Source organism: Primulina tabacum, chromosome 16 (genome assembly GCF_025594145.1).
Source record: "Primulina tabacum isolate GXHZ01 chromosome 16, ASM2559414v2, whole genome shotgun sequence".
Lineage (NCBI taxonomy): Eukaryota > Viridiplantae > Streptophyta > Magnoliopsida > Lamiales > Gesneriaceae > Primulina > Primulina tabacum.
In genome coordinates, this window is record NC_134565.1 from 780,717 (window position 1) to 850,478 (window position 69,762).

The following is a 69,762-nucleotide window of genomic DNA, read 5'->3' on the forward strand; positions in this document are numbered from 1 at the left end:
ATGACGTGATAAAAATGGAGTATTTAACAAAAAACCATAGATAAAAAATATTTCTTGCTCTAAACGAAAAAACTTAGATGTGAAAAGACTATCACACAATATCAAAGTTGTTCAAAGTGGTTCAAACAACGATACAATAATTATTGTAAGCTTATACGTCATAACTCTGGTTTTGGATGAGATTTCGTGACAAAGAATTAATCACTAAAGACGAAATATGAGAAGATTATTTTAAGGTAAGAGTCTTTGATTTAAAATAATAAAATTTCTATTTATAATCAGAATTTTAACTGGTTTTAACAACCTGATATTTTTTATTCTTTACCAGTCTCATCCTAAACATGAACATTATCGGATGAACATTTTTGATGATTATGAAGATTTGAGAATTGCGGTTGGGACATGAACTACTAATGGAAAATACTCAATTGGACTAAAAGATGACACTGATGCAAGAACATTTGAGATACAAGAAAGTAGGGAAACTAATTTATTTGAGATACCCAAATGATATGCGTAAAATATCTAACACTCTTGATAATGTAGTTTCTAAGATAGAATCAACAGGGAATGCAGGTGACACTTGTTGAGATGTTATCAAGGAAGTCTCGAATTAGGATAACCATACTTGATACAAGTTGCTTGATCTGCTTAACATCATATCAAAGAAGATGGATTTCTTGAAAATGACAATTGAAGAGCGTTCGAGATGGATTGATTATAAATTAAATGAATGAGTATTTTCAGGGACATGATCAATAATGAGTTATATTATATAAATTGGACTGATTGTTAAAGTATTAACAAATTCTGGACTTTTGGATTATTTATAGAAGTTTGAGTTTTACAAGGAATGATTTTCGATAAATTCATATATTTTTTTTATTTTAATTCTTATCTGATATCGCGTGGTTCATTAAATGTCATATATCAACGTACATGAAGTAGAATGTCAAATGAAAGAAGAGAAATTTGGAGAAGAATTATACGAAACTGTAAGTTATTTGTTGAGGGAAATTCGTGGGATCCTTTATATGCTAACTAAGCATATAATTAACATGCATTGCATACGTGTCCATCGTCCCTTAAATAGACGTCCAATAACTTCAAGTGGATATGATTATATTCATAAAATATTAAAAGATGATCAAAACTTTCGAAAAATTTATAGAATGTACCTTGATGTGTTTTTAAAATTGTGCAACATCCTTAGAAAAAACCATCATTGCAAGATACAAGATACACTTGTATTGAATAAATGTGTGCCACGTTTTTACTTGTTGTCGGTCAAAATACTCGATATTATTTGATTCATAAAATATTTGGTTGATCACAATACAATTCTAACCAAAATTTCAAAAAGGTGTTGAGAGCATTGAATAGTATTGTTGTAATATCTGAAATAAATATCACAATTTGTTGATTTAATAATGTGATATTACTAAATAATTAACGATTTTTAAAGAATAAAATATAGAATATCTTGGTCATATGAAGTCCAAATGATTTGAAATTTAAATATAACGTAAAAAACTCAATTATATAGAAGTTTCATGTTTTGAGTTTTGATAAATTTGATCATTTGACTTGTCCAAACAAATATATCGACGTTGAAAATGTTAAATATTTTATATCATATTATTTCATTAATATAAAATTAAAAAAAGATAATTTGAGGCCGTGAAATTCAATTCCACCGCAACAGAAGACATTTAAACAGAGAGGTGAGGCAGAGAGAAGAAATAAAATAAATAATACAGTTTTGAATTTCTTTTTGATCTCGCGACTCATCGGTTTATCCAATCGACGAACCGAATTCAGTTTTGGAATCGTTGACACGAGGTCTTCTATCTGAGGTATAAATTTTATATTTTTGGTGATGTTTGAAATTTCTGGAATAAATTCGACAAATTGTTAAATCTTAAATTAAAGATTGTTCAATAGTGTATGATTTTAACAAAGAAGAGAAGATTATAGTAATGCTATTTTGAATTATTCTCAATTTATTATAATTAGGGATTTTAATAGTTGGATTGAAACTATAGAGTTGTTTGTCAGTTGTTATTAATTATGATTATATATTCGGAGTTTACGGAGTATATGCTACATGTTGATATAAAGTTTTCGTTGTTTAACGGATGTTGTAAAATAGCATATTATTTGAAGTTAATTGATTAGGTGTATTTGATATTAGTATTGTGAATTGAATACACCAGAATATTAATTTTTGAACGATAAGAATTTATAATCGAGTTTTATATTGGATTGATTGTTGTTGGGCTATTTGATGTTATATATTGATATTGTTATGATTGTGTTGTTACGGTGAAAGTGATATGATTTTTGTTGTTAAATTATTTAGATACATCAAAAGTCTCAGGATCAAAGAAATAACCTGATTTTATATATATTCGATTATCAGGTACGTGTTGACGTACGAACATACGTTGTTATTGTTTAATATTGATGAATACTATTGTGTTGAACCTTGGGTGATTTGTTATTATATCTGTTGTTGTTTATTATTGTTGATATTGTTGGTTGTCGTTTATTGGGACACGTATGGATGATGTTGTTTGTTGCAGTAGTGGGGGAGCGACGTATTGATCGACGATATTGATGTCGCCGGAGTAGGGCTGCGAGATATCGTCGATGTTGTTTGATCGACGATATTGCTATCACCGGAGTTGGGGTACGATGTATCGTTGATGTTGTTGTTGCAGTAGTATGAGAGTGATGTTGTTGATATTGTTGATGGTTTGATTGTCCAGAGACAACAAATGTGGTATTTCTGTTATGATTTATGTTATATTTTATGTTGTTGGTAATATAATTGTTATGTATTTTGATGATATGAGTTGTGTATGCTCACATTTTGGGAGCTGTTTCTGTTGGGCATGTTACAGGACTAATGCTGAGACATGATAGAGAGGAAAGACCATGTGTGTCTAGTCAAAGAAGTCATGTAGTTGATAGTGAATAGAGATAGTATAGCTTATTGTTGTATTTGAGTTATTTGTGTATATTTATTATACTGTTTCTGCTACACTGAAGTAGACAGTGTGATGATTGCACTATTTTGTCGTATATGCATTATATTATTACGTTGTTGAAAATAAAATTTTTATGCATATGACGTCACATATTGTATGATTACGTGGCGAGGTTTGGGGTGTCACAATTGCAGTAGATATGATGGTCAAACCTGGATCTGTAGTGCCAGAAAGAATAGGAAAGAGTACAAGATTTTATCTTTATTTTAAAATAGATAATGAAATTATTATTTTGCTGTTATTATTATTAGTACCACTATTTTTATTTTGTTTTTCTTGATGTACGATTGCATTGGGGCTATTGATGTCACTCATATTCTAGCAACAATGAATGAGCATGATACCAACAGTTATCGTAGATGTCACGAGACAATTTCTCAAAATGTTTTAACAGCTTGTAACTTTAATTTAGAATTTATGTATGTGTTCAGTGGGTGGGAGGGATCTGCTCATGATTCAAACATTTTGACGAATGTTTTATCAAGAAATAACGGGCTTAAGGTGCCATAAGATATTTTTTTGTTCTAGATGTTACTTATTTAAAAAAATTGTAATTTTCCAAGATTATATATGTTATTCACTGGTTACTTGATTCTACAAATACGGTTTGGTATGTAATTTTTTTTAGTGGATTGTGGATATGCAGATCAACGTCAATTATTGGCTTTTTTTATAGGTGTTCGTTATCATCTCCAAAAATTCACTGGCCAAAGTCGTCATCCTGAAAATGCAAAAGAGTTTTTCAATCTTTGTTGTGCCCATAGTTATTTATCTATACTGATATAAAAATATGTTGTATATATATATTTATAAATTTTTATATATGATTATTAATTAAAAATTTATTGATTTATCATTTATGCAGCTTAATAGATCGAGAGATTGAAATTTTTATTTTGATAAATTAAATTGTGATTTTATTTTCATATATTAAACATATTCACTTTTTAAATAAGTAAATTTATTTATATTAAAAATCTTAGTTAGAAGTAAAAATATTATTTATGTCAAATAATTACTGGTTCAAAAAATAAAATATATATATATATATTCATAAAAGTATAAAATTTGAATCATCAATAAAATATTTGCAAATGTTTACAAAAAACTTGCAAAAAAATCAACAAAAGTCAATGAAAATCTGTTAACAAATGTGTGAGATTCTATAAAAATCCACGAAAATTTACCAAATCCACGAAAATCTATCATTTAAAAAATTATTGAAAATCATTAAATTTCTACGTTGAATACACGCCACTAAAAAAAATAAAAACTGAGGAAAAATCCAAATTTGTCCTTCAAAGAATCACCTTGCCTCTAAGCAAAAATTATTGTGTCAAATAAATAAAGACAAAGTTGAACACTTCTACAAAAGAAATATTAAATGAGAAGGTGAATAAAGGCCATAATGATCATTCTATAAAAGAAACAAGTACAAGCATTATGCTACAATGAAATTTAATGAATTTCCAGAATAAAACTAACATTTACCTTAGAACTAGGAGCAAACATAAGACCACCTTAGTTTCTGTATGTAGGAGAGCTACAATCACATTCCCTCCAGATTTCTACACGAGACGAACAGACAAGACCCGACACAAGACAGAAAGAACAGGAGAACTACATCTTTTCCTTTGATGAGAAGTGAAAAAAAATAAATAAAAGAAATGTTGAGGGTAAAACAACGGAAGGTGAATGGGAATACAGTTGTCTGCTCAGGTAACAACAAAGACTTGCAGACGCAGATATGTTCCGAAATTTGTCATGGTCGCTTATGAAACACAGCAGTCGATGCATGGAGTACAGAGGCTTGAGAAATTGATCGACCTTCTCTTCTATTAGATGAAAGAGGCATCTTCAAATGAGTCACCCAAAAATGTTAACCGTTGTTTAGGATTTGTGTTTTTTTATGCATAATACATATACAAGCTATTTGCAGCAGCACAAGCGATTGAGTTTTCAGATGGGTGCCACGCAAGGTGGAGTAGTTTTGTAGTGGAGTCAAATGAATTCCCATTTGTATCAACTCCCGGAGTTTCTGCACCTGCAACATAGACCCCAACATTATTTTCAGTTGAGATTATGTTACATGGACACAAAAACCAAGTAGATGAAGAGTTGCGAATGAGAATCATACCTCTTCTGACAACACGAGTGATGCTACTGCTCAACGATCTGGAAGGCCTTGAAGGGTTCTGGACCTGCCTTCTGAAAGAGAGTCGTCCGTAATCAGCAAAGATGAGCACACAGACTTGAGTTAGCCCGAAAATTCAAAACTTAAAACTGGTAGTAGTACCTCATTGGATTTTTGCTCGCTTCTAGGGAAGTGGCTTCAGTACTGCCCGGAGCACAGCAAAACACGCGGAACATATTGCTGAATCATACCAAGTATTTGTCACACTTTTGTTAGAGAGACATACATGCAAATGACAGTAGGATAAAACTGAGCACAAACTTGAACCTACTTGTAAGAACCAGTAGCCACTCGGTGACCATCACCACTCAGACAGCATTCAAATTTATCAAAAATGGAGTCATTTTCATACAAGTCACAGAGCTAGACATGACAATATTAAAATAACAACATTTGATCAGCTCAAGAGTCACAAAAAAGCATCGGGCAAAATGGTCCAGGAGCAAGGCAACTCACCTTTGGTCTTAAATGCTCATGAACCTGGAAAGTTGCAATTGGACCAGCATCCATGTTAACGTCCCACAACTGAAACCAATTTATATTCGATCAATGAAAAACAAAATTGAAATCATGACATTGAAAATAGCAATGTGAAATCCAAGGAAACTCAAAAAACTATGGAATCTTGTTATCCTCCAAGCAATGCATTTAAATAGTTTCTATGGCCATGGCCAGTCAGCGAAATAGCATAACTGAATTACAATATCATATCCAATTTCCAGTGCCAAACTTAAGCTTTAAGTTTTGGAATTTCAGATAAAATATGGCAAGTTAATCTGAGAGCAACAGTTTTTGTTCAATATTTATCTTGAACCACTTATTCATGATAACAAATGCATTTTTCTAACATTAAAATAGTCATGGAAACTGTATTGTATCCAGCCCGCATTCTTTACTGAGCAAACAGTGCCCAAAGGCACTCACTACCATCAACTAAATCAGCACGAAGTAAACAGAAAAGTTAATAAACAATGAACTCGTTGGCCAATTAGAATATTAACCAATAAAGATAAAAGTGCAAAAATAACTACAGAAAATAAAACCTTAAGGGTCATGTAATCTCGACTAAGAATATATCTTCCATCCTTCGCGAACTTAATATCTGAAATCGAAGCAATTATCTCAGTGAAAAATGATCTTGAACCAGGTGCCTCCTGTTCCTCGAATCTGTTCATGAATGAAAATTAATATCTCATCCAATAAAAACACAAGAAAACAGAGTCTTGGAGCACAAAAAACTCCCCTCATAAAGTACTTAGAATTCCCCACGATTAGCATTCAACTTCTTAAGAAAATTTATTGAGTTTTTATTAAAAAGCAGATAAATACAAAATCATTAATCAGAAGACTGTAATATAATCCGTCACTTACAGTTTCGAATGTGAATCGCACAGGGCAGATTGTCGCAGATCAACGAGACGAATTGATCCCTTTGAACTACTATATGCTAACATGTTGCAATGAGAAGGATGGAATTCAGCTGAAGTTATCACCTCTGCAAAAAGAAACAAAAATAAGTGAACAGAAGATTACCCCACAACCTGTTCTTTCAACCTTTTTCCCAAAAAAATGAAGTTCCCAGACATTTAATTACATTTTAAGAGAGACGTATCACATATCAGAGAGCAAGAATTACAGTAGCCTTAAACCTCTTGATATGACCCCTTTTCCAGTCTGTATGTCACTTAACATTTATCATGACAATCATCAAGCACTTAAGAGGAAATGATACAAAATCTTACGCCAGAAGTGATAATTTAGCAATGTTGAAAAATATATATGAAGAAAGAAGATAAACAAAAAGACACACCAGTCAGATCCTCCATATTTGTGGGCTTCACGTCAACGATGTTGAAACTTTGATTACTTATTTGCAGGTTCCAAAGATTTATTCGTAGATCATCTGATGATATAAATGTTTCACCGTCGCTGCAAAGCGTTCCAAATATGAATTAATCATGAAACCAGACAAATGAAAATCAATAGAAACAAAGGACGACATGTCATCATGCTAAAACCTAGTGATTATTATTTTTCGTTGCTAACATGTCAACAGCAATGACCACCCTTTCATGAAGTCACAACAGTAGAAGCGCCCCGGAAAGGAAAGATGCATGGGCAAAGGAAAAGAAAAGGGGCGTCGAATGACCACAAATCAATGCCATCCACGCAGCTCTATTTTCTCTTTTCGTAATTCGAGGCAAATACTTGGAAACACAATTCTCTACAATATTCCTTCCACTCGTGGATAAATGGTCATCGTCCCCAAGTCTTACTACTATGACTAGAGTTCTCTCACCAAAGATGAGAACCTAACTATGCCATCTTTTTTTTTCAATCAAAATAATTCTAGCTGTCCCACATATATACAGGTATAATAAGATGAGATAAATTTTGGACCTTTACCTGTTATTTGATATAGAATTGATATGGTAATCATGGGCATGGGCATACACTCTCCTACATCTCGCAACAAGACTGGTCTCACTGCATGTGACCTATAGATTGTACCATCAAGTGTCACAAGAAACAAAGTGAGTGATAAAATATTAAATTGTACTTACCATCATGACGTGCATAAGTTAATTTTAAGGGAATGCCTACGATAATTTTAAGATTGAGAGTTGAGCAATTAATCCTAATGATGTCATCACTAAGCACCAAAGCTCAAAATTCAACAGTTATGAGGAAGCCATAAAGGTTCTGAGACACATACCCAGGCATATTAAAACATTCAGTAGACAAAATGGATTTTACATGTTCGAAATAGAGAAGAATGGACAACAAACCAAATAGCTTTCATTTACTAAAACCTAACAACCAATTTTTGACCAAACACATAAAAAAGATGGTGCATAACACAGAATTCTTTACATCACAAATAGAAGTGTAGCTTAGTTAAATACGACTACCACTGGTAATCGAAGTGAGGAGATGCCCCCAGGTGGAAAGGATAAGTCATTGCTCAAGTGGTTGTAAAATCGATCAGGACTGCCACCATTTGCCAGATGCAATTTAGGATTCGAAGTAACACTGGAGCTTGCAACAGTATGATTTCCAGCTAGTTTAGATGGGTCAACATTCATATCAGATATTTTCTTGATCTTCTTCTCTTGAACCTGTTTCAAACAACCATTAGGCAAGTTTGCAAATTCAAAACCAAAGGCTGTTTTTGGTTTTGTTTCCGGATTTCTTATTTTTTCTCAAAATATTCAAGAGAAATTTGTACCAAAAGTTCACAGGAGTGCTCAAATATATTTAAGTTTGTTTCGGGGACATTTTCCAATGTAAATGTCAAGTCATAGCAGGTTTTGTTGGTTGCTAATGTCAAACCAAAAAACAAAATATATTTTGTTTTATCTAAATCGTATGTAAATTTTGATGAATAATCAATTCTCATCTCATAATGGTGTAAATGTATTAAATAAAATGAACCCACATTTAATGTAGTTTGGTCATAAAAAGACATTTCCGAGAAAAAAAAGATATGGAAATCGAACCAATCAACATGTGTAGAGTGAAAAATTCTGGAGTTGGTGAAAGTAATTTAGTAATGCCAAAAAGTTGTATTAATCAATGTTTTAACTCTTAAAAATACATTGAAGGAAAATTAAGGACAGCATTCAAAATCAATTACAATCTGAGAAAAACAAATTCAGAATACGAATAAGATGAGCACAAGTCTGAATACATAATCACCACAACAAACAACCACAAAGTATTAACTATCATAACATATTATATCTCAACACCACAAAAATAATTAACAAAAACGAAAAATTCAATATCTAACCTTCCAAAACTTAATAGTTTTGTCATTCGTTGAAAGGAGAAAGAGTGCACCATTAGCTGTCTGACACCATCGAATCTTGTTGATTTTCTCCTCAATTTCCAAACTCTTGAGATAATCAAACTGAAGGAAAAAGATTTTCACGCTATATTATTACGATTCAAACTTTTATCCAATTTTTCCATCGGGGAAAAAGGAATTAAAAACAGTGAAAGCAATAGATGCCTTCAAGCAATTTGTCCATTTGAAAACAGAAGCCTCTCTGTTAAATCAAGGCTTCTGCATTTGAAAAAATGATTGAATCTCGAAGGTAGACCCCAGAAAACAATAATTTGACACGAAATTTGAATAAATACCTCTGGTTCATGGCTCTGAAATTCAGTTTTGTAGCGAAACTCTGGATGTCTAATCGGATAGTCCATCATCTCTAAATCTCTACGATTTCCCCCATGCTGCGATCAAAACTTGTGAATAGAAGATATTTTTTCAAGATGAACATGTCACCAATTAAATAAAACCATCAGATGTTGACCTTACCTCTTTCACATCAGTCCTTTCAAATAAGACCACCCTTCCACCGCGGTCACCAGTAGCCAGATGATCACCAGTTTTGTCGAACTCTATTGCGGATATGATGTCAACTGCCATAAAAAGAATTCAAAATAAAAGCACAGTTTTGAGTTGAACCCTAAATTTTGGAGTTACAGTTCCTATTAAATTATAACACGGACAACCACTGGAAACATGATTCAGGAAAAATTAAGAAAAAAATATTAATACAAACCGCTGCTATCAATGTTCTTATCTACTCAAGAAGAGGCAGAGATTCATAAAATAAGAGCAATGTATCCATAAACTTTTCACTAAATGGGAAACTGTAAGCGATGTAAAATAATAAAATTTATGAATAACCAAATAAATTAGAAAAAGCTTTAGCGGATCAACGGTAAAAATTTGGCCGAGAAGCTTATTGCAATTGAACTAATTGAATCTGCGAGTCTGCAGAATACTTGTCCTTACCGTGTCTCTAATTAATGGCATTTCAAGTTTAAGAAAGTACACATTAAAACGTGCAGTTCAGAAGTAAGTAAAATTTCAAACTTCAGCCTTTCTAACAGTTGAAGTCCAATTACGTGGAAAGAATAAAAATTACAACAAGACGATCATCACCTGCTTCAGCTTACACATGTCACAATTTACACTTTTGCAAAAGACAATGGAGCCCAATTCTTAACATATGTGCAGATCGTGACTAATTTTTTTTTTTTTGGCAAGAGACAAATAATGAAAACCAAACATGGCAAAAAACCCAATATCAAATAAAAAAATCTATAATTGATCACAGTCTATTTTAGAATGATCAACCCAACAACAAAACAGCTCACAAATTTTCTTGCCCTCCTCCTACTCACCGCCCCCTCTACATGAACCAGTATGCTAATTTGACCCACCCAAGGTGTACATTGAACAGCATGTCATGTGATTGCATATTAAACTAAGCGACAAAAGTCGATAAATGAATAAACGACAAAAAGAGATAACATTCCCTCTTATGTGGAAACAAAATTGTAAATAGACATCATTTTTGTCTTTTCAGTTTAAGTGACACCACACAAGCATGTTTTGAATGGCCCCGTCAAGGAATCGAAAATACAAGCATCATTTTGAATCTCATAATAGGTCAGTCAGATCAGTGCGCTTGGGTCAAGCATGTGAAGTCCTGAACCCTTTCAACCCATGAAAGATTTTGGAAGCGATAGAACATATTGTGACAGGTTATTCATACCAAAGACCAAAAACAACAAAAGTATATAAGCTGCAGCTCCAGTCCAAGATTAAAAAAAAAAAAAAAGCTCTCCAAGGCTCCAAGCAATAGACAGGGCCAAAAGTTGGCAGAAAACCTTACACCCAGTACCACGTCACAAATTGGTATACCTACAAAAAAACAGTAGCACAGTCGTGGAAAGACCTCCAACTCTGGCTCAGTCACTGCATGAAGTGTATAAAGACACCAGCTCTCACTTCCCCAACAACATAAAAATAGTTCGGAGTTCAAGCTATAAAGTTGCATCATCTTCAAACTGACCGTACACAAAACAATTTCAAAGACATACCAAACATGATCAAAGTAATCAAAACCCACGGTATAACACATTCTTAGGCCAAAAACCAGGTTCATCCCGCATGAAAACCAACCATCAAACTAAAGCTGAACTCTTTTCACTTCACACCCACACCATTAACCTTTTGCATCATTGATCAAAATAATGGCATGCAGATCACTAAATCACAATCAAACATACTGAAATCCTGCTAAATCAAGCAGTTAACAAACCCAAAAGGGATCAAATAATAGAAATCCTAACCCTAACGAGAAGATCCAAACCAAAAGAAAACATATTTTCCTCACTAATAAAATCAACAACAAAAAATCTACCTTCCTGTACTTCTTCTCCGGCAGTCCGCTCGCCAAACACCTGAGAAAATTTCCACTCGAGCGCTGGCGGACCCAACGCAGCTGAATCCAGCTCTTCACCATCAGCACCGTTCATTCTCCTCGACAATCGAAAAAAATCAAAAGCGAGAACAAAACAATATCAAAAGGCAACAGCTGATCTCAGTTCCTCCCTATCTTCAGTTCATCAAGAAAAGCTCAAGGAATTGAGAAAGATCAGAGGTAACAGAGAGAATTCGGATTCAGATTCAACCATTATTCAGTGAGTTCATGGAAAAACGCAACGCCGATTATTATTACAAAGGAGTGTGATTCAGATTTTCTCTCTCAATATACTGATGTGTATGCATATGTTTTGGAAACAAATCCTTTTCACTCTGCCTTTTGTTTTTGTTTCAGAAAAAAATAAAGATAATTTAGATTTCAGAAACAAAATAAAAAAGATAAAACTTTTGAAATTATTGTCATCCTAATTGTTAAAAAAATTTCTTTAATAAAAAAAAATTGGTAATTAATTATATAAATATTTTATAATCCAACTAAAGTGCTTAAAAATACATGCTAAAAAAATGAAATAATGGGTCAATTATTTATATTTTTTAAACTTTGGATTAATGAAGTTTGTTTTAGAGAAAATTAATTTAAAAACAAACCCAAAAGTCCAAAAAGTTATTTTTAATAAAAAAAAGACAATTATATTTTTTTCAAAACTTAAACTAATTACTATATATTTTTAAAAAATAGGTAAAATTAAAAATGACACAAACGAGGCTGTATTGGGCCAGAACAGCAGAGGCCAAAAAAGTAACTAAAGCCCAGATTTGTTGCCCACCGAAGAGCATCAGCGGGGATTGGAGCTGCCGCACAAGACAAGGAGCAGCAGAAATGGGAAGAAGAATACTGAACGACGCCTTGAGAACCATCGTCAATGCCGAAAAGAGAGGTTTCGCTTCAGCTGAGATCAACCCCATCTCTAATGTCATGGCTTCTTTTCTTCGAATCATGAAATTTAGAGGTATACTTGGTCTAAATTTTATCTATTCTTGTGTAGGGACTCTGTATGTGTTCTTTGTTGATTTTGAGTGGTGCCGATTACTTGGAATTTAAGATGACCAAATTGGTTGGATTTGTTCTTTGGACTGTATCGAAAGATCGATGCTTTTTCAGATTTTTTGCGAGGTTGAGTTTGATATTGGAGTGTAGTAAAAATAAGAGTTTTAAAGTAGCCGATCGAACGAATTTGATTGTGAGAAGTGGTCCTTGAATTTTATTTATTTTTATATATTTCCATTTGGCAAACGAAAGGAATGAAGTGTTTGTTGATTCTGCTTTTGTTTTTCACTTTTCCATCACTGAATTCCTTAATCCATATGAAGCTTTGAGAACTATAGTGGGGCAGAAAAGTGTGATGGTTTTGAAATCACAGGGTACATTAAGGATTTTCAAGTGCATGATCCACAAAGGGTGGGGAGGATAACCGTTGAGCTACTGGGGAGGGTTAAAGATTGCCGTGCTCTCACGTATAGACAAGACATTAAGTCTCAGGACATCGAGAAATACAAAACCCGTGCTCTTCCAACACGCCAGGTTTGTGTATTTTCCTCACATTTGAAGTTTGTGTTATTGTGACTGATTAGATTTTGTCATGCCTGCGCATCGTGGAGGAACGGTGAAATTGTAGATTTTTGTTGGAGTTTGAGATTTGTTGCGTCTGGTTTGGATATATTTGGTAGAATCATTTATGATGAGTAGTTAAATGAACTAATGACAGCTGGGAAGTACATTTGTTTTTCTTTCCGTAGGATCGAGCGCATGTTGATTTAGAAAAATTTATAGTTGATAATAACGGTGCAATTCAAAATTTTAAACCGTACAACAGCTCAAGCACCACGTTTCGATTGTTATGACCAGCAGAGATAATTATTGAACTCAACAATCTCCTTCCAATAATTGTACTTCTTGCAATCAATGAGAATCGAACCCGTGATTTTGGCTCTGATACAACTGTAGGACCGAGCGCTTGTCGTATTACCAAAAGCTGTAGGACCGAGCGCTTGTCGTTTTAACAAAAACTATAGCGGATGGTAATTGTGTACTCAAATCTTTTAAATTATACAAAAGCATAGCATGTCTAACACCGTGTTTCGAGAGCTCTAACCAGCATGAACAGTTATTGTACCTAACAATTAAGATTTCTAATACATTCCTTTATGACATTTCTAACATTGCAATGGAAATATTATCTACTTAAGCACCTTTGTTGTAGAAATGGCAATAATGTTTTTCCCAGTTCTCGTTTGTTTGGTCCAAATATGATGTATGATGGGTTATTGATCTCAGAGTAAGAACAAAAGGCTCGACTTTTTACTATACGCCTCTCGATCATACTGGCGAATCCACTTGGTTTTGTACTGGACTAGGTCGCCCTGTAGTGTTCAGTGATTCTCGTCAATTACTCATGGATAAAACATGACTCTTCTTGGGAATTTATCATCTATAACTTCATATTTAAACTATCAACCCCAAAATTATAGTTTAGAACCCTGAAACCATGCCATTCTTGCAATCTTATTAAACTTTAGTTTCCCGGTATATCTGTGTATTTATGATCATTTATAAAAGTTATTCTCGTGTGATTCTTGTATGACGTTTCTGCATCATGATCCTCGAGTTATGAGGAAATATGTTGACTATCCCTAAATTATTTTCTCCACGTGCAGTGGGGCTATGTCGTGATCACAACTCCAAATGGAGTCTTGGATCATGAGGAAGCAATTCGACAAAATGTTGGCGGCCAAGTGCTGGGATATTTTTACTAGAGATCTGATGGCTCTAGGGAGAAGTTGAAGTAGAAACGGCAAGCCATGCTTTCTTGACACATTTTGTTCATTTTTGGTCTCCCGGAAACAGCTTTTGAAGAACATTGAATCATGTGAGAGCTTCCATGGCCGTGAAAATATATTTTGTCTGCCATGCCCTTGCTATTTTCTGGAATCTGTATTACTGTTTCAAAATGTAGTCGAAAATAATACAGCTCTTTGTTTGTTGCTGCGTCTAATATAGCTAATGCTTTTCTTCCAATACAACAGTGAATCGCGGAAGAAGTGAGATGCTTGTGTTTGAGTTTTAGTGCATGGTGACTTTTGGGGGTTGTTTGGTGCAATATTTGCAAATTTGGTTCCAAATGCTGCCATGGCATATTTTTAAGCATAATCACATACTTTTTCATTAGATAGATCAAATAGTTAAAATGTATATTATGGTCTTGTAGCAACCATTGTTCTAAAACTCGGGATATGCTAAGGAGGCAGCCAAGGCGGCCCGCCCCACACTGTATATATATTATTAATAATATAATTATATTATTTCTTATATTTAAAAATAAATATCTTATCGATAATTTTATTTTATAATATTTTAATATTTATTATTAATATGTAAATATATAATTATACAGTTTCTTTTCTTATTAATTATTAATTAAATAAAAATTGATATTTTTAATTTGTGACGATAGTTTTTGTTTTTAAATATTACTAATATAAAGTTGAAAAATAAATTTAATGATTAATTAATCTTTAAAATTTTATTTTATATTTAAAAAAGTTAACGGGTTCACGGGTCTAACTCGTTTCAAATTAGGGATGTCAATGGGTCCGGGTAAAGCAATGGATCCGCGTGTATGAGGTGTGTTTGGGCATATTAAATGGGTCATGGGACGGGTCTCGGGTCCAATTTTTCAGACCCATCTGGATATGGGGCGGGTCATGGGTCCTATAATATCTGCCACATACCCGCCCCATATATGTGGATATAAATACTCTAAGATTTTAGTTTTATTAATTTTCATTTTTTTAGTAGCTCACCTCAATCATTAACGGTCTTAGTTATTCCTATGTCAACTCTTGCATTTGAATCTGTTTTAGCAATAGTGGAAGAATAGTTGGTCCTCATCTTAGTAGACTTAATCCAACGACTTTAGAGACATTGATGTGCTCGCGAAGATGATTGTGAGATGAAGTGAAAGATAAATAAATCACAGTTTTATATCACTGTCTCGAACTTTGTTTTACTCAATACAAAGATTTCTTCAAAAAGACAACATTGTTAAAATCACAATATATGCATAATGTTTGAAATCACAATTGCTAGATAAAATAACAATTCAAGTTGGTCAAAAAGAAAAGAAGCAAAACCTACTAATTCAGATGCTGGATAGGATTGAGCTCCAATAAGAAGTCAAGAAGTTTCATTACCCCAATCCATTTGATATTTCTCAACGCCAAATGGTTTAGAAGTGAATCTTTAGAAGTGAATCTATCTATTTGTATCGAGGAAAGAATTCTACAAAATATTTTTTTTCGGTCTTTTTAAACAATAAAACTTATAATCTTCTTTGCAAAATCCAAAATTTCAAATCACAATGTTCTTTTCACTCGGCCCATGTGATGTTCCTTTATTCAAGAGTTAAAATACCGTTGAAATCTTACCCTTGAAACTGAAAGATGTATCTTTCTTGGTTTCTCACAATATATCAGTTGTTTTGTGCCATTTTCTACCAGCTCAGTATACCATATTGTCCACTCAGTCTTTAGGGAAAGTTGCACATAATTTCGCAAATTCACCAGCTTTCTCCTTTCTGCAAAGCGAATCCGCATCCTGTTTTTCTTCATATTTCCACTCCTCCCATCTATTTCAGCCCTTTCGTTCTTGGGATTGCTACTGCGGATTTCATTTTCCACTAAAGATAATCCGATCGGGGCTTAATTTAATTTCACCTTGTACAGACACCATCCTTTTCTTTAACTTTTTATAGCATTTGAAAGATTTTAAGTTTAGTTTCGTCACTAGACTTCTCAAGACTTTAATTAAAGGTACAATCTTTGCTTTCTTTCTTTGTTTGTTTGTTTGTTTGTTTTTTTTGTTTTAACTATTTGATTTTTTGTTATGAATTTGGAGGTGCCTATTTTTTTATATATATATCTAGCACAGGGATGGTTTGAAGACGTGAATTGCCGCGCGCTGTTATTTCTTATTTGTTTAGTTTAACGTAAAGATTATTGATTAATGTCATTTACTTTCATTAATAGAGTAATTCAACTGGAAAGACTTCGTTTTTGTTGTTTGATTAACCAGGAAAGATGGAATATTGTACGGATTTCTCTCCTTTTTATTGATTTTGATGATCATGATTCTACACCACCCGATATTGCAAAATCCGGGTACGGAAAATTAAAAGTAATTTCGCATGGAGTATGGTGCACAATTACATGGTACACTAGCAAGCTTTGACGAAGCCATACAGCACTTTTAGGGAAGGTTGCTGTGTGCCATTAAAATAATTATTTGCAAGTTCATTAATGTGCATGATGAGCAAAGTTTTAGTACAGACGTGGGATTTACATAATAAATGGCATGCATAACCCTTAAATTTCAGCAACAAAATTGTAAAGTTATAGTTTCTGGGCTCCAAGAGAAATGTGTTCCTTGGTCAAGGATGATTACCGTACTCAAGATTGTTCGACCAGGCTTTTTTCTGTTGCATAAGAAGAGGGTCTCATCTTCCCGCTGGATTGAAGTAGGTTATGTATGCAACATACACACATCCTCAACTAAAGAGCAAAGCCATGATTTATTATGGCAGGGAGGTTTCAGTTGGTGCTGATTTATCCCATGAAGATTTGAGTGTGTTTGTTTTTGCAGAAACTAGGACATCATAGCCCTGCAATCAAATTGTGATGCTGAATGTTGCTTCCAGCTGGTGGGGTTGGGATGACTTCTGCAATGAATGATATGAACTTGATCCAGCAGTCTCAGAGGCATCATCTTGTTGTCAGGGAACTTGGTGAAGAAATTGATTTGGAAATCGGCCCTGGAGACGATGACCCAACTTTTCACCAAAACTCTCTTCTTGGTGTTCAGCCGCATGAATCCTCTGCCAAAGAGCACACTGAAAACAAGCATTTGATGGGTTCTCAACTTCCCAGTGAGGATCAAGATTTGTCAAAAGCACAAACAGGAAAGAGGAAAAAGAAGGTTGTGAAAAGATGGAGAGAGGAGTGGGCTGATACATATAAATGGGCATATGTTGATGTAAAGGAAGGGACAGCGAGGATATTCTGTTCCATTTGTCGAGAATATGGAAGGAAGCACAGGCGAAACCCTTATGGAAATGAAGGCAGTAGGAACATGCAGATGAGTGCGCTGGAGGAGCACAATAACAGATTGCTTCATAAAGAGGCTCTCCGCCTGCAGCAAGCATCTGTTGAAAAAATAATAGTTGATAAATCTATTTATGTGAAAGGTAAGTTTGTTTTTCCTTCCTTATTTGCTAATAAAAGCCTTTTTTTTTGGTTCAATTATTTGGTTCTTTAGTTGATTGGGGATATGGTTCCTGCATTTTTTTCCCTCCAAATGCATGAAAAACATATTCCTTAGTTTTTCTGCACTAAAATCCTAATTATAAGTGAATAGGTGATTTAATTTCTAAATCACATTTCTGTGATGTTCGAAGTGATCTCAGTAATTTTCTAGGCTCTCACACAGTGATTGAACTCGTTGCAGCTCTTATGTCTAAAACGGCTGGATCAATTGTTGAAGCTGCATTGAGAAGAAAGCCTCATGAAGCTGAGTTCATACAGTCTGTTTAAGAAGTGGTCCATGCTTTGGAAAGAGTAATTTCAAAAAATTCCAAGTAAGTTGGCGTATATATATATTTTGTTGACGCCAGCTTAAATATTTTAGATGCTCATGGTCTGCAAGATGAATATATTAATCATCGTGACAAAAAGTTTGACCATATCGCAGTTATGTGAATACCATGGAGAGATTATTAGAACCTGAGCGCATGATTATCTTTCGGGTTCCATGGCTTGATGATAGAGGTGAAACACATGTTAACCGTGGTTATCGGGTTCACTTCAACCAGACTCTCGGTCCATGCAGGGGTGGTCTGCGTTTTCACCCATCAATGAACTTGAGCATTGCCAAGTTTCTTAGTTTTGAACAGGTGTTTTTCATTCAGTTATGCATTCATTCTGCAGAGTTTGATTTTATCCATAAATGCTTGGGCCCTTTTTAGTAAATAATAATTGCATAATTTTATCCATATTTTAGCTCAGATTGCCCATGTATCTCTCAGACTATGGTAAAGTTTGCTAGTGTTTTTTAATGTTTTAGGAAAATCTGGACAATATGTCAGTGCTTTTGGTTTTATTTCTGCAAGACATTTTTTACCGTAGATGCCATATCATGTAATAATTTGTTGGATGTCTATCATATAATTTTGTTATTTGAATAGTTTTTAGGTATTTTAAAATATAGTATATGTGGTTAAAATATAATATAAAGATGGAGTATTTTTCAAAAAGAAAAGAACTGAATTAAAATTAATGGTTGTATTGGGAGATATAAAATTGACAGAACATTTTTGATAGATTGTAGTAGATTATGATATATGTTAAGTTTTATTTTTGGGAAATGAAAAACATTGTTAAAAAATGGTTCCAAACATTGGCTTTAGTTCTATGTTTGGCTCTTACAGTGATATCTGTCTTAGTTGAACTTTCTTCAACTTGCGTGGTTTGCACAACACATTGAACTTGATATGTAACACTGAGCAGATGTTAAAAGTTGATGAAATATATGATTTAAGCATTTGAGTATCAAGGACTTAATCCTTAATTTATATGCAGACGCTAAAAAATGCATTATCTCCATATAGACTTGGAGGCTCTTCTGGTGGGAGTGATTTTGATCCAAAAGGCAAAAGCGACAGTGAGGTGATATTTTTGTAATTTTGAGGCAGTTAGTTCCCAAAAGGTGTATCTTTGAAGTATTGAACTTTTTCTTTTGCGGTTCCTGAACACACTTGTAGATCATGAAGTTTTGTCAGAGCTTCATGAGTGAGTTGTATCGCTATTTGGGGCCTGACAAGGTTTGCAAGATGGTTTCTTGTCAAACTTTTGAAGCCTGTTTCCTAGATATCTGTGATTTGCTAACCTTTTTCTTGTAACCTAGGATCTTCCTTCGGAGGATATGGGTGTTGGCACCCGTGAAATGGGTTATTTGTATGGTCAATACAGGCGCCTGGTTGGTCACTCTCAGGTTAAAGCTGTGTACTTTGTAGTGATCAGTTGCGTATGTTACTTATTTTCACACCTTTCTGTTGTCACGGATCCCGTGATGGCCTAATCAAATGTTTTTATTGCTGAAATAATTAAAAATTATTGTTTCATTGTAAAATCTGTTTTAGCTTTTGGTACTTTCAATTTAAATCAGTAGTACTCCATTGAAGATGGTACTATCAGCATCTTGTGGTCTTCCATGTTGCCTTAGATCTGTTAAATTAAGAACAAGTAGAAATTTGTTCTAGTGATTTTGATCGATGTACTTGGTCATGCTTTTAGTTTTATTCATAACCAATCTTCCTGCAAAAGTTTTATGGTTCGTAACAGTTTAAAAAATGTTAGGCGTGATGCATCTGCTTTAACTATGCAGGGAAGTTTTACTGGCCCAAGAATAAACTGGTCTGGCTCTAGTCTTCGAACTGAAGCTACTGGCTATGGATTGGTTTCAAACTTTCTGTTATAACTTCTGTGCTTCCATGCCTGTTTTTATTCATTAGATCTTGTTTCTTGCAGGTATTTTATGCCCAACTTATGCTTGCTGACATGAATAAAGAACTGAAAGGTCTAAGGTGCTACATATTTACTGCTTTTCATGGTTTGTATTTGTTTCCTCCAAAACAAAATATGAATCTATAGTGTTGCTTTTGTTTTTCCTTCTCCATATTAGTCACCCACCCTGTCTTATCACTGTCTCATCCTTAGTCAACTGAAACGATAATCTGCTTTTACTGATTTAAGTGAGGATGAATTTATTTCCTGTAAGTTTATTTGTGAGAGATGACTGTATCAATAGGATATAATGAAGGAGATATCAAGATTAGTCTCGACTCGCAAACCTTTTATCAGGTTTTTACCACTCTAGAGCAATTAGTATGGCTATTCTTTGCATAAGAGTCATTTTGTGGAACAAATTTTAGTGCAGGAAATTAGTTTGAAAAATAAATAGATTCATTATGTATGAAGTGTCTTGGAATCTAATATTTTACTTTTTTTTATATCTTCTTCTCTAGATGTGTTGTTAGTGGCTCTGGAAAGATATCTATGCATGTCCTGGAGAAGGTTATTGCTTATGGTGCTCTTCCTATAACAGTATCAGGTAAAGCACTGTCTTTTCCAAATTCATATATTTCTTTAAATTTGTGACCTTGCAGTTAGATGCTTTAAAATTTCCCTTCTGATTTAATATCTTGGTGTACCTAAAGTGATCTCCCCACTTAGTGGGATAAAGCCTTGTGTCTTGTTGTTGTTGTGTAGCTAAATGATCTCACTATATTAAAGAATTAAAATGAGTAAAAGCATAAACATGCCCAAATATTTATTCTCATTTAGATTGTAGGCGCTTTGGAGAAGACTCTTGTAGTAGTTTCTGTTTTTTAATTATAGTGCTCTGCAGTACACTCAATTTTCCTTTTAAGAGAGCGAACAAACAAAATCTTATATTCTAGCATTTAATAGCAACATCTCTCGGTGTTGCTCTTCTTTTGCAATAACCTCACACCGCATGGATTGTATTTCTTCTCAGGATAAACCTCTCATTAATTTTTTTGCCCCTATGAATTCAATCATCTTATCAATGTCTTTGTGACAGATTTGGTTGGTAATTTTCTTTTTTCACTTATAATTAGTTTGGCTTGAACTTAACACCAGCACCTAATCCTTGAGAATGTGATTTCTACCACTAATTAATTGATGGCCATCGTAATACAAATAATGTTGGAGGTGAAATAATTAAGTCTGCTTTTCATGTGGTTTTCTAACCAGATAATTTGTCTTAGAAATGCCTATTCTTAGATTTTATCTTTAGATAAATGTCTGAATGACTAAAGTATGGAAACTGAATTTTTTTTCTATTTTTTCTATCCTGTCTTATGTCTGTTTGCATGCACAGATTCTAAGGGTTATTTAGTGGATGAGGATGGATTTGACTTCATGAAAATATCCCTTCTGAGAGACATTAAGGCTCGGAATAGAAGTTTGAGGTTTGTACGCTTCCGGCCCCTCGCTTTTTCAGTGTTCATCAGCTTATAAGTATTATTTTCAGAGAATATTCAAAAACTTATGCCCGATCAGAGTACTATGATGAAACAAAGCCTTGGAATGAAAGTTGTGATGTTGCATTTCCATGTGCTTATCAAAATGAGATTGATCATTCTGATGCCATCAATTTGGTAAACTCAGGTTGTCGGATACTTGTAGAAGGTTGGTACCTGTTACTGTATCTTTTCAAATTCTGTTTGTATACTTCCTCTTATTTATAGAATCTTCGTTGTCGTCTTTTGAATTTGTTATTGTCTTCAGATTGTAGCTAACTGCCTTTGTAATATTTTTAGGCTCAAATATGCCATGCACCCCTGAAGCAGTTGATATTTTGAGAAAAGCCAATGTTCTAGTTGCGCCATCTGTGGCTGCTGGTGCAGGAGGGGTACATCTTTTAGTCCTTTAAAGATGCTGTGTAGGTTCAACTCCCCGTAATTTTTTTCAGGTAGTCGCAGGGGAACTTGAGATTAAAGAATGCAGTTTGAATTGGTCTCCTGAAGATTTTGAATCTAAATTACAGGTGAGTGCTACTCTCTTGGGTTGGAAAAGTGATAGCCTTCCAGCTTAAGACTCAAAATTGTTGTTTTATGGACTATCCACTCTATTTTTCATTGAGACATCATGTTATTTCATCCAAGGTCACTTCAATTTCATTTTACTTAATGACAGGAAGCAATGAAGCAAACATATCAGAGAGCTCTTAAAGCAGCAACTGATTTTGGTTACCAGAAAGAGAGTCCCGAGTAAGGCCGTTCCTCTTGATTTTGCCTTGAATTGCTTGTGTGGATCAGATAAATTTGACCCCCAGATTTGGTTGTGAAAATACCTGGTGTATCAAGATTTTGATTTTCCGTTTGGTGCAGGGCTTTGGTACATGGAGCGGTCATTTCTGCTTTCTTGACGATTGCAAGCAATATGACCGATCAAGGCTGTGTATAGACCATCTTGACAATATGCAACAAGAAACTGCTGAAATAATGTTGTTAAAGTTAAACTGTCAAATACTCTGTGGATTTCAAGCTTGTAAATCCTTCCTGTACATGTGACAGCTTAGATTTTTGTAGTAGTCCGTGACTTAAAAGGAACAATTCCTTGTTAAAATAGAATGGAGAAACGATTAACTGGTATCTCTGTTTAACATTTTGCACCATTGCCGTTTTTATTACAATACCGCTCAGCCTCAACATCAGTTCCTTTGACCTTGCATTTTTCCCCTGATTGAATTACTACTTCGAATGCCTCGTTCAGTATAAAATTTGGAACCAACTTATTTTGCAAAATAGTATCATCACCTCCTCCACCACATCTTCCATTATTGACTGTGGGAAGGGGGATCGGGGAATGAAAGCGTAAATCCATGGAAGTTGTGGTTAACAAACAAAAAAGTCTGAAGAAACCAAAAACAAAATTAACCAACCAAGAAGCTCCGACATTTGAGTATAAACAATCATATCATAATGCCAAGTAAGCCAAGAGCATCATATTTCAATCATCAGAACTAGAGGATGCAAAATCTAAAGATCAAGCACAATTCCATTAAAACTCAAAAATGGAAGAAAATTTAAAGTATAAGAGGTCGAAATTTAATTTAAGTCCATTTTGGGTCCAAAAGTAGATAACAATGAGCCACCCAACTTAGAGAAGTTGGGAAAGGGGAAAACTTCATAAACTTTGACACCATATCAAGCAGCCTGCCTGTTCCTCTTCTTGACTCCAGACTTAGAAACCTTGAGACTTCTGTTAACAACACTCAACCTTGCAAGTGCTGCCTTCTTCAGATCCGGCCTGTAATAGTTACCTGCCACCTGCACTCGAGAGGTTTAATTACTACAAGACCACATCTAAAACCCACCACCATTCAGTGAATTGAGCAGGTGAAAAAAAGGCCAGCATGCCTTTCTCCACAACTGACGTGAATAAATATCTAGAGCATTAGATCCTTCGTCTTGTACAAATAGAATAGTCATTTTTAAAAACAGTCATGTGCACTTAACAATGCCTTTCATTGGGCAGATTGCATCTCGATCAAAGAAAATATTTCCTGCTGTACGCTCATCAAAAGTATAAAATACAGCACATTAACTTCTAAGAGAAGGCCGGAAAGTATGGATCTTTCGCTACATAAACACAGATTAAATAAGAAAAAGAAGCAGTATTGAGGTAGAAAGTAGGGCAACTGGAAAAACTCAAACAAAAAGGGAACTACTGATTATTATAATTTATGTACCTGGTTAGAGACAGCCTTGGCCATGCGGCTGAACTCCTTCTTCATGACAGACTTGTGAAGCAAATGGCCAGGCTTGTTCTGTTTCTTGGTCTTTGCAGTAGCAAGCAAAACTGACTGGTCCTTTCCAGGTTGAATGGTCACAGTTTTCTTGTTCGCCAACCCTAATAAAAATAATCCACAAGACAATTCATTTTAGATGTCATAATACAGATAAAATAAAACACTCTCTTCAAAAAACAGAAAAAATAAAATAAAAGATTCTCATTATGAATCCAGAAACATCATATGTATTCATTTAAAATAAAATCATTTCATATTCAATAAAACCAATAAAAGGATTGTCAAGCTAAAAATCGGCAGTGTTATTACCAAAGTTATTAAGAGAGTAATGGTAACATTATGAGGCTGTATCAATATCTTATTTCTATGATATGAAATTTGCAATAACAGATGTACAGTAGAAAATTCATTTCTTTTCCATGAACAAAACCTAGGAAACCAAAAAATCAGATTGAAAATCATATAACAACCATCATCCAATAAATATGGGATAATTACATCTCAATTCGATTATACTGACAAAAAAGGTAGCAAATATTCCTACACAAACAGCTAAACAACCAAATAATCATATAGTCTACGTAGAAAACAAAAGAAAAAAAATACTTCTTTCCCGTTATTTTCCACATCAAATCGTCAAGTTCAAGTTTTTACCAGATAAAATGCTCAACACATGAAAATAATCAACAAACCAACCTGAGTACTTGTACGAATGGATGTTGTACAGATTGTTAGGTTCCTTGCTGAATTTCACTCCCGCGGTTCCATTCCCGAATTCCTTCACAAGGAAACAGTTGTTCTTCTTCACGATCTCCCAGATCAACTGCCCAGGCACTGTCGCCATCTCTAACAGGCAAAAATCCTAATTCATGGAGAATAAAACAAAATCATCAACATCAAACTTTAGCATTAGCAAATCCACAATTTGTTGGGAGCTAGGGTTTACCTTCAGACTCAAGAAATTGGACTCCACAGTTCTGCTGTGACGGCTTCGGCGAGCTGGAGTTGGAGGAAATATATGCACACACGAGGGGAGATTAAAAAGCCCTAGTGAACTCAATGACGAAAATAGCCCTCACTGAAGAAAGTAATTTACCATAATAATTATGAATTAAAAATAAAGTATATTATATTTCAAATTTTTATTTAACTTTAATTATTTTACCATATTCTTATATTTATATATAACCACAACACCTTTTATATTAAAAATTTTAAATATATAATCCACCATGAAAATAATCAAACATATGATCTATATATTTAAATAAAACCAACCAACAATTTTTTTAAGGTGAAGAATTATTTTCTTTCAAAAAAATAAAATCAAACATAAAATTATGTAGTTATTAAGTCTTGATCTAAGTAAATTTTTTTTACTATTCGAATTTCATATTTTAAAAAATCATCCAATTAATATTAAATAAAAAAGAAACTTAGATAGAATTTAATTGAAATAAGAAAACTTTATTCTGAATATTTTTTTTAATACACAATTCAGTATTTTAGTTCACAAAAGCTGATATTGATATTATGCAAAAACTTGTGTGAGACAGTCTCATAGGTTGTATTTTGTGAGACAATCTTTTATTTGGATCATCTATGAAAAGTATTACTTTTTATGCTAAGGCTCCGTTTGGTACGTGTGATGGGATAATAAAATGATTAGTAATTAGAGTGATTAAAAAATGAGATATATGGATTAATAGTATGATGAGATAAATAATATGATGTTTGATATGATTTTAAAATGATGGATTAATTTTGTAAATTTTATTACAATGACCAAAATGCCCCAAGTGTTAATTAAATATATATTCTTAAAATAATTGGATAGATAATTAAATATTTATAATTATAATTTACATTTATTAAAATTAATTTAAATATAATTATTAAAAATAAATTTGTAAATATACATTTACTTTAATAATTAAAATAACAATAATATTTTGAATATTAATGTTAAATAAAATTTAGTAATAATTTATAATATTATTGTTTTTTAATATAATTATAAATATTATTAAAATAATTTGATAGATAATTAAATATTTATAATTATAATTTATATTTATTAAAATTAATTTAAATATATTTATTAAAAATATATTTGAAAATATTACGGTAATTATTAAACAAAATAAATTAGAATTTAATAAATATTTATTTTCATAAAAAAATTAATTAACAAGATTAGAAATTTATAAAAAATTAATTTAAGATAGATTTGTATTACAATTTATTTTTTTTAAAATAAATTGTCAATAATAAAAATATATGAAATTAATTTATAAAAAAATGTAATAAAAATTTAAAAATTATATTAATTTATCATTATTATTATTCGAGAATTATACATTATCACACTTTTGAAGATGGATATTTAATCACACAAATAAAATAAATAGTGAGGACTTTCAATCATAATCAAGGGTCTCCATGCTAAATTAAAAATGAACCAAACATGAGACAAGAGATGATTATTTAATAATCATTCCCTTATCATGACTACCAAACATAGCCTAAGAGTATTATTTTTTATTGTGAATATCGGTAGAACTGATCTGTCTCACATATAAAGATTCGTGAGACCGTCGCACAAGAGACTTACTCTTGATATTATATTGATTTCTTTTAATCATCAACAACAGCATATATCCAATAAGAAATCTAACCAAATTTTTAATGGTATATGACTTTAGTCCTTGAGCGTGAGACGGAAAAGTGATGAATGTTTTTATTTACAGTGTCAACAAACACACTCAAAATTTCTCTTTGACCCAATTTACTCAAGTCTCTTTCTTTCTTCTTGTATAGACTGGAAAATCCGAGCCGCTGATTCTGGTGCCGACTTGGGGTTGTGAGGCACAACCTTTATCACTTGTATCGAATCCTTTGTGTCCAGAACCGATGGTGTGGTAGGAAAAAGAGGTAGCACATCTCCTTCCAAATGCGCGGCAGGACTACTTGTTCTACTGCCTTGGGATCCATGCAGTTTTTCACCAACATCAGATAATACACCACTCTGCTGGCTCGACCCATGTGAGTTTTTGTGATGTCCATGCAATGGGATTGCTTGCTTGATTTCAACATTTGAACCGCCAGTACTCAGTATAGGAATGTTGTATTGTTGCGAATAGCTATGCCCGAGTGTAACGCCAGGAAAAAGTCCATTACCCTGATTGGTCATTGCGGGAACACCATAAGCTGTTCCACACACCGTGTTTAAACTTATAGGCATGTAGTTTCCACATACAGATGCCATGAAGCCAACAGATGGAGGACACAGTCCTGCATAGGGCTTGTAGACCAGTCCCTCGGAAGGAGATCTCACAGGAACAAGCCATTGATTTCCGGGTGGTGGGTAGAAAGACCAAGGTGCTAGTTTACCATCTGTGGGAATGGATGCTGATGTAAATGGTGTATTTGAAGCTGATGGCTGAGTAAAAGGTCTTTTTTCAGCAGCGTTTAGGGGCAGTGAAAGCTTTCCATCCTTGTCATGATTTGACTTTAGGGCGTCTACTTTTGGTTTGTCGAAAATTGGTGAAGATTCCAGAGGAGTAACAAAGAGAAGCTTATTCATGGGCGGAAACTTGATAGATGGCTTTTGGAGATTGATAATGTTTTCGTATATCACTTCTGGTGATCCTGCAATTAGTTTCTGCACCTGTTAATATTATCACATAGAGTTAGTAAATAACTACATATACTGTTCGAGGAGTGAAATTAACACAAAATTTGAACAGATGCGCCACAGAAGAGTTGCTTCGGTTGAATAGAGTTGCTTCGGTTGAATACAGACGTACTTACCTTAACCAGTCTGTGCAACTCAAAAATCTGAACCGCAAATACTTTTTGCTGACTGCAAAAAAATGAGTACAACAGAAAGACCAGAAGTTCAACAAAAACGGGTAGATAACCTCACATTTGAATAACTTTTCTGCTGTAAGTAAGAAGGATAAACAAGCAACATATTTACTTACTGCAAAATCGTTCGCCTTGCTTTCCAGAACAATCTTTGACCAATCACTCCCGCTATGTCTTCAGGAGAATGCAAACCATGTACACAGTCTTCCACAGAATTGTCTGAATTTTTTTGCTTCTTGCCAGTACTTCCTAATTGCATTGCTTCAGAATCATTATCTTCAGAAACCTCCTCAATCCTGTCGATCTCAGGTGACCTATTGTTGTCGCTCAAAAGTGAGAAGGAACATGTCAAATCATCCATTTCAGATGCATGTCTTTTCCTCATCGTTGTTTCAGCCTTGCTCTCTTGCAGAACTCTACATTCTTTAAATGGTTGTGTACAAGAATCATATAATCTGCTAGAATCATGGATCAAACTTAGGTCTCCAGTGCCCTTTGAAATTTTATTTCCACCAAGAGAGGTTGAAGTTGCATCTGCTGAAGTTTTCTCAATTATTAATATCGCGGGTTTTTTTTCCTCTTCATCATCAATATTTTGAGATTTACTGATTTTTACAGTGCGATTTTGTTGATCCGCTGAACATTTTGTCTCGTCTGACTGGTCCAACCGAATATTATGGAGTTTCCCAGAAGCAAATGAACTAAAGGTAACACTTCTTTCATCATCCAAGTGTAATTGAAGTTTGCAATAATTTTGCACCGTATCTGCTCGATAGAGGAACATTAAGATCGTTTGCATCTTCAGGCACGTTAGCTTGTTATCGAAAGCTGGAAAAACCACAAGGCTAAGAGGACTTACAGTCGTTGATTCTCATTGAATTTTCTGAAAATCGGGGATGTTGATCATTTGTATTCCCTGATATGGGTGGCTCGGAATTCTTTAGAGAAATGTTCAAATTTAATCCACCAGAATAATTACTCGAGTCTGCTGAGTTAGAAGATCCTGTCAAACTACAGAAAGGAGGAAGTGCTTTGGAATTTCCAGCCTGTTTTCATCAACAATTTGAGAAACGTCATGGAGAATATTTGAGAAGCATTCTTGGTAATCATTAGCAAAATAACAGGAAAAAATGGTTCATTGGCACCCTTTTTAGCATCCACGCGATCTCTTTCCTAGAGTCAGTAGTTGAAATATCATCCTTCTATTCTTGTAGAATAGGATAGGATCGAACAAGAAGGTAAGTGAGGATGCTGATGCATGTGTGTACTTGTGAATTATATTTTTAAACCACGGGCAGACTCAATAATTAGTACGGAACTGGTTCGATGTGCTCGGGGACAAAATCTCTCTTTTAGATAAGTTTCTCACAAAATTTGAATTTTTTCAACTAAGTTGGAAAGCGAGTGTCAAGTTCATTCACCTCTCACTAAATCGAAGCACATGTAGCTATCCAAATGTAATCAATGTCAGCAAGTAATGACAATGTTGTTTCAGCTATAAGATTTATGGGTTAAATCTTCCCTTCAAAGGCCAAGGGAATGCAAAGTCCTCACATTTTGATGAACATATGGAAAACCAAGAAACAGACGATGATTAATTATCTAAAAGACTTCCAAGTTCAACCACAACAAATCGAAAATTTAAGGCAGATAAACTTCATATGAAGGCACGATTTGTAAGAATAACAACCAAAGACACTCATGCAAATGACTCGAGCAAATCCTCTGATACAGACAAATGAACTCAATCGATAAAGATGAACATCGTGATAAATAAATAAATAAAGATTCGCGATTTTCATAGCTTACATTGCTTGAGGGTGGTGGTTGGACACATGTACCATAACCGTTGCTCGGTGGAAGATGCAGCGATTTCATGGATCCAGACTTGTACCTCAGATTTTGAGTAGATACATTATGCTTAAACTGTTCAGAAAGAGCCATTTTATTCCTCGGGGGGCCCCTTGGCCCTCCTCTATCTGCATCATTAACATGGAATCTAGGAAACAGAGGATGATCCATTACCATTTGTTTCCCTTCATATTTTACACCTTTCATCTTACAAATCATCTCAAAATTTGACCAAACAAATCCCACTTATTTCATAAACAAATCCACCCCTACCAAGTTTTGAAAACAACGAAAATCAAGGAACTGGAAATAAAATACGATACTTGGGCAACCAATCGACCTCGAACTCAGTTTACGTGGCTTGGATAGCAATGAGCAAAGCACATGAAATGACAAGCCAAAAACATTCTTCTTGAACACAAAATCAAATATTAAACAAAGAGCACGGACTAAATATAAAGTTTCTAGGTGGGATATTTATGACACACGAATATTCAGAGCATCCCGGATACACTCACTTCCAGAAAACCCAACTTCTAACCAGTAACTCGCACGGGTAGGCCCCAGAAGCAACAAAATATCCCATCACTTTACAAATCACCATACATAAAACAACCCCAGTAAAAAAAAAAGGCTTCAACTGAAAACCAAGAAAACGAAGACCGGATATCATATCATACAACGTGAGAGACAGGTGGCTAGAGTTAAGGGCTTAATGCACAGGTGGAGAAGATGGATTGATGAGAATCAGCGAAGGACGAGGGTCACCTTAGAATCTCAAAGATCGGGCTGCGAAAAAGTGGAAGAGAGATAACTTGGTTAAGCAATAATTCGTGGGGACGTGTTTTTCGTTTTGAGGTCCCCCAAAATGGAAATCTTCCTTGGTTCTAGGTACAGAAAAATACAACAGAGATTTGACTTTAGACTCTCTTTTTAATCATCTCCATGCAAAATATGTGAACTTTATCATCTTCTAATGTATATATAAAAAGATAATTTCTAAAATATTTCTATCACATATGATTTTAAATATTATAATCTTAAGCAGTTATATTTGGTTATGGCAGTGAAATAAAAGAATGATTTTTTTAGAGGAAAACAAAGTCTAAAATCATATCCTTTTATTTCAATTATTTAAACGGTTTTTAAAAACAATATTTATTTTTATCATAAATATATTATAAATACATTTACTATAATCTTAATTAGTAATCCATGCACACAGTAAATTCACTTGCATGAATAATTCATGTTTTATCCAAAAATAAATGAATATTTTAATTATTTGTAAATTGAAAAAATAAATATGAAAGATAATATTACAAGTGATAAATGATAAATTTATTGAAATATAAATATAGAAGCATTTTTGTCTATCTATTAAAATACCAAAGTTTCTAGATTCATTATTATATAACATACTAATGATATAGATTATTTTGAATGTGGTTCCAACAAATTAATGCCCGTCTCCAACCATTTTTCTAACCGAAAATATCTATTTTTCTTTGTAATTTTTTATTAAAATATCAATTTCAACCTGACAATAAATCACGGTCCCCTTGCTCTGTCCACCTTTGGTTCGGCATTCCAAGTAGATAGATATTTGTAACCTTTTTTGTTTTTTTTTTTGACAGAAGATATTTGTGTAACTTGTGAAGAAATGAATTCTTTAAAGTCAAATTTAAAGAACAGGAAACAGTATCCATGCATACGGGGACGTAGCCGTGAAATAATTTGAGACTGGGCCGAATGAATCGATAAATAACATAAATCAAATATTTCAAAATTAACTATTAATATTAGAAAGTGATACAAACCAAATATAAACTATTGAAGATGTGTCATGCGGTTTTTCATTGAGTAGAACTCATCAATTACTGAATCAATGTCTATCCTTGCAGTAAACTCTCTTTCAATGTAGACAATCATAGAATCTGCCAATAACTCTTCTTCCATCTTATTCCGGAGAGATGTTTTAAGAAGTTTCATAGCTGAGAATGATCGTTCTGTTGTCGCAGTAGAAACAGGGAGCGTTAAAACAAGACGAATCAATCTGTCAATTAAGTGATAATGACGCGTCTTTTCAGTCTCTAGTAATCGTCGACATAATTCAGAAATAGTATCAATATTCTGAAACCTTTCATGATAATTATATCAAACTTATAATGATCCAACTGACTTTTCAGATAATGTAGTTCTTGTTTATTGAAATCACTAGGATATAATTTCTCTGCAAGATTGTAAATATCATCAGCATTAAACAACTTAAAGTTGTCTCGAGGTTCCAAAGCAGAACTGAGTCTAAGAAGTTCTACAGCCCCATCATTGAATCTGCTATTGAGTTCTTCCACTTGAAAATCTATTGCAGCATTAAATACATCAAAACGGTAATGATGTTCAAATGTAATAGAATCCCTCTGCTGGCTCGAACGTCCTGTAGCAGATCTATACCAAACATTCATATCTGGTATCTCAATACCATTATTTTCACAAACTGATTGCACAATCATTAGAAGAATATCATAACCTTCTGCTCTCAAAGTATGAAGTAAATCTTTGGTAGTTGAGACAAAATCCATTGCATTTAAAATGTCCAAAGACTTCTCTTGCAAAGCTCGACAAAGCAAATCTGTGATCCCCATAATCTTATGCATTAAGTATAGGATAAATATGAAATCAAACGATCTCAATGCAATCAAAAAACCTGTAGCTTCCCTTCGTATAGAATTCGAAGATGCTTCCTCCGTCATGTGCTCAAGCACAATAATCACAGAGCTGTACATATCTATCATACTGCAAATCGACTCAAAATGAGAACTCCAACGCGTCTTTCCAGCTCGTTGCAAAGTACCAATCTGATTAAGGCCAGTACCCTGCGTCACAAACAAATGAGAAATGAAATGATTAATGAGAAATAAAATGAGAACTCAATTTTATTAATAAGAAATCATATGATTAAGTTTAGTACATGTCTCGCGAATACCAGTAGCTACCATGGTTGCAATTTCAATAGCTTGGGCAGATTGCAACTCAGTGTAACGTTTTGGAGATGCCTTAATAAGATTACAAATAGAATTCAATTTTGAAAAAAATAGCCAAATAGAACTCTCCTTTCAGCAGCAGCCACCAACGCTAATTGAAGTCTATGTGCAAAACAATGAACATAATATGCTTGAGGAGAATCCCTCAGAAAAAGAGCTTGTAGTCCATTCCATGAGCCACGCATATTGCTAGCTCCATCGTATCCTTGACCCCGAATATCTTTGATATGCAAATTATGTCGACCAAGCACATTACATATTTCTTTTTTAAGTGTTACCGCAGTGGTGTCAGAAACATGCACAATATCAAAGAAACGCTCCATTAAGAACCCTTCACGATCAACAAATCTCAACACAATAGCCATCTGCTCTTTGTCTGATATGTCTTTAGCATCATCAATCAAAAGACAAAATTTTGCAGTCCCAACATCTTCACGTATTTTCTTTCTCACTCTCTCAGCAAGAATATGCAAAATTTCTTTTTGAATATCTGGTGATGTGTACTTTGCATTTTTTGGAGCTTTTTCCAAAACAACATTATTAATGTTAACATCCATTTTTCCCATAAGCTTTATCATTTCTATAAGATTACCTTGATTTTTGGAATATGAAGATTCATCATTTCCTCTCAATGCACATCCTTGCAAACAAAGCCAACGAATGTTTTCAATTGTGGTTGTAAGCCTCAAACGATTTTTCTTCACTTCTTCTAATGTTTGTGCATTCATCACTTTATCAATGTGACCACTTACATTCATCAAAGCACTCATAGATTCTACGGCACTGTTATGTGGTGAAGTGGGACTTCCTGTATGCATCAATAAAGCACATCTTTTCCCATCATTAACTCTTTTCCAACCTCTAAAACCATCAACTGTAAATGCGGCATAACGAGCCTCTTTTCCTTGGAAAAGGAAACATTTATTAGGAGAGTACTCCAACCAAGGAAATTGCTCAAACCAAGCCTTTTGAAATCGCCGGTATTGTTCTCCTAATTTGGTTCGCAGATACTTCATAACAGGTTGATATGGCCCCCTTAAAATATAAGCTCGTCTGATTGCATCTCTTTCATTGACAGGACATTGCCAAATTGGAGTACGCTTCGCCGGATCTAGTTGAACATAACCGCTAACATCACTATCAACTCTTTGATACTTGACCGGATGTTGTTTATCATGGTTTGAGATCTCATCATTAGTTGGATAATGCTCATCTCTAGTCGATGTACTAGCTTTAGGATTAAAATATGAAAACATATTTTTTTTCTTGCCTCTTTGAGCTTCCATTGTAACCTACACCATTCAGCACCAAAATAATTACCAAATTGCAAATTTTAAACAAAAGCCAACAAGAAAATTATGCAGATTCAAGAAAATTGAGTAAGACCAACTGTGTACATGTCTTTGTGTACATGTCTTTAGAAACAATGTTCAAAATTAAACCAGCAACAAAATAATTTATCACCACAAATATTTATCAAATTAGATCTATTTAATTTTAGATCTTTCTTAGTATCACTTCTCTTTCAAAACTTTGCAACTCGGTATACAAACGGGCTCCTCAGCACTCAAATTTGGTGAAAAATAAATAACTTATTTTTTACTAACAAAAATTGTATTTGAAAATATGTTTAAGGAGATGCATCTAATTATCCCACATTTACTGTAAAATTTTAATTTCATATTATTTTTTCCTACACCATAGGGTATTTTGTATAAACCAGAAAAATTTGCAAATTTAATAATATTTACATACAAATCACAACAAGCACTACATGTATCATAATAATTATTCAAATTTTCATTTCAGTACCATTCTTATTGGGCTTATTGCATCAACCATGTAAAAAAAAAACGTCTTAGGTAAGGTTAATGGCCTTTTTGGCCTATGTTTTTTAAAATCAGATATAAAATCCTTTACCGAAATGCGTAAATGTGTCCGAGGTTCTATAACAAAGGGTTAATGCCTTTGAATTATAAAATAATTGAAACCAACAACAAAAATCGAAACCCTTCAATCATAGAGGCAACAATCTTCGACAAACCAACAACAAAATTAATTGGAAGGAAAACAAAAGCGAAACCAGGCAACAATCATCGAGAAACCAGAAGTTACACAAAAAAAATGAAATCTGGAAACAACCCAAATCGACGTCCTTCAAAACATATACCACAAGCAGCAACAATCATCGAAAAATCAGCATAAATCCGAAGAAAACACTCAAAAATGGCAGACCTGAAGGGCGAAGTGAAGGATGAGATCGCGCGATGATAAAAGTGAAGTAAGTGTACACACACGTACACGACTACACGAGGATGCTGAAGTTAAGTATTAGGTTTATGGGCCCGGTGAGTTTTGGGAATGGGCTATGGGCTAAAATTTTTAATAAATTCAAAACACAAGGCTAAAATTTAAAAAAAAAAATTCAATCCATATTTTTAGTAGGCCCAAAAATCTAGCCTGGGCTGGAGCCCACCCCAGCCTTTGGGGTGGCTCCGTCCCTGCATGCATAGAAACAGCATTCCTGCAGTCTGAACTTCCTTATAGGCAGATAATTCTTCATTTTACATTCTAAACATCAAAACTAAGAAAAGAATATCCCTTATTATATGCTTCTTGACTCACTCGCAGTAAATTCAGAAAAGTTGATAAAAACGTGTATCACAACTCGTCGTGATAGTATCCATTATACGTGATTGTTCTGGTATGGCTCTCCTCAAGGTATCTAACAACCAAAGATGCATGAAATGCAGCACCAAAAGGAAGTGCAGCTTCGTTGATACTGAAATAAGGCGAGTGAGCAAACGTTGGCTGTTCCAGCGTTTCATCCTTCATTCCGAGAAAAAAGAAGTAACCAGGAATAATCTCTTGAAAGAACGAGAAGTCCTCAGATCCCATTAACGGCTGCATATCTTTAATTCCAGTACTGCCTAACATATCATTGGCAACTCTGTGAAAGAGTTTATGCAGGTTGTCGTCGTTTACAGTAGGAGGGAAGAAGAGTCTGTCTTTTGAATCAAAAGTTACAGTTGCATTGCATCTTTGTACAGCGGCTTGTCCTATAATAACCTATGAGTGATAGGAATAAGTTTTGTTATTCGCTCCAATTTGTATATATAACAAACCAGAAGGTATAAGTAAAGGGGGCGCAGCCCGACTTCGGCAGGAAAAAGTACAAGTACAAGCTAGTCTAAAAAGGAAAAAGAGGCTAAATAGCATCAAAGAACTTCGAAAAGGGAAAGCTGCCAAATATTACAAAGATACGTGTGTCATACAAATCTTAAAGAACAGGGAAAGAAGAGATATACTACCATGGCTTAAAGCTACTCTGAGATGTTACCTCTTTAATTCTCTGCTTAAGTTGCTGTAAGCTCTCCTTTGAAAAGGCTCGGAAAGTTCCACCAATGGTGACTGAATCTGGAATGACGTTAAACGCAGAACCTCCTTGGAATTTAGCAACTGTAACTACCTGTTCTATTGAATTTTGTAGTTAAAAGTCATACAATTTTAAGCTTCATCATTTGAGTAGTCGAGTAACCGAGACACAGCATTATCCACGATGAAAGATTCAGAAGATCGATGGTTTACTATATAATAAAACTGCATGGATTATATAGGGCATTAGGCATGCTTTTGACGTTTTGAGAATGATTCCAATTTATATAACGTTTCAGGGAATATGTCAAATTATAATCTAATTGGCAAAGAAATGAGAGTTATGAACTATGCATCTTTCAATGACAATTCACTAAGGAGGTTTACTTCAGCTTTGTTCAAGACTGCTTTCTGTCATCAAATTCCGTCCGCAGAAATGTGCAGCACACACAGATATAGAGGCACTCGAGTACCTGAGATTCGAGAGGATCAGCTTCTCGTGAGACAAGATGTTGTAAACTGCCAATTACATTTGAAGCAGCTAATATTGGGTCTATTGCTTGTTGAGGAATGGCTGCATGGCCCCCTTTCCCACTTATTACGGCTTCAAAAAAGCCACTGCCAGCTAAAATAGGACCAGACCTTGATGCCACCTCACCCAATGGCAAGTAAGTACTGGAATGGAGACCAAAAATGGCTTCGACATTTTGAAGTGCTCCAGCTTCTATCATCTTTTTGGCCCCGCCACCTCCTTCCTCTGCTGGTTGAAAAACGAGAACCACAGTTCCCTGTTGTGATTCGGGAAGATTTAAGCAAACTTGAGTGGTAAATACAGGGACATGTTAGAAAAGTTTGACTCAATCATTCAGAAGGGATGCGGGTGATAAACAAGGTCCATTTTATAGCGAACTGGCAACCGATTTTATTTTCAGTTTGTAACGCAGGAAAATGTTTCCGAAACTATAACTTAATCCATACAGCTTGAGATAGGACACGAATGGATATAGCTACTTTAGTTCATCATAGGTTATTGTCACGTACAACAAATTAGAGAGAATTCCAAAGCAGCCTAAAACACAGAAACTAGAGAAACAAGATCTCGTAATGACTACAACAGAGTCATTAGACCATACACATCAACTCCTACCTTGGCGGCATGTTAAGATAATGTACCACATGCATTCTTCCAACAACTTAATTTCTGTGCTGTAAGTGTATGGAATAACAATATCAAATAAAATGAAAAATGAGAAAACTATAAAATCAAAAGGTGATGGAGGCACGAACCTTCAAAGAGTCACGATGTTCTTGAAGTATTTTTGCAGCACCCAGAAGCATTGCGACATGTGCATCATGTCCACAAGCATGCATTTTTCCAGGATTCTTACTCTTATGCTCCCACTCCACCATTTCCTATGCAAAATGTGAAACTTTAACTTAAGAGTAATAAACACATAGAAGTAGCACATCTATAGCACAAGTCTCGAAGCCTCAAATTCGCAAATTCATCTTGCTCACTCTAATAAGTCTCAAAATAAAAATAACTTTTTTTAATAAAAAAATAAGTCTCAACATCAAATCAAATGATTGAAAAAACAGCAGTTCAATCCTTAGCTGCAACAGGGGTCACCACCAATTTTTTTAAAAATAAAATCTTTTATTTTGAGATAAATTTTTCAAAAACAGAGTTTCACCCACAAAAAAACCTCTCCAGCTTAAAGGCTCAAATTCATAAATTCATCCAATTCACACGAACAAATGCCATACCAAACAGTAAAAAAAATCCAAAATTTTAATCGTAGAACACCCAGCAAAACATTAAATTCGAAGCCAACCTGTAAGGAAAGAGCATCCATATCAGCCCTTATTGCAACAAATGGAGGTTTTCCTGAACCGATAAAGCCGATCAAACCAGTACCTGCAAGAGGCTTGTATTCAATCGCCATCTTTTCCAGTTCTTCTCTAATAAGCTTGCTGGTCTCAAATTCTTCATAGCCCAGTTCAGGATTCTCGTGTATCTTCCTCCTAACGCCCACCATCCAATCATAGACCTCAGATTTCTTTGCAAATTGGAGGAATTTCAAGGGAATCTCAGACAGCTCCTTTGAACTCAAATTAAGCTCTGAGAAAATGGGTTTGAATAAAATCAAGGAAACAGAGAAAATCCACAAAGCCCACTTAGAATTCATGATTATGTGAACTCTTTCTTCTTAGGTATCTGCACAAAGCTGAGACTTGAAGGTGCTGGGACCTATATCTGTACAACCACACATGTCAGAATGGGCTAGTGGTCAACCCAAAGGCCATAACCCACAGCAACTTGTCGTTAGGCGGGGTGGGATGAGCCGACCGTCCATTGCGGGCCTCCAAATAGCCAACTCATTTCATCTTGAGTCGCAGGTTAGATGGGCTAAACAGCCTAAATTTTTTTATTGAAAAAATATTTCTATTTTTTAAAAAAATTCTAAAAATATAATAAGCATTTATCAAAATAAAATCAAATGTCTCATTGAAATATGAATTAAATTTGTCATTTTTATGATTCTTAAGAAAAACACAGTCAAACCCAAATATATATATATATATATATATATATATATATATATAGAGTAAATTTATTTTTACTAAGTTGTAGTAATAAATTCTAAGTAATAATAATAAATTGAGATAAAGAAAATGGTAAAATAAAGATATTTTAAGATTTTACAATAATACAAGATTATATTGTACAATTTTAAGACAGACTAGGTTTTAAATGAGTTAGTACAACTAAGTTCCCTAAAATATTTGTTTTTAAAACTTATACTGTTTTTATTCATGTTAAAATACAAGTGGTTAAATTCGTATTGTCACAGGCTACAAAATGACCAACCTGCCTATTATGTGACCGACCGAGACAATTTTGTATTGATTTTGGCGGAGCAGGCCGCCATTTTGGTAAATTGGGGTATCATCAACCTAATCAATCCTATTTTATGTGATGACTACCAATTTTGACGGAATTGTGCTTTACCAATTTAAGAGGGATGGGCATGAGAGAAGAAGAAAATCAAAGAGAAAAAGAGGGAGCTATATTTCAATAATTAAATAATCACCATTTGATATCCTTGCCGTATCTTAATTAATATCATACTCGAACAACCCTCAATGCTTGGCTAATCTAGTACACGTCTCAAGGATTAAGAACTCATTCTTTTACCTATCGTGTTCTTAATTAAACCATGCACAATTCTTTTTGCTGTGCCGTACCAGTAAAAGTCTCGCAAGAGTGGCGCAAAAGGTTCGAATTATTGAAGAGAAGTATTTGGAGAATCGAAAAGGGAGGATCAACGGAGCTCCAACAAGCAAACACATTCAATGTGAGGAGTGTGAGGGAACATGTCCACAGGTTGCAAGCTTTTGAGTTCGTAGCATCCTATGATGTTTTGTTCCGGCTGCATCCAACCAAGTACAATTTTTTACATGGTGAATCTCAAGTCTCAACCAAGGATATAACCAGACTAAATGTCACGTACCACGCCATGGCAGAGATAATCAAGATCACGAGCACAAGTGGCAGGATTGCAGGAAACATAGACAATGCGTGCTGCCTTGAGTTTAAGCAGAAATTTGATCAATTTCATGTGCATACCTGGACGATTCGGATCTGCATCATTTTAAACAGTACAACTGATCGTTACAGATGAAATAGTATGCAACATTGAATTGAGCCTTATCAGTATTATTATACCCAAATAAAACGGAATAGATAATTTGCAACTAAAGAAAAAGAGAGAACCTGTGATGACCAGATCGGGCTTGGGAAAATATTCTCCAAACTTCTCATCGATTTTGTTGAGATCCCCTTGGACAAACGTGGCGTTACATATGTTATTAATGTTGGCATTACGACGTGCATCTGATATTGCTTGATCAACGATTTCAAAACCATACACATGTTTCACCCTAAGAACATGGACAAGCAATTGGGAAGAACAGTGGCAGCCAGGCCAATCATCAAATCTAACAACAAAGGGAAATTTACCTATTTGCGAGGGTAAGACCGATGGTTCCAGTTCCACAGAAGAGATCCAAAACTACTTCTGACCCATCTCCTTTCAGGCAGGCGCAGTCCTCAATTAGCTTATACAAAATCTCAGCCTGTTAAAAGAGAGTAGCATTTTTAAACAACAACAAACATTTGAGACACGGATAACCAAAGCCGGTATGTATGTTCAATTGCATACCTGGTGTGTATTTGTCTGGAAGAAAGAATTGGCTGAAATTTGAAAAATTAGTCCTCTTAAGCTCTCTGTAATTGTGGATTTACCAACAAGTGTGTGCTCCTCCTCTCCGATGGATGTGTTGCCCACAGAAGTATTTACATTGTTCACGATACTTACCTACAATAAAAAAATTGAAAACAAGAACATGAGACAAACTATGACCCCTTAAGAACATTCCAGTAATTTTTTACAGTTAACATGAGATAGCTTAAAATGCGTCAATCAAGCAGCAGTAGCTCATCAGGAAGCGTGGAATCATTTGCACAATAGACAATCAGCATAAAACAATTTCATTTCAAAGTATCAAATTCAAGTTCGGTAAAATGTGAAACAGAATGCTATTACCATGCATTCCTTAGCTCAATTAGTTGGCTTTCTAGAAATAAAATCAACTTTAATTCAACAATTGTCTAGACCTCCAATGATTTAAATTTGATGAAATGCAATATTTATGAAGAAAACACAATATCTCATCCGAAGTCTGGATGACAATCAAAGATAGAATAAATTAAGCAGTTTGGTAAGACTAGTAAAAGATAATAAACATCTCTTAAACTTCTGAACAACAATAGAAATCCCAAATTGGTCTAATGCTCACCACATTAGGATAAGTTTCAAGTTTCTCAACAAGGGGAATCAGAAGCTCAGGCTTGTGTGACGAAGTTACAAAATTAACCATTAGCTCAGGCCTCCCAGTTTCCATATTCCTGAGACAGAAATAAGACAACTGAGACCAGAATTCTACAGCGAAAAATTCCATAACAAGTACAATTCACGCCAGAAGCTTCTTTAGGAAAAAACGTTATTTGTCAGGTTTCAAGCACAGCAAAACATTAACAATGTCAGAAATCCTTATCTGATAAAGGATCACAACAGAAAAATCAATTAGGATAGTGAAAAAATATAATTCCTTAATCAAAACTAGAGACACTGTTTATATAAAATGCCAATTTTATTTTATTGACCAATACATTATGGTATTGGTTCCAAATATGCTCGAGCATTTAGAATCAAGATGTAAAAAGAAATTGTGCAAGGGTCCTCTTTTAGTATTATTGTCAAAGAAATAAGACGATAATCCATTGTGCTGATTCTTTTTGCACTACTGAGCCATTATCGCACTCTTACGTGAAAAAAGATTTATTACATGACCAACCCTGTGCCACTACCTGCCTGTTCTGAGCATCAAATGCTTCAAAAATCCATGATGGGAGTGCACATCATATGGAGATAGACCAAATTGTGGATCCCTCCAAAAATCTTGAATAGCTGCAAGGACCTAGAAATTAGAGATGGAATTTAAATGGAAAGCTACAGGTATATTATCTGGTAATTTGGTTCGTATCAACTATTTTGTCCAAGTAAATATTGGAACAGCTGAATATTGAATAATAAAGGAGATGCATAATCAACACATCACAGAAAGGTAGCACCTAGAAGAACACATATCGAAAGATAAACCAGCCTAAAATTTGTTTTATCATTGTCATGTATCTCCCAGGAAAAAATTTGTAAGAAAAATTGCTCTCCTAAAAAAAAATGATGAACGTGCACGAAATGACATAACGAAAATTTAATCAGTTGATGCACTAAGCCTTCATTATTAAACTTGTTTTGCATGCTGCCTCATGACAGATTGAAAACCAGAGTTGTCCAGCAGCTATTGTACTTAACGTTTAGACATTACAAGATGATGAACTTGAGATGATAATAGCAGATAAACAAACATGAACTTTAGACAGAAAATCATAAAAATAATACCTCATTTGCTGGATCACTTTGTAATAGGCACTTATTGATATTCAGAACCTTATCAAAATATCCAGGAGCATGTAACCCCAAAGCAGGTTCATCGTTTTCATCACACTTTTGCTGCAACAGTTTCGCAGGTACCCATTTTTTTGTGCCAAAGGAGAATTCCATCTACATCATGATAAAAACAAATGAGTAATCATTTAGCTCCTCCACTGAAATCCCTCTTCTCCCCTTGTATATGTTCATCCCATTTTTGCCATCCTTTTCTAACCTAAGATGTTGAGCCTAAAGGAAGTCTAGGCATTAGAGTAGAATGACATTATTTTGAAAATGGGAAGGAGAAGTGTTAAAATACTTGTTGCACATTCTAGTTGCATTTTCTACCGGAGATGTCCTTACAGGAAGTGTCTCAACTGAAGAGTAATTTATCAATGTTTACTACTCGGCTTGAGGAGTGTATATAATTTGAGTTCAAAGTATACAAGGCATTATTGATTATCCTGTTTCCTTTATTATAGATGAAGAAAGATAAGTAGTCGGTACCAAGTAGTTCCACTTTAACAGGAGTTGACAAGTATAATTAGAAGTATATATATATTGTTGTAACCTCAGTTTTTGTATACAAGAGAAATTCTCCGTACTCCGAAATTTTACCAGTGCTCTAAAACTGTAACAAGTACACCTAGCCAAAATCAACAACCTTTTTTAAGGGCTATATCTTTCCTAACCTTGTTGCGGTAATGGAACTGGCTATTGCAAGGAACAATGGGCTTCATAATGCCACCCTTATCCAGGTCTTTACCAGAAAACTTGCCAACGTGTACAATCAACTCGTGCACCTGTTGCTCCTTTGCCCTCACTTGGACTTCATACAACAAGTTCTGCGTCTTACAACCTCCACAATGTGATGAATATTCACAAGGTGCTTCGACATAGTCCCGATGTGGAGTAATTGTTTCCAGTTTCTTCACCTGCCATCCTTGCAGTTGCCAACAACAGTAAGACGCCTAAATTGAATCTCATTTCAACTACCCATTTCATCCAACAGATTAACTCATTACAAAACGCAATTTTACAAAACAGCCAAAACACATAGTTATCCTTTAAATTCACACAAAGATAAGCCAACTTAATCAGCTCAAGTTTCAACAATTCAATTTATATCACAGGTTATATGCATATGAATTGTTAAACAAGTAGACATTTTTAACTGGACGGAGAATCACCAAAGATACAAAAATAAAAAGATACGAGTAGCTAAACCTCGGCATAATTATCTTTCTTGCGGGTGACACGACCAATGAACTTCTCGCCTGGTAATGCGCCATCGCACATAACTACATAACCAGTGTCAGCGACTTTGCACACGCCCCTGCCTTTAAAAGCCAAGCTTTCGCAGACCAGCTCCAAAGTCTGGCCTCGCTTAGGGAAATACGAAAATGGTAACTTTTCGGGTTTTGTAGTCGTTTGACGGTCGGGTGTGGCAGCGGTGGTAGATTCTTCCGAGTGTTGGACTGAAGAAGAAGCAACGAGTGTCGAGAGCGGACGAGATGTACAGCGTAGGCTTCTCGGCCACGGTCTGTGTTGGAGGAGACGCAGGCCGCCGGTTGGAGTGAGCGCCGCCATTCACTTAAATCCGATAAAACCGGTGGCTGACAAAGTGGACTAGGGAATCAACCCTTCCAGTTCCATTACAAAGTGGACTAGGGAATCAACCCTTCTGATTCAATGTTTCGGTGCTGGTCCAGTCTCATTTTAAAAACATCCATTTAATTCGTATTAGAAATTATGGATTTAATTATAAATTTGAACATGTTTCTATATTTTTCGAGTCGAACTCAATTGGTTCGTTAGACTGAAGAAGAAGTAATGAGTCGATAGCGGATGAAGTGTACAACGTAGACTTCTCGACCACATTCTGGATTCAATTTGAAACCTAATTAAAAATACATATGGTTCAATGTTTCGGTGCTGAATTTGATTTGTATTAGAAATTATCGATTTCAAGTCAAATTTGAATATATTTGTCCATTTTTCGAGTCAAATTCAATTCGAACTTTAATTATTTAGTTCGTGGAATTTAATATTTATAAATATATAATATAATAATATATTAGTTTCGAGTAACTCGTGAATATGTTTAAATATTTTGAGTTGAATTCAAACTCTAACGTTTATTCTAACCAAATTCGAGCAAAAAAAACATAAAAATTTTGAGCTTTGAATCAAACTCAAACTCGAACATATATAAATATGTTGTGTTGTGACTTGCAATGACCAAGGAATTGTGTTCTCATCTTTTATTGCAGAGCTACTTGCTCTTCGTGGGCATTTTGATGACAATACTGAGTCGTTGGACTCGTGTCATTTTCGAATGAGATTATCTACATATAGTCTCATCTATTTCTAAGTTATCATGATTATGTCCTTTATTTTTTAGCATATTTGTAAAAATTAATATTGGGTGAACGTACGTATCAATAAATCTGGCAAGTGGAATATACTCAAAGTGTTTTCTCTTCTGGATATCCTATCATCGTCATTCGAGATTTATTCTAATATTTAATAGATCTCACATCATTTGATCTTTCTGAGGTGTCTGCATAGATTCCCGCATGAATCTGGGCCGCTAGATTGTTTACAATCATGTTGTGATCATCCGACCTCCCCCATAAATATGTGATTTCTTTATGTCATTTTCAATTTTCTCTTCTTCACTGTTGTTACTCTGCTGAATTGTCTATTGAATCCCGACAAGAATTCTTTCTCGGTTCATACTCTTTATTTTCACTCGACTTTCTTAGTAAGTATTTTCTATTTCCAATATGTCTAGCCCCGACACTAGAATAGCTAGTGAAGTACTCGAGCTCGTTGAGGCCTCTTTCTCTCCTTAACAGTCTTCAGATCCCTAGCATGAGACTCCTCAAGCTCAAAGACTACAGAAGATCAAAGCCCCTTAGGCCGAGTTGAGACCAGCTGGGCTTTCCCTAGTATGAGGTGGGAGGGTCTTACTTAGATCCAGATAGTATTAAGAAGAGTTCGCGCATGTCTGCTAGTGACACTTGCACATACCCGACATATTGGATCGAGCTCACAGCCCTCCTGAGGACTACCATACTTCTATATCGACCAAGTAGATATGAGTCTTAGATTCCTCATGCCCCGCTTAGTCCAAAAAATGTGAAAACATTATTTTGTTTGCCCAAGCCAATTAACCCCTAAATCATATTCCATTCTTTTTTCCTTAGGTTATTGAGGTGCAGGACTATGCTTCCCCTCCGACCTCCACAGGGTGTCCCTATTCCAAAACCATTAGGCCCCATGACACTTAGCTTGGTGCAAAACCTAATATCGAATGATGACCTGCAGCTGGTGTAGAAGGCGTCCGACTAGGAGATGGCTAAACAAATGTCCCTCAGCTTTCTCTAGGTAAGCAAACTTCCAATCTTTTTTTTTCATATTATTCTCGTGCCCCAATTTGTTTACTTAGTTCATTTTCTTTCCTATGCAGACCATATTTTTTGAAGGGGAGCATTTTTTTCGGGCTAGACAGGGTCGTACCGGTGCCCAACCTCATCAAATGGACATGGATGATGTGTAGGCCCAAAATGCGGACCTAAGAAATGTTGGGATGCAACCAAAGTCCCACATTAGAAGATCTAGAGAAAGATCATGGGTTAATAAAGATGAAATGATATCTCCATTGGTATGAGGCCTTTTGGGTGGTTCCAAAAGCAAAACCATGAGGGTTAAAACCCAAAGTGGACAATATCATACCAGTGTGGAGATATCCGGATTCCATTGGTCCTAACAAAGTGGTATCAGAGCCATGGTCTAGATCGAGCCGTGTGGGTAGAATCCTCGATACCTAAACGAAGGAGGTGAGGGATCCTGGTAAAAATTCTTGATTAAACTCTCGGGGTGGTTTATGCTCCCAGTATTCATGTAAGGCGTGCGCTCCAACGTAGTGAAGTAGAGTAACCTCGATTGGAGGACGAATAAGGCTTGAGGGGAGGCTCGGACCATGAGAATAATAGTGGAACTTCGTTTGAGGGGAGGATTGTTGGGATGCAACCAAAGTCCCACATTGGAAGATCTAGAGAAAGATCATGGGTTAATAAAGATAGAATGATATCTCCATTGGTATGAGGCCTATTGGGTGGTTCCAAAAGCAAAACCATGAGGGTTAAAACCCAAAGTGGACAATATCATACTAGTGTGGAGATATCCGGATTCCATTGGTTCTAACAAGAAAGAAGCTCTGGGCCATGAAAAATAGGGTAATGGAAGAGAATTATTCTCTTATGGTTGAGCTGGAAGATGCTCGGGAGCAATATTCATTGATTGAGCGAGAGAGGGCACGACTGGCCAAGAAGACTCTTGATTTGGAGACTCAGTTGTTCAGCCAACAGTAGGAGGCCAAGGCTTTTTGGACTAGCAAGAAAGATGAATTTGTAAAGTCCAAGGGTTTCAAGGCACTCTACTAGGAAAAAGACAATGGATTACTTCGAGTAGGGCTCCCAGGGATGCTTGGCTCAATTCCGTCTAATGGAAACCTGGAGTTCGAGCACCCTGCCTCCTTCCTGAACCTAGAGAAAGCATTAGAAGACATGTCCGGGAAGGGTGAACTATATTGTACTTAGTTTCTTGTAATCAGCTTAGCTTCAATGAAGTTTACTTTTCCCTTTACTTTTGTCCATCTCATTTCCAAGCCAAACATATCACAAGACTAAGTAGTGAAATTATAATCCGATCAGAATATTGGCTCAAGAAAAAATATGAAACGTTAAAAATTTCACTAAATGTTGAAGACTTAATCCGAGTCATATACCTCATAACACTAAGTACGCAAACAAAATTGCGGACTGGGTATCATGCAGGTGCTACATCTCCTCGAGCAGCCTTCTCACCTCCTCAGTATAAGCGTTCTGATTTGGGAGAGGCGGTGGAGTTGGATTATTTTCGTGCCTCTGAGCCAACACATGTTCGACGATGACGATGGTTAGTTGGGTAAACTCCGCGATATTGAAACCCTGAGGAGGCGGTAGTGGTGAATTATTTTCTTGGTTCTCTTGGTCATTAATATCTTGATTCTTGTTCTCTTGGTTAATTTATCCCGCAGCCTCTTCTGTGGCCTACACGAATTCATCTTCCTCTTACCATCTTATCTTTGTTTCTTCAATTTATCATTGACGTCGTCAATTGATGATACCAAAAATCGTATTTTGGGTTCGATCTGGTGAACTCAATACTTCAAAATTGTTCATCATGGAACAGTCAAGCTTTCAGCTCGGATCAGCAGGGACAGACAAAAGTTAGAGGAATTCACAGGTTATTCTGGCATATTCCGATGCTTAAGTTAGTACTAAGATAGAACTTAAGCGTGTGATGTCAATAGTTCTAGTGATAACAATATTTGAATATATATAATCAAGAGAGATATACAGTATCTATAGGATTATGAGAGTCATATATCTTATAAGAGAAAAACTCTTAGTAAGACGAGTCAGTGAAACACTAAATTTGTGGTGGGATACTATCTTATCTTGGATATATCATGGATTTTGAATGTATCCTGGTATCTTTGGAGTCTTATCTCTATCATGAAAGCTTTGTCAGGTTGTTTTACCTTAGCATGACGTTATCTATATTCACTGTCATATTTATTTGAGTTTGGCTCGATAACATCTGTTATTTAGTTTGACTACTCGAGCCTAATCATCTTGTGAGGCCTTTTCCCAAGTAGAATACAACTCGAACTATGCATAAGATTTTGGGCTCTTGCTCTGGTCTAATTATATCAGTTATGGACCATCCATTTCTGTAGATGGTCTCGTCAGCTTAGTAAATGGGCTTGGACACTTCGTTTCGGAAATTATTCGGGCCAGGTTTGATATAGTTCGGTTAGGATTTGGATCGGGTCGGTGATATCAATATAATAATATGTAAAAACCAAAGTTTTTGTGAGTTTAGAGTACTAGGGATTCGCTAAGCCTAATTATATAATCTCATAAAAATTGAAGCAACCTTTGTTATTTGGAGAATATAACATATATTTTTTAAAATTATAAAATCATTTTATTACAAGACATGCGAGATGATATTTTTTGGGGTATATACAAATAAAACTTACTATAAAAATTTGAAGTATTTGATTGGTTGTTTCCACTATAATTTGAAACTTGGATAAAATGTAGCACACCGCCCGACAAGTCCAAGTCTTACCTTGTAGAGATTTAAAAAAATCTAAACTTGTAGGCACATAGACAAGAAAATTTTGTGTAGTTGGCTAAAATTTATCGTTGACAAAACGTAAATATAAGGCGGTCATAAAAACGTAAAGTCCTAAAATAGGATAATATTTTAAAATAATGCCATAATTGAAAATTCGAATTAAATTAAAAGAATAGAAATGTAAGCATATAAACCTCGAATCAATATGTACACATCTGTTTAATAAATATATTATCCATCTCAATTAATAGAAAATATATTTTTCACGTCCCAATTCATTCATAACTGGAAAAGTACGTAACATCTTATAAATCTTCTTTTATGGATATATCTATTTATTTATAATTTATTTTATGAAAAAATTTCTGGTTTTAAACTTGTAAATTTCTAGGTATCCAATATAAAGCTAATTAACAGTTTAAAAAATAATAATAATACAAACCATATCTTATATTATATATTAAAATTATGCATAAGAATTTCAAGATATATTCCTAACATATCAGAATCAATTCTTTATCCAATTTAAGTACATTAAAAAAAACATGATCAATATTGACATAAAATCTATATGTTGGAGATAAATTTTTTAAAAAAATCAAAAATTTGTGTGAGACGGTCTCACGGGTCGTATTTTATAAGACAGATCTTTTATTTGGGTTATCGATGAAAAAATATTACTTTTTATGCTAAGAATATTATTTTTTATTGTGAATATCGGTAGGGTTGATCCGTCTCACAGATAAAGATTCGTGAGACTGTTTCACAAGAGACCTACTTATGAGAAGATCTACATCGATAATAAAATTCGTGAGACCGTACATTGCACAAGCTTAAAAGCTATATATAACTAAGCAACAATAAGCTATATATTAAATTTTGTTCAACTGTTAATGAATACAGATTATTTAAAAGCTAACTGGAAAAGGAGAAGGAGATGAGAACACGCAGGCAAAGATGTAGACTGGAACCTCGTCACTGGGTCCCACAGTTTAGAAAAACGTGTTTCTAAGGCAACAGTATACTGCGTCAGAATGTGACCCCACGAGGCCACAACTCGTGATCTCAGCCCCGAAATCGCTTCCACGTTTTATCTGCATGAAACAGCTGTAGCCATTTATTCCTCTACGTAAGAAGATATCTGGAGCTTCTTCGAATAATTTAACATAATGGATAACATTAATAATAAATATATATATATACATATATATATATATATAAGAGAGGAAAGCTATATTTTCAGGGAAGGACTCCATTCATCCGAAATCTCAGTGAAGGACTCTACCCGGAGAATATAAATACAGTCCATTCTGTTGTATCTAAACATGCCACAGCTCGATCTAATTATTATATATATTATTTTCGAGAAAATATTTGATTCTTCTTCCCAAGATCTTGACCGTTTGGATTCAGGATGACTATCACAATTGATCAGTCTGCTTTTGGTAAATTTCTTGGTTTTTCTTCCCTGTTTCTTGATATTGTACTGGGAAAAAGAATAATATTGTCTTTTCTTGTTTTCCAAAGCTTATGCATGATTCTTCTCCATTTTCTTGACAAAATTTTTTGTTGATTCTGGGAAGGAAAACTGGGTTTTTTGGCAATGATATTTGGCTGTAATTTTGTTCACATTTACCAGCTTTTGCATAATTTTCCTTTTTCATCTTTTCTAATTTCTTTCTTTGTTGTTTTTTGGGCCCTTTTCTCGGAGAGCAGGCAGTGAAGTTGAAGAGAAGAAGTTAAATAAGGAGGGAGCTGGGTTTCTGGTACCACAAGCCAATTCATTCGGCCATCACTTTAGGTCTTTTCTGATTAAGATTAATCTAATTTTGCTCCTAAAAAACTTGGTTATTATTCGCTATTGAAACTTAAAAAAGCGATAATATTCATTAATTGTACGTGCTTTATTATTTGACTATGCATGTAGAGTGGTTGTTAGGGACCATTAGAGTTGTTGATTATTGTTTTAAATTTATTTATAATTATAGAATAAAATAGATGATTCTAAATGTTGGGCTTGGACACCTAATTAACATACTTTTTTTATACTTGAAAAAAATTATTATTGACTTATATATATATATATATATATATATATATATATGACTTTAAAATTGTCTAACACTAGTATACATTATTTGGATGGTCCTTTTTTTAAAGAAGTTTCTTGAAGAAAAAGTGCATTTTTGTTAAAGAAATGTACTATTTGGACACTCCTTTTTTAAAAATATGCACTTAGAAAATCAGAAAGGCTCTCTTCTCTTTTTTCAAAAATAAAAATTTATAATACAAGATCAATACAGGGTTGCATTTATCTTGTTTTTTTTCACTTTTTTCAAAAATAAAAATTTATAATACAAGATCAAATACAGGGTTGCATTTATCTTTTTTTTAAAAAAAAAAAAGAAAGAAAAAGAAAGAGGAAAATCACTTGAAAATCCCTACGTAATATGTCAATTACTACTTTGTTTTTGTAAATTATTCATTTAATTCTTGATTTGTGAAACATTAAAAAAACAGGGATTATGAGGCTGAGAATGAAAGACTAGGAGGAGTTGAAGCATTCTACAAGGCCAATCACATTAACCAAACTTATGACTTCGTAAGTAACCATCCCACCTGAAAGAAATTAACCATTCATAACTAAAATACTTTAATTTTGTTTATATATAGAATATATAATTGTTCATATGAATGAAAGGTAAAGAGAACGAGACAAGAGTATGGGAAACTGGACAAGGTTGAAATGAGTATATGGGAATGTTGTGAACTGTTGAACAACGTTGTTGATGAAAGTGATCCTGATCTTGATGAGCCCCAAATGGAGCATTTACTGCAAACAGCTGAAGCCATAAGAAAAGACTATCCTAATGAGGATTGGTTACACTTGACAGGCCTCATTCACGGTACGTGTCGAAACTCGTGTTTTCGAGCAATAAAGGACGTGTATTATTCGATTTATCATTATTTTGTTTCGTTTTTGTTCGTGTTAGATCTTGGAAAGGTCCTTCTTCATCCTAGCTTTGGTGAACTCCCTCAATGGGCTGTTGTAGGTATGCAGATCATGCCAAGAAAACTAAACATTTTGAGTCATAATTCATCATCAATCTTACTAGCTAGTCATATGTAAAAGAATGGCTTAGTCTTTGTTTTAAATGTATTGGCAGGTGATACATTTCCTGTTGGATGCGCATTTGACGAATCAATCGTTCACCCCAAGGTGTTTTTTCCTTGTATTTGAATCATGTCACTCTCGAATTTATCGAGTTCGAATATGGATTGCATTTCCATTGAAATTTGAAACACTCCGTTATGGTTATGGTTGCTGCAGTATTTCGAGGAAAATCCCGACTACAAGAATCCCGCTTACAATACGAGATATGGAGCATATGAACACGGATGCGGACTTGAAAATGTTATGATGTCTTGGGGGCATGACGATTATATGTATCTGGTTCGTGCTTTAAGCCAAACCCTTTTGTGGAATCATAAGCTTCTCTCAGAATTGTTCAAATATATGTTAATAATTTATAATTATCTGAGATAATATCAATCCATATCACTACTTTTTTTTTCAGGTGGCTAAGGGAAACAAATCAACCTTGCCCTCGGCAGGTTTTTTCATCATCAGATTCCACTCATTCTACGGTAAGCAGATGGTAAAATTCCTTTAAAAAATCGAATTCTATCTCAAGAAACTACTAATCAGGTAGATTCAATTCGAATCGCAGCATTGCATAGGTCGGGAGCGTATAAGCACTTGATGAACGAGGAGGACGAGGAGAATTTGAAATGGCTTCAAATTTTCAAGTAACTAGAATCCTCATCCTTGTTGGTATAATTTTCTTGAAATATTTGCATAGGTCATTTGCAAACCATATATTTATTTGCAGCAAGTATGATTTGTACAGCAAGAGCAAGGTTAGGATTGATGTGGAGAAAGTGAAACCATATTACCTCTCTCTCATTCAAAAGGTAACAAGTTTCTAAAGAACATGCATACAAATTTCTTGCTTTATATATATTTGTCCTAAATAATTTGTGCATTAACTGTTTTTTGCAGTATTTTCCATCCAAGCTTAGGTGGTGAAATTGTGGTTCAGAGCCAGCTGACAAAGCTTCTTTAGACTATTTTCTTTCCCCCTGAATCTTTGTTCTTTTATCTTGAAATAATAATAACAACAATGTAACGTTTTAGCTTTGTGTAATTGAGTGGTTCTTGGTGAATATGGAATAAAACAAGAGGTCTTCTCCTAAATATTTGATTTTCTGATTGAATTCTTTTTTAAAAAAATGGACTTGGTCTCATATTTCAGCTGTCGGTCATTGGAAGTAGGATAACATAAAATAATCCATCTTTAGGCGAAAAAAGGGTGGAAAATAATTTTTTTTAGACTATTTGAACGAATCATTATCTTATATATATGGTACACGTTATAAAAAAATAGGTACATTAATTTGTTTATTGATAAAAAGTTACCTAAGCCACAAAAATTCTTTACCTAAACAATTATTTAACATCCAAATTCATTAAATATTAGAAGTTATAACCCAAAGTCAGACTCTTCGAAAGTACATTGCACTTTCGTTCGTTCTCATCTCTTGAAATATATAAATAATCGATAGAAGTTTACATTTTTTAATTATTTTATTTCAAATAACATTATTATAAAAATTTCAACAGTATATATATGGGTCAAAACATCTCCTCAAAAAATGAAATTATATCAAAATAATGGCAATCAACACTAGCAAGAGTAATGTTATGGTAACATTACTGATCATATTATTTGTAGTTTCTCCCACTTTAATGCCATGCGATGCTGCTCGATTCAATTACCAAGGTATAATATTATTAATCCATATTATATCTATATATATATATATATATATATATATCTGTGTGTGTGTGTGTATTTTTAAAAACAATATTGATTTTATTGCAGAAGAGGGTTTTAAAGAAGAGAAATGTGGTCCTTGTGCTTGTTGCCAACCCAATAATCCAGTTTGTTGCATATGCGCCTGCCCGGTTCCACCATGATTCCGGTGGGGAGGTGCAGTTTCGAGTCTAGAGTACTGAGTCGAATTCGAAAATATTTTGAGCTCATGAATACTCAAGACAGAATTAGTTTATTGAATAGGTACTGTGTTCGCAAAATAAAATATATTGGCTAATATGTAATAAGCAGATACAATCATTGAACAAGGATCTGCAGCCAGCCACGGGTTCTTAATTTGCGGTTAGACCCTATGTTTTCGTCAAGTATGTATTAAATTATTGAATGCATGATAATTTTTTCTCTGCATTTCTTATTTTTTCACTCATTCTGTCTCGATCCGGACCGTGCCAGGCTACCGGCCTAACTTACCCACGCACATGTAAATCTCAATTTGATGCATAATAGGCCAGACGCAAAACCAAAATTTTGGTTTTGTTTTGTTTGTTTTGTTTTATTTTGGTCTTTTATGTCGTCCAATTTCTAATTTCATTTTTCTTTGTTGCAATTTTAGTCATTATTAATAAGAATTGTTGATGTGACAATGTACGTATCAGCGACATGTCGGATAAATGAATAAAATTGGAAAAATAAAAAAGAACTGAAATTTGACAACGTGGAAGATCAAAATCGCAGTTAGACAAATATATAAGACTGATATTATAGTTTTTCTTTCGCAAAACTTCAAATCGTCATTTTGATGCTAATATATATTCTATACGTCATCCCTAAACTTTCATCATATCATCTATCTCGGTGATTTAAAGCTCTACCCTTATCAAGTAATAAAATCTGGGTTCCACGGGGTTTTTTTTTTTTTTTTTTTTGATAAAAAAAGCATTCATATCTTGTGCTGCGAAAATATAGTAAATTTTTTATTTACACCGGAAAATATCCAACATTAAGTTTGTTTATATATGTTGCATACACACAGAAGTGATGCAGAAGCCGAGTTGTCCCCCATGTTTATGCTGCGAAACTCCAATTCCTCCACCTTGGAACAAAGCCCTTTAGGTGGATCCACGGTTTTCAAATCTATGAATATAAAATGTATTTTTGTTATTTTAGATAAACAAAACCATGAACTTCAAATTCATCAATGTATGCATGTTTATATAGTCTTTCATGTTAATCAGGATATAATACAAATTCAATGAATAACAGTGTCATTTGAAATACATTCTACATTGTGTAACTAATGTATATATAAGTAAAACGTGAATTTAATATTGGATCTATTGTTTCATTGTTTACAACAAAACTATAATCAAAATCCATGAATTTCAAATTCATCCTCCAAAATGCACCCTTAGTTAATGTTATATATATATATTATATATATAATATTTGCCTTCAATCTATAAATGATATTATGTTCTAAATAAATATTTGGGGATAAGAAGTACTTCATAAAATTATCAAGTGGAAACCATGAATTTGTAACAATTATAATTACTTCTACTTTTTTTTTTTTTTTCCCAATTACTTATGCTTTCAAGTTTCAACTACAAGTTTATGACATGAATGTCAAAAGACTCAAAACAATGAGTCAATACTAATTGTGAAGATAAAAATGAAAGACACTTTATTCTCAAAACTACAAAAAAGACACTTTTGATTAGTTTCTCATAAAAAAAAATCGAGAATTACACTATGATAAACAAATAAAAATAATATTTATGAAATATAGGACGAAAAGGTCGATAATGTTGACAACGATGCGACATCGGTGCACATTTTGTTTAGTATCACTGCCGATATAAATTCAATTCTCTCATTTTATTGATAAGTGATAAGATAATTTGACGACAAAATCAAAATAGGATAGTCTATTCCTGAAAATGTAGTATTCATAAAACATATTAATCATGAGTGTATTAATTCGTGAAAATAAAGAAATAAATCGAGTATCCTTACATTTCAGTACTATGCAAAATCATTAAATCCATTTTTATTTTCAAAGAATTTTCTTAAATAAATACTTCATCTTACATATATATACATATATATATATATATAATTCTTTGAAAAAATAAAAATGGATACACATGCACGCTAGACTTGGAATTTATCACCAGTTGTAGATTGATCGATTGCTGCTTTATCAAAAGATAAAATTGGTGGTAATTGTGTAACGTAAAATTTTTAAACTGCAAAATAGGACAAGCACCATGTTTCGAATATCGCTCTCACTAATTGCACTTCTTACGATCAATTAAAATCGAACATGTGACATTGACTTTAATACTAATGACAGAATCGAACACTTGTCGTTTTACCAAAAGTTGCAGTTGATGGTAATAGTATAACTCAAATATTTTAAAATGTACATCAACACGTACACTATATTTTGATTGATCAATTATTGCAATCTGACACACTGATATCATATATTCTGATTTTTTTGTTGGGGTTTTTTTATTTTTATTTTATGAGAGTCCGGTCAAGAGGAGATTTTCAAATAAAAAATGATTACGTATTATGATACGTGTGTATCTATATATATATCTATATCTATTAGTCAAAAAAAGGGAGCAGTTATATCTTAATGCAAGAACAGAAAGTCATGTAGTTCACATAGTAGACAAAGAATATAATCGAGAAATAGATGTACAGGGAAATTAATTATTTATATATTTTAATTTAAAATTTATATATTTTCTTAGCTTAAACATATTTTATATTTTTTCCCGTTTAAGATAACAGTAAAACATATATAAAATCGACGTATCAAATAAGTTCAAAGAACCAAAAATCTATTCTACGACTGTGTGCCTTTTTTCAATCTTTTTTTTCCCATTTACTTAAAATCTTGAACGAAATATGACTTAACTTTTCAAATATATCATCTCACACGTAACGAATTCAATGCTTCGATTTTCAAACTTCAAAGTTCAAACTTAGGTAGCTTAGATGGATGCATTGAAGTACCAATTTTTTTCCTATAAATACAACTCTAATTTGGGCAATTATCAGAATCATATAGAATAATAATAACAATTATCCATGGCAAGTAACACTTCGATATTCGCTGTTGTCACGTTATTATTTCTTGCTGCCTTTGCTGTTATGCCAAGTTGTGATGCATCTCGAGTTAATCTTTTTCAGGGTACGTACATTTGCATCTCCAATTCTATAACCCGACTTGTCGATTTTATCGAAATTTAAATATTTTATTCTACTCATCAAGATCGTGTTGTAATGTGCATACCTATACAAATATCAGTTTCATTAGTAAATTTTATGTCATTTTCAATAATATGTTGATCGATTTGTCATTTTATTGTGTTTGCAGAGGAGTTGACGGGGCCAATTTGCCCAGCTTGTGTGTGCTGTGAGCCTCCACCGCCAGGCAAATGTTGCGCCCAATGTTGCGCTTATCCTTACACTCCGCTTGCAGTTCAGCCTGAAAACGGTTCCCCATAACCCCGTCCTTTCGTCAATGTTTCTTAGTCCCAAATAAATAAATTTAACAGTCAAAAAAATTGACTTGTTTGCTGAATAAATGAGGGGACTTGTTTGTGTCTATAATTTTTTTTTAAGTATCTATATTAATGTTTTATGTTATGTCGCTTCTTGATAAAGCTCAGACTTGCAACAAACCTTGCATGAAACTAATCATAGCTACACTCTGAAAATAAAAATGGCACAGCATAGCACACAAAATATCACACCAGCAAACAAAAATCCTCTGCCAAGTCTCATCAATTTGGATACATCGCCCAAGAAGATTAACACGGATTTTGTTCGTTAGAATACGAAAAACATCATACTAGTTATTAAAACTGGAGAAGAAAGGTGGTTCCCAGAAAATAGTAGAGTGCAAGCTGCAGAAAGAACTAGTAATCAAAATCATCTGAAACAATTTGAACTGCTTCTTGAGCCTGTAATGCCAAGGACTGCATTGAATCCAGCAGCATTTAGTCTGTCACGTTTTTTCCATCTTCAACCAACATATAGTGAAAATTAGTTATCTCCAATCAGCAACAATCGGTCTTCAAGATTGTACGTACTCATGGACCTAAAAGTTTTGAACAAGAGGGTGATGTACGAAACCAGACCTTTTTTCATGCATAACAGGATATGATCTAGCAAAATGTAGGGGAGAATGCATAAATCCAGGCCATCTCTTGTTCATCTCTGGCATCATGGGGCTACATCCTTTCCATGCTTTTTTGGTATCTCCATCAGTGGTCTTGTGTACCATTCTCCTCTCTGGTATTTGATCCTTTCTTGTTCCAAGATCCTGATTGTCTTTACTCCCACCAGAGGTTGAAATTTGCACAGGCTACACAAAAAGAGAGGAAAAAAAGAAGATTATGGACGAGCAAAGTCAATGGAAATTTTGTGTCATACTGTCATCCCACTTACATATGGCGAAAAGATCTGTTGAAAGTTCATAGCTTCAAAATGATAAAACGATCTAAAAGCAGGTGGAACAAAGTTTTGGTACAATACAGGATGGAATGGACTCAGTTTTGGGACAGGAATCGAAGAATAAGAGTTTGGGAGGTTGCAATGTCGTGGATGTCTTTTGTTTGCAAGGACATTCCAGTCTGCGGTGTAAAGTGTCGGGCCGGCTCGAGTTTGCTGTTCTCTTGGTCGAGCCATGGTCACGTAAAGTGTCTGTCCTGCTACACAAGTCCCTATATGATAACCAAATTTAATCAAATCACACTATGAAAACATATTTACAATATAGGAAACAATTGAGAAAAACAGATATGAGATTCTTTTACCGTTTAATGAACGTAAAGCCTTATTTGCGTCCTCCAGATTTGAGTAGCATACAAATCCAAATCCTTTGCTAGTTCCATCCCCGTGTCGGATCACTTTTGCTGAGATTACTCTTCCATGAGCCCAAAAGATTTGTTTCAACTTTTTGTCGTCAACAGACACATCAAGATTCTTTATGTACAGATTTGAATTCTTAGAGAATTCCCTATGGGAAATTGTGTACTTTTCTCCATATATTTGTCTTAAAGTTTCTGCCCTTTCATCTTTCTTCTGAGCTCTTCCCACAAACAGATTCTTTGATCCTGATCAATCACAGAAAGTATTGCATTTTTTCATTTTTCCCCAAATAAACATGCCTTTTACTTGGAACAAAAAGGATCTTTACCAAACAGTTCACCATTCAGAGCCTCCATTGCTTTCTTGGCCTCTTCATGCGAACCGAAATTGACAAATCCGAACCCTTTCGATTTCCCCCTCTCATCCTTCATTACAACCGCACTACAGATGTTACCAAAAGCCGAAAACTTGTTCTCGAGGAGATCATTTGTGATGTCTTCATCTAGATTTTTCACATAAAGATTAGTGAAAACTGGTTCTGCGTTGTTTCTCTCACTCTTTCTGACGAATTTGGAAACACATCTGATGCAAACATTACAAATTCAAACATGTAATAGATACATATAAAAAGAAAACAGTAAACATTACAAATTCAAACAAACTAACAACTTCTTGCCATCTTGCATTGTTCCATGGACAGCATCCAGAGCTGCCATGGCCGAATCCTCCGAACCAAACTGAACAAAACCATAGCCGTTGCTCTTCCCATTTTCCTCAGCAACCTTGCAAGAAATCACGGTCCCATACTCGGAGAAAATTTCCTGCAGTCGAGCACTGGTGATCGAAGCGTCAAGATTCTTGACGAAGAGGTTCCCGATACCCGTCTTCCTCGAAATCGGTTCTCTTTCACACCACATAATTCTCATAGGTCTACCCCTCAATTCAGTGTAGTTTAGGCGGTTTAGAGCTCTACGAGCTGTTGAAATATGCACAGAAAAGATTAAAAAAACAGTTCAAAGTTGAACGGGAACATGCAATCGCATTGAATCAATATCAAGAACATCAAACCAGAAACAGCCAAATAAGAAGAAAATAACTTAATCTCTGCCCACATTTCAAAGAAACAAATATCCCAATTGATTGAATACTCACACAAATAAATTATCTTAAATCAAATCAACCCATCATACAAGAAAACATATGTTGAAGAAAGCAAGAACCCACTTAAATCTGAAAATGAGCACAAAAAAGTGAGTCCGTGAGTAGATACTATACCATCAATATGAAAGCAGAAGTTAACGAAAGCATAGCATAGGGATCTGTGAGATATCTTGTCGCGGCAGAGACGGACCGAGACCAGTTGGCCGGCAGCTCCAAAAGTTTCTTCGAGCTCCTTTTCTGAAACGTCCGGGTGCAGACCGCCCACGTACAGCGACGCCCTCTGCGGTGAATCGGCTTCCACCATTGTTCTTGAAGTGAGAATCGGATCGTCAATTCCCGAAATGTGAGACTCTTTGTGGTTGTATATTTTCCCAAGACTTGGTTATAACTGTAAACTATCCGTTCATGTTTGTTTGGCGGTTGAGAAATTTACCATTTTTTTCCAAATAATTGTTTTTTTCACCAAATTTTTTTTCCATAAAACTTTAAAATCTTAAGTTTAATTAAATAAGAATATATAAGCACAATAAATAAGATATTATTTTTATCTCGGGGATAGTATTTTTGGATCTCGAGTGAAAGGCAAGATGATTCTTCTTGTGCAAACTATGGTGTAAATGAATGTAATTTAGCCGAATATGAATAAAAATTTAAAGCTCGAGTTAGGTATATTCAAGCTTGTTAAGATCAGAAATTGATTTAGAGGGGATGAATAAATATTCTCCACAAATTTTAGAAATATTTTCGATTAGGTTATCGACACTAAAATATAATTATTGTCGGTTAGGTATTCAATAAGCCAACAATTACTCGTTACGCTGCCTCACTGAAGTTCTTAGTGTATCATACAAACTTAACAAAATGAACAGTAAGAATACTTATTCTCAATCACAAAGATATTTTAAAAAAAATTCTAAGCACAACTCTTAATTATTAGAAGTAACAATTATACGTGTGCTTGCTATGATTAATTGGGCTCTCAAAAATTATTTTAAACTCAAATAGCTTTTCTTAGACAGTTAGAAATATTGAAGCGATTTCTGTTAGCGAATTTTTATATCAGTTTAGACTTCTAACAGCTACCTTTTTGTCATTGATTAATCCACTAACAGTTTCGCTTAATCATTCAGTAGGGCTCTGATTAACTGTTTTGCTTCGGAAACATAATGTACACATGAATAATCAATTTCCTTTTTGAATTCAATTTGGCTAGAATTTGTAATTATCTATTAGATCAACAGCCTTGTTAAACCAAAATGCAAATATTCTAACAAAGCTCAAGTTCAATCCGAAGGTCAAAAATTTAATTTTTTTATCGAATTCGGTTCGAATCAAGGCTCGAGTTAGAATTTAGTTTGAAATATTCGAACATATTCCGAGCTACTCGAACATAAAAGCTTGAAATATATTTATTTAATATATAACTATATTAATAAAATATTAAAGTTTGTGAATTATCAAATTAAATAATTTGGGTTCGAGTCAGACGCGAAAAAAGTTAAACATGCTTGGGTTCGCGAACCGGCTCGATTCATTTACACCCTAATGCATACATGGTCTTAGTCAATTTTAATTGAGTTATAACTGGGAGCTTAGGATATGTCGGTATAATAATTATTAGTTTTATTATTATTATTGAAAATTAGTAAGTTACTAATAAATTGTTTTATACATTGGTTTACCACAATCCCATGAATTCACACCACTAATGGAGTGTTAGTAATGTCGAAAGTATTAGAGATTTTTCCTAACATAACTATCAAAATCTTTTGAATTATTAAACTTATTTATTTATTTGTATCTATATTTTAGATTTTTATTAATGACTATAATAAACTAACCGAAAAACATGAAAAAAATTATTAAATAGAAAACAACAAAATTATCATATCTATTCTATCTATCTATCTATCTATCTATTTTCTATCTTCTATATTATAAAGTTTGAGAAAATAATAAAAATCGTTTTTGTACAACAAATTAGATCTTTTCATTTTTACCTAAAACAATTTATTATGTAAATTTAGTTGTTGGGTTAATAGTAATATTAAGGAGATTTTCTTAAATAAATTTCATACAAGTACTATAATCAATTTTAGTCTTCAGTTAAATTAATTTACCAAAATATTCTTTTTATCATATCAAATTACATAGATATCCCATATCATTTAAACTCTATTCACAATCAATTTTTTTTTTATCTCAAACTCTTTATTTGATTTTCGCAATCTCTCGAATAATCTTATAAATTCCATGCATTTGGACATAAAGTGGTGATAATTTGAGATAATTCTTTTGTCGAGTATCATTTTTATGTATTTTATTTTTTGAAGATTTGTTGTGCATACTCATAAACTGTTAGCATGGAATAAATTAGAGATTTAATTGAGACCATCAGATTTTTTGTTTATATTTGTATAAACTCAGATTGACGTAATTATTACGTTTCATAATCATGATGATTGGTGATTTTATTTATATTATTTTAGATGTGCAACAATCGTAATTAAAATATTATAACTTTGGTGGTTTCGTATGCACTAATTCAAACTAACAATTCATAATTTTTTTAAAATATGTTTATTGATATAAGTAAGTAATATTAAAAAAATTAATATATTATAAATTAAATAAAACAGAACAAATGTTAAATCAACTCTTAAAGAGAAATAATAGATAATTAAACAAATGAATAACGAAAATGGAACATGTGTTTTAATAGAGAAAAGGGTATTTTAGGATTTTTTAATTAAATAAGACATAATGCAAAATTTGTAATAAAGAAGACCATTTTTGAAATTATGACTTTGAAATAGACTATAATAATCAATTTCCCTAATATTAACAACTATAGTGGCTTCTCTCACCTTATAACTGTAATGCCCGAGATTTTGATTCTGTTAATCTGAAATTATTGACTTTGAATTTATATGATTATAGCCGGGCCATTCCGAGATCAGATTTGGGCAAAGCATATGAAAAGCATAAATTTTGGGCCGAAGGTTTGGCGCCCGGGCGGAAGTTTTTGACCGCCCGAGCGCCATTGAATAATGCAAGAAACCCGAACACCCCGCGCCCGGGCGGTAAGTTATATCCGCCCGAGCGCGATTGTATTATATGCGAGGGCCGAACGTTCCGCGCCCGAGCGAAAATTAATGACCGCCCGAGCGCGAGACGTGCAACTTGAAGAAGTGGCCACTTGGCCTTGGACATGCAACATATATATATCAAAAACGATTTTGTCTTTCAGAATGCAAGGAAAAGAAACGGAGGGCCAGAGAATGTCTAAATTCCTTCGAAGAATTTAACTCAATTGTGAGAGATCCGGCCGTCTGATTTTGAATCCGGGCACAGCACCGAGTTCTTAGCGACGACAGCTACAACATGACGTAAGTTTTATTAAATTCTGATATCGTTTGAAATTATGATATTGGAGGAATTTTGATGTGACTAATATTATTTGTTCTGGGTATACTGATCAGTATATAATTGAAGTCAGATCGAAGAACGGACTGTGTATGTAATTGTTATGATTTTTCAGAACTGATATGATTGAGATAGTACAGATTTGAGATTATAATCCGTTACTATTAAAGATTATGATTCGTATTGATATCGATTATGAGTTGTGGTAGTATATCTGTGATGTTGAGATTGACGGAGTTATCAAGACTGTATTATTATGCCGTCGAAACATCAGTAGATTGATTGTGATCAGATTCAGTATTGATTGAGATGGTACATGATATCGTTGATATGGATCAGATTATGTTTGATTTGAGTATTGATCAAAACATGTTTTGAATTGAGTTATACATTGATACAGTATATTCGATATTGTCATTTCAGATTTGATATGGACAGATTTGACTTCGACACTTAGACTTCGTCAGACCGAGAAAAGAAAGATATAAATTAATGTGGATGCGGGATTGCACAACTCGAGTTCGATTCGACTTGAGTTTTCCAAAATCACATACCTCATCTTATTGCACTGATATTTGCTATTGATGTGATTGATATTTTTGATCTATTGAGTTATGTCTTGAGTCATAGGCGGATACGCCTAGTCGTAGACGATTGATCTCGTGACAGGGGTGTCTGATAGTGATGGAATCGTCACTGGGCACATTGTACATTGTCACAGAGGTTTGGCAGGATATGCCAGGATTGATATTCCTAGATGATTGGCTGATATGCCAGGGCGGATGTGCCTAGTCTGTGACGGATAGGTCAAGACACCGGACGTTTGGTTATATCGAAGTGGATAGAATTGGAGTTTCTTCTATTACTGATGTTCGATATGGAAAGAGCCAAAGTCCGTGAATAAGAACGTGCCACCACCCCGATCGGGAGTGTACGTGGGTGTATGTTCTTATTCAGATCGGGATCCCTAGATTAGGAATGAGTCGAGTCTGAGTCTAAGAGTCACAGAGTGTGATTCAATGTTTGATACCGATTCATGTTCCTGATTTTGGTACATGTTCAGAGTATGATTTTCAGTTTGATATATATTCATGTTCTGATTGCGATACATGTTATGAATATCTATTTCATGCTTTTATATCTGTTATATGATTGCATGTATACATGATTTATACTGGGAATGTAATTCTCACCGGAGTTATCCGACTGTTGTCTTGTTTGTATGTGTGCATGACAACAGGTGTGACATGATCAGGATCAGAAACAGGATGAGAGATGATAGTTAGCGTGGAGATCCGGGCCCAAAAGCAGAATAAGATTCAGCACTTGATATATAGATGTTGAACCTAGTTGAGATAGAGACATGTAGTACATGACTTGTACTTTTATATGGATATGTATATTAGATAGATTATTATTACGTTTCCGCATTTATATTTAAAAAGAAAAAAATTTAGTCCCACTTTTCTTAATTGTTATATTTGATATTAATAATGATTAAGACATGAATTAGAGTCCGGATCCCCACAATAACTAACCACGTTTTCTGCAAAAATGTAGATATGTTTAACGGATAAGTTCGACCTGGAATCAAACCGAAATTGACCAGTTAAACCCAGAACGGGGACTGGTTTGGTCATACTGGTTCTTTAACCTCCCCAAATCTATTAATAAATAGATTGTGACGGTTTTGTTTAAATAAACCAAAATTAACCGGTTCCGCTTCTGTTTCCGGGTTGGATCCGAGTAAAATAATTAAATAAATAAAAAATAATTATGGCTTTTGGGCCAACGCCATTGCATAGATTTGAAATAATAAAGAGTATAGATTCTCTTTCATTAATTTTTTTGTTTGAATTTGTGTTTGGGTCGGGCATGAGTAAGATTCTTTAAGACACACCTCTATCACTATACCCAAAAATCTACATACTTGATTATCCATTTATTTAATCGAGTAAAAATCAACTTCATACCCTCTTCCATTCGTGTTAATTATCGGATTATCTGTCGAGTTTGGAAGAAATTATCATCCCTACTCAAAACTGTTTTCACGAGTTCGTCTATCAGCATGTCGAGACGATATCTTGGTTCCATGATCAATATAACTATATATGTATATTATATATTTTTTAAATGAAAACTATATTTTATTGTTCTATTTTTATTTTTACAGAAATAGAAAAACAATGTCTTCGTACATTTACATTTATTTTTTTTTACAATATTTTATTTACATTCTAGATTTTGAGTAATCGTTTTATCAAGCTGTCTTCAAAAGTTTATATTTCAATTTTCTCAATTACTTTTTACATCGTGTATTTCATGTTATAATAATATAGTATAGATAAACAAAATTTGGTAATATGTGATATTTCGATTTACTATTGTATAGGCTTGTATTATTCATTACTAATAAATATACTCACTTTGTTTATATATGTCTATTGTTTCTAGTTAGCATGTGAAATTTTATTAATTGCTTAATGAAAATTATTATTTTTAAAAGTGATTGATGCACAAATATGTGCAAATGGTAAAGAAGAATGATACAATTTGCCAGAATGAAGAATATATTACTTCTCATTACACGAGACAACGAATACATGCAACTACAATAATAATTAACTAAAGAGAGTGAGTGATTCTCTGTCACTATTCAAGCTATAATAAAAGTAAGTGATTGATTGTCTCATACTAGACATATAATTATGTTGAATATTTACAACTAAATATTACATACTATATAATTTATCCAACATTGATGATTTCCTTGACTCAAAGTTTCTCGAGACGTTGTTGAGAGAATGCCTTAGTGAGTCAATCTTGCAGTTGATCATCAAAAGAGACACGGGAAACTCGAGTCCTGCTGATTTGTATTTTTTTCTGGAACAAAATGAAAATCAATAGCCATGTTTCACTCGAGAACGAAAGACTGGATTTGCACATAAGTATGTAGCACCAATATTATCACAATAAACTGTCAGAGTGGTAGAAATATGAAGCCCTAGTTCATGTGATGTCGACTGTATCCAAGTGATTTCAACATTGAAAGAGATCGCAGCTCGATATTCAGCTCAGTAGAAGAGTGGGTGACAATGTGTTGCTTCTTCAAGCTCCATGAAATAACATTATGACAAGAAACACAACATAACATTTAACGAGGTGCGATCATTGGTGTTACCGGCCCAATCATGATTTTCTGCTAAATGCATCAGCAACTATGTTGGCCTTTCTCTGATGGTAATTGATACTACAGTCATAGTATATCACTAACTCCAACCAGCGCCCTGTCACATTTTCAGTTCCTTCTGCATGAAGAAATACTTGAGGCTATTGTGATAATTATAAACCTCACATATTTTTACCAAACATATAATTCATCCATATTTTTAGATCAAACACAACAACTTCCAGCTCCAAATTGTTGGTAGGATAATTCTTCTCGTGAATTTTCAATTGCTGGAGGCATAGGCTATCCCTCTATCGTTCTCCATTAATGCGGTGCCCATCAGTATATAGAACATATCCTCATTGCCCTACTGACATCATTAATAACGAGGACTTCATCAATGCTTGCTTAAATCCATCATAACCTTTCTGGCACTCGGGATTCCAAACACACTAAAACATTTTCTTTGTTAGAGAAGTCAATGGTAGTGCCATCTTAGAAAATACCTGGGAGAATCTTACGTGTGCCTTGTGAGACATAAAAAACTACGGATCTCGATGACACTTTTAGGCACAAGCCAATCACTAACTGCTTCCACATTTTCTGGGCCCACCTCTACACCTTCATTCAAAACAACATGGCCCGAAAATCCCACATTCTTCAGCCAAAATTCACATATACTGAATTTAAAATACAACTATTTACTTTTCAGGATCTGCAACACTGCTGGGGACAGGTCCGGTGGATAGGAAAGGGTAATAATGATCTCTAAAGGATATGAGATACTACCAACATATAGACAAGCAACTCTTTGGACCTGACGCCTAGCACCCAAGTAGGTGCACTCTGAGCTACCACTGATATAAAAATAAAGTCGCATCCTTGCTAACAGCTGTAGCTTTTAGCCTAGTGGTAAGCACTTGATCCTAACACTTTATATCAGAGTGAGGTCATGAGTTCAAGTATCCAAGAATCATATTTCTATACTTTTTAGAGGGGGAATGTTGAGTTAAGCTTGCCTTAGTAATAGTAGTACTTGGGATGGGTGGCCTTTGGAAAATTCTCATGTATCAAGTTGCTGACATTGCGCCGCTTGATCTGGTTTTCTAGGTGAGTAGTAAAAGAGTGACGCTAGATCTTAACGGGTAATACTGTTTCTGCTGGGGATAGAGTTGGCGGTAGAGAAAGTGTAAGAAAATCATACTTTATAAATTTTAGAGGGGGGATGTTGAGTTAATCTTGCATGAGTGAGAGTAGTACTCGGATGGGTGACGTCTTAGAAAGTTGTCGTGCGTCAAGCTGCTGACATTGCACCGCTTAAAGAAGGGGAAGCTCTGATCAGCCGACCTAGCTATGAATCGGGCTAAGACGGCTATCCTTCTAGCCAATCTTTGGAATTCTTGCAGATTGCGAGGAGAGCCCATAGTGGCCAAGGCCTGGACTTTTTGGGGGTTGGCTTCAATCCCTCGCCTTGTGACCATATAGCCCAAGAATTTTCCGGTCCAACCTTCTAGTGTGCATTTGCTGGGGTTGAGCTTGAGTCTGTAAGCGCGAAGTGTCCAAAAGGTCTACTCTAGGTCGGCTATAAAGTGCTTGGCTACATTTGTTTTAATGAAGATGTCGTCCACATATACTTCAATATTTTTCCCGATCTGTTTTCTGAACACTCGGTCCATGAGCCTTTGATAAGTAGCCCCATCATTTTTAAGGTCGAATGGCATAACAATATAGAAATTAGTTCTTGTGGATGTGACAAAACTCACTTTGTTTTGGTCTTCCATCGCTAGTGGAATTTGATGGTATGCATGATAGGCGTCCAAGAATCTCAGCAATTCATGACTTGCTGTGGAGTTTACTAATTGATCTATCATGGGCAGGGGATAGCATTCCTTAGGGACACTTTGTTCAGATCACAAAAGTCGATGCACATCTGTCATTTCCCGAGGACTCAACCAGGAAGGAAAATGTACTTCTTGGATGTGCCCAGCTCTTAACAGATCTTCCACTTGTTCCCGAATGATTACATCTTTGTTCGGCCCGAAATTGCGTTTCTTTTGGATGACGGGTCAGAATTCATTTGAGATGTTTAATTTATGCTCCATTACATCTCTTCAGACCTCTGTGAGATCGACCACGGACCAAGCAAAGACATCTTTGTTTTTCTGCAAGCACGTTATCACCTGACTCCTTAGGGGTTCTTCCAGTGTTTTTCCTATTTTAACCGCTCCTGTCGGGGGGGAGGGGGAGATAATAATTTCTTTGCACTCCTCTCCCGAGGACATCTGGACGGTGTCTTCTATTAAGTTCAAATGGACGTGCTCCCGGGGCCCTGGTCAGCTTGGGTGCTCGGTTTTAGTGACCTTTTATTCAACCTCTACCTCTTCCATACAACACTTCCGTGCTACTTTCTGATCCCTTCTCACTTCTCCGACTTCATTGCCGACCGGGAACTTGATTTTTTGATGTAGAGCTGAGGCGACCGTTAAGAAAGCGGTCATAGATGGTCGGCCTAGGACGACATTATACGCCGATGGTGCATCCACTATTACGAAACTGATAATCCTTGTTTTCCTAGTGTCAACTTCCCCCAGTGTGAGGGGCAAATTTATCATGTCTATCGGTCGAATGGCATGTCCTGTAAGTCCAGACAGGGAAGTTAACACCGGCTCGACTTTGTATTCTCCCAAGTCCATCTAATCCATAATTTCTTGAAAGAGCACATAGACTGAGCTTCGAGAGTCGACGAATATCCGAGCCACTTTATAATTGGCCAACATGGCTCGGATGACCAATACGTCGTTGTGAGGGTCGAACAACCTAGCCAGCTCCTTTGGTCCGAACGATATAAGAGGCCCCGTCCGGACTTTTGTCCCAGTAATTTTCATATTTGTCAATCTTTTGCTATTTGTCTTTCTGGCTCGGTTGGAGTCCCCGTCGGTGGGTCCCCCTGATATCATATTTATGACTCCCGAGTGGGAGGACGGTGTCTTTGGCTAGGCCCGAGCTGATTAGTCTTTGGGGGAGGGTGTTGTTCCCGAGGCTCGCTTCCTCTTCTTCAGTTTCTGGGTTCAAGGTCTTTCCGAGCCATTTTTGGAGGTCGATAATCCGAGCCTTTATGGGTAAGAATTTCTTTCATTTGGGCGTTCTGTTGAACGATGTGTTCTATCTCATGGCTATGGTTTTTGCATTCGTCGATGGTGTGCCCATAATCTTTGTGGAAGTAACAATATATGTCTGACCTAGGTCTCCAAGGCCCTTGATCACTTCACTCGGGACTCTGTATAAGGTGTTTGTTCTCACAGACAGTGCCGATTGATGATATCAAAATTTTACCCCGGTTTCGGTCTGGAGAGCGGATCTTCAAATCTTCAAAGCTGATCGGGTCGGGTCGGAAGCTTGGGCTCTGAACATATAGAAATAGGGTTAGTAGGTGCCGAAGAGTTTTCTGACGTGACCCTTCCGATGCTTAAGTCAGTCTGGAGAGAAAGTTAAGGAGGAGAAAAGTATATTAATGTGAAGGAGGCAAGAGAATGTGAGAGTGTAAGTAATCAAACCGTAGGCCAATACCTGGTATTTATAAGGAGGAGGATGAACTTTCATGTAAGGTCAGGACCCCTATCAAGATAGAGCCTTACATGAGATAAGAGATTTCAAACATTATAACTTTAGTCTGTGGCGGCGGGACTCTTGCCTTATCCTGATTAGATTTACCTGAATCCCGGATTTATCAGGGCCCTAATCTATCCGTTAGCATATTTCTATATCCTTTAAAAAGGTCGGAGCACAAGACTCCCGACTCTTTTGAGGGAAATAGAATAAAAATATACTACATAAAAATAACCAAGAAATTGAATAGAATAAAGAAAAACAAAACAA

General features: G+C 34.6%; 8 protein-coding genes, 2 long non-coding RNA genes and 1 pseudogene across 16 annotated transcripts; 5 read left to right on the forward strand and 6 right to left on the reverse strand.

Annotated features, from left to right (window-relative positions):
- Positions 1-4,450: 4,450 nt before the first annotated feature.
- LOC142528802 (serine/threonine protein phosphatase 2A 55 kDa regulatory subunit B beta isoform-like) lies at positions 4,451-11,878 on the reverse strand. Of its 4 annotated transcripts, none has more exons than XM_075633985.1 (14): positions 11,475-11,878; positions 9,575-9,678; positions 9,394-9,489; positions 9,041-9,160; positions 8,160-8,366; positions 7,654-7,745; positions 7,058-7,176; positions 6,619-6,742; positions 6,291-6,414; positions 5,704-5,772; positions 5,519-5,610; positions 5,350-5,427; positions 5,191-5,261; positions 4,451-5,097 (listed from the first exon to the last, which is right to left on the reverse strand). In XM_075633985.1, exons 1-14 carry the CDS (start codon positions 11,587-11,589, stop codon positions 4,961-4,963), a joined length of 1,548 nt encoding a protein of 515 aa, XP_075490100.1. In that variant the 5' UTR covers positions 11,590-11,878; the 3' UTR covers positions 4,451-4,960. The 4 variants fall into 4 exon arrangements, with proteins under 4 accessions (XP_075490100.1, XP_075490099.1, XP_075490098.1 ...); XM_075633984.1 differs by having other exon boundaries at positions 8,157-8,366; XM_075633983.1 differs by having other exon boundaries at positions 9,394-9,495.
- Positions 11,879-12,264: 386 nt separating this feature from the next.
- LOC142529876 (small ribosomal subunit protein uS8my-like) lies at positions 12,265-14,705 on the forward strand. Its single transcript, XM_075635562.1, has 3 exons — positions 12,265-12,507; positions 12,919-13,079; positions 14,213-14,705. The coding sequence occupies exons 1-3, from the start codon at positions 12,378-12,380 to the stop codon at positions 14,309-14,311; spliced, it is 390 nt and encodes a 129-aa protein (XP_075491677.1). The 5' UTR covers positions 12,265-12,377; the 3' UTR covers positions 14,312-14,705.
- Positions 14,706-15,557: 852 nt separating this feature from the next.
- On the forward strand, positions 15,558-23,330 carry LOC142528225 (uncharacterized; annotated as a pseudogene).
- Positions 23,174-25,001, reverse strand: LOC142528226 (large ribosomal subunit protein eL28z-like). Its single transcript, XM_075633255.1, has 4 exons — positions 24,892-25,001; positions 24,642-24,807; positions 23,886-24,046; positions 23,174-23,463 (listed from the first exon to the last, which is right to left on the reverse strand). Exons 2-4 carry the CDS (start codon positions 24,787-24,789, stop codon positions 23,341-23,343), a joined length of 432 nt encoding a protein of 143 aa, XP_075489370.1. The 5' UTR covers positions 24,790-24,807; positions 24,892-25,001; the 3' UTR covers positions 23,174-23,340.
- Positions 25,002-26,585: 1,584 nt separating this feature from the next.
- LOC142529877 (ELF3-like protein 2) lies at positions 26,586-30,580 on the reverse strand. Its single transcript, XM_075635563.1, has 5 exons — positions 29,625-30,580; positions 28,675-28,861; positions 27,932-28,580; positions 27,759-27,810; positions 26,586-27,615 (listed from the first exon to the last, which is right to left on the reverse strand). The coding sequence occupies exons 1-5, from the start codon at positions 29,883-29,885 to the stop codon at positions 26,734-26,736; spliced, it is 2,031 nt and encodes a 676-aa protein (XP_075491678.1). The 5' UTR covers positions 29,886-30,580; the 3' UTR covers positions 26,586-26,733.
- A 4,715-nt stretch (positions 30,581-35,295) lies between these two features.
- LOC142528805 (IAA-amino acid hydrolase ILR1-like 4) lies at positions 35,296-38,470 on the reverse strand. Its single transcript, XM_075633987.1, has 5 exons — positions 37,921-38,470; positions 37,373-37,498; positions 36,559-36,873; positions 36,051-36,179; positions 35,296-35,779 (listed from the first exon to the last, which is right to left on the reverse strand). The coding sequence occupies exons 1-5, from the start codon at positions 38,272-38,274 to the stop codon at positions 35,372-35,374; spliced, it is 1,332 nt and encodes a 443-aa protein (XP_075490102.1). The 5' UTR covers positions 38,275-38,470; the 3' UTR covers positions 35,296-35,371.
- A 661-nt stretch (positions 38,471-39,131) lies between these two features.
- LOC142529507 (uncharacterized) lies at positions 39,132-43,829 on the reverse strand. Its single transcript, XM_075635062.1, has 10 exons — positions 43,369-43,829; positions 42,834-43,076; positions 42,112-42,273; positions 41,520-41,629; positions 40,949-41,057; positions 40,312-40,467; positions 40,110-40,225; positions 39,864-40,030; positions 39,601-39,731; positions 39,132-39,519 (listed from the first exon to the last, which is right to left on the reverse strand). The coding sequence occupies exons 1-10, from the start codon at positions 43,729-43,731 to the stop codon at positions 39,412-39,414; spliced, it is 1,665 nt and encodes a 554-aa protein (XP_075491177.1). The 5' UTR covers positions 43,732-43,829; the 3' UTR covers positions 39,132-39,411.
- A 5,738-nt stretch (positions 43,830-49,567) lies between these two features.
- Positions 49,568-52,623, forward strand: LOC142530122 (inositol oxygenase 1-like). Of its 4 annotated transcripts, none has more exons than XM_075635903.1 (11): positions 49,568-49,796; positions 50,053-50,140; positions 50,860-50,941; positions 51,041-51,245; positions 51,333-51,392; positions 51,507-51,559; positions 51,671-51,793; positions 51,918-51,987; positions 52,071-52,149; positions 52,233-52,314; positions 52,403-52,623. In XM_075635903.1, the coding sequence occupies exons 1-11, from the start codon at positions 49,754-49,756 to the stop codon at positions 52,427-52,429; spliced, it is 912 nt and encodes a 303-aa protein (XP_075492018.1). In that variant the 5' UTR covers positions 49,568-49,753; the 3' UTR covers positions 52,430-52,623. The 4 variants fall into 4 exon arrangements, with proteins under 4 accessions (XP_075492018.1, XP_075492019.1, XP_075492020.1 ...); XM_075635904.1 differs by having other exon boundaries at positions 50,056-50,140; XM_075635905.1 differs by having other exon boundaries at positions 49,568-49,784.
- Positions 52,624-53,033: 410 nt separating this feature from the next.
- LOC142529949 (uncharacterized) lies at positions 53,034-53,640 on the forward strand. The gene is made up of 2 exons (XR_012815999.1): positions 53,034-53,183; positions 53,286-53,640. It is a non-coding gene; the product is annotated as an uncharacterized LOC142529949 (long non-coding RNA).
- A 2,566-nt stretch (positions 53,641-56,206) lies between these two features.
- On the forward strand, positions 56,207-56,861 carry LOC142530074 (uncharacterized). The gene is made up of 2 exons (XR_012816025.1): positions 56,207-56,445; positions 56,632-56,861. It is a non-coding gene; the product is annotated as an uncharacterized LOC142530074 (long non-coding RNA).
- Positions 56,862-56,991: 130 nt separating this feature from the next.
- On the reverse strand, positions 56,992-59,702 carry LOC142530073 (polyadenylate-binding protein 6-like). Its single transcript, XM_075635838.1, has 6 exons — positions 59,406-59,702; positions 58,797-59,106; positions 58,459-58,712; positions 58,076-58,375; positions 57,708-57,982; positions 56,992-57,624 (listed from the first exon to the last, which is right to left on the reverse strand). Exons 1-6 carry the CDS (start codon positions 59,593-59,595, stop codon positions 57,358-57,360), a joined length of 1,596 nt encoding a protein of 531 aa, XP_075491953.1. The 5' UTR covers positions 59,596-59,702; the 3' UTR covers positions 56,992-57,357.
- Positions 59,703-69,762: the final 10,060 nt, after the last annotated feature.

Excerpts from the sequence above, each read along its gene's own strand:
- LOC142528802 (XM_075633982.1), bottom strand. The coding sequence starts at position 11,589 with ATGAACGGTGCTGATGGTGAAGAGCTGGATTCAGCTGCGTTGGGTCCG. Across the intron at positions 7,177-7,653 it reads AATTCTATATCAAATAACAG|CGACGGTGAAACATTTATAT; the intron begins GTAAAGGTCCAA and ends AACGCTTTGCAG. Across the intron at positions 6,743-7,057 it reads AAATATGGAGGATCTGACTG|AGGTGATAACTTCAGCTGAA; the intron begins GTGTGTCTTTTT and ends TTCTTTTTGCAG.
- LOC142529876 (XM_075635562.1), top strand. The coding sequence starts at position 12,378 with ATGGGAAGAAGAATACTGAACGACGCCTTGAGAACCATCGTCAATGCC. Across the intron at positions 12,508-12,918 it reads TCGAATCATGAAATTTAGAG|GGTACATTAAGGATTTTCAA; the intron begins GTATACTTGGTC and ends TTGAAATCACAG. Across the intron at positions 13,080-14,212 it reads GTGCTCTTCCAACACGCCAG|TGGGGCTATGTCGTGATCAC; the intron begins GTTTGTGTATTT and ends CTCCACGTGCAG.
- LOC142528226 (XM_075633255.1), bottom strand. The coding sequence starts at position 24,789 with ATGGCGACAGTGCCTGGGCAGTTGATCTGGGAGATCGTGAAGAAGAAC. Across the intron at positions 24,047-24,641 it reads CCATTCGTACAAGTACTCAG|GGTTGGCGAACAAGAAAACT; the intron begins GTTGGTTTGTTG and ends TATTTTTATTAG. Across the intron at positions 23,464-23,885 it reads CCAAGGCTGTCTCTAACCAG|GTGGCAGGTAACTATTACAG; the intron begins GTACATAAATTA and ends TCTCGAGTGCAG.
- LOC142529877 (XM_075635563.1), bottom strand. The coding sequence starts at position 29,885 with ATGATTTGTAAGATGAAAGGTGTAAAATATGAAGGGAAACAAATGGTA. Across the intron at positions 28,581-28,674 it reads TTCAATGAGAATCAACGACT|ATACGGTGCAAAATTATTGC; the intron begins GTAAGTCCTCTT and ends TCTATCGAGCAG. Across the intron at positions 27,811-27,931 it reads GCAAGGCGAACGATTTTGCA|TCAGCAAAAAGTATTTGCGG; the intron begins GTAAGTAAATAT and ends ATTTTTTTGCAG.
- LOC142528805 (XM_075633987.1), bottom strand. The coding sequence starts at position 38,274 with ATGAATTCTAAGTGGGCTTTGTGGATTTTCTCTGTTTCCTTGATTTTA. Across the intron at positions 37,499-37,920 it reads TGGATGCTCTTTCCTTACAG|GAAATGGTGGAGTGGGAGCA; the intron begins GTTGGCTTCGAA and ends CATTTTGCATAG. Across the intron at positions 35,780-36,050 it reads TTAAGCAGAGAATTAAAGAG|GTTATTATAGGACAAGCCGC; the intron begins GTAACATCTCAG and ends TATCACTCATAG.
- LOC142529507 (XM_075635062.1), bottom strand. The coding sequence starts at position 43,731 with ATGGCGGCGCTCACTCCAACCGGCGGCCTGCGTCTCCTCCAACACAGA. Across the intron at positions 40,226-40,311 it reads TCCAGACAAATACACACCAG|GCTGAGATTTTGTATAAGCT; the intron begins GTATGCAATTGA and ends CTCTTTTAACAG. Across the intron at positions 39,732-39,863 it reads GCCCGATCTGGTCATCACAG|ATCCGAATCGTCCAGGTATG; the intron begins GTTCTCTCTTTT and ends AAAATGATGCAG.
- LOC142530122 (XM_075635903.1), top strand. The coding sequence starts at position 49,754 with ATGACTATCACAATTGATCAGTCTGCTTTTGGTAAATTTCTTG. Across the intron at positions 51,246-51,332 it reads CTTGACAGGCCTCATTCACG|ATCTTGGAAAGGTCCTTCTT; the intron begins GTACGTGTCGAA and ends TGTTCGTGTTAG. Across the intron at positions 51,988-52,070 it reads CAGATTCCACTCATTCTACG|CATTGCATAGGTCGGGAGCG; the intron begins GTAAGCAGATGG and ends TTCGAATCGCAG.
- LOC142530073 (XM_075635838.1), bottom strand. The coding sequence starts at position 59,595 with ATGGTGGAAGCCGATTCACCGCAGAGGGCGTCGCTGTACGTGGGCGGT. Across the intron at positions 59,107-59,405 it reads CTTCTGCTTTCATATTGATG|CTCGTAGAGCTCTAAACCGC; the intron begins GTATAGTATCTA and ends ATATTTCAACAG. Across the intron at positions 57,625-57,707 it reads AACAGATCTTTTCGCCATAT|CCTGTGCAAATTTCAACCTC; the intron begins GTAAGTGGGATG and ends CTTTTTGTGTAG.